Here is a 72089-nt window from a genome sequence, read left to right as displayed (position 1 = left end):
AGTCTTCTTTGGTTAAAGAATGATCAGGTTGGAAAAAGATCAATGGCTTCTCATTGTTTCGTGGCCAGCAGATGCATGAGTTATACCTTCAACGAAATAGCAAAAAGGTGGAGGGTTCCGCTAAGAGTGGTAGTAACTATGGTAACCCCAGTTGGCGATGACATGGTGGTGACAAGGCACTCAGTTGGCGGTATGTAGTGGGTCCGGGCAAGGTTGTCATAAAAAGAGTAAACAATGAGAAAGTTCTTGAGATCTAACGGCTCGCGTGAATTCGTGAAGATAAGATGCTAGCAAGTTAGTCATTGTGAAGTAGCGAAAAGGCCGATGGGCCCAACGAATAGGCATGGCATGAAGTTAAAAGTGGATCAGGTCTATTTTGATCTAACAATTCTCGTGGTTTCATGGCTACAAGCCAAATGAAGAATAATGTTTGCAAAGTCGTGAAAGATAGGTGGAAATCATATAGAGGAGTGACGTGGCATAACAGCTGCCGCTTTTTGTAGAGCTTGGAAAAAGATCAATGGCTTCTCGTTGTTTCATGGCCAGGAGATGCACGAGCTATACCTTCAGCAAAATAGCGAAAAGGTGGAGGGTCCCGCTAAGAGTGGTAGTAAATGTGGTAACCCCAGTTGGCGATGACATGGTGGTGACAAGGCACTCAGTTGGTGATATGCAGTGGGTCCGGGCAAGGTTGTCATAAAAAGAGTAAACAACAAGAAAGTTCTTGAGATCTAGTGGCTCGCGTGAATTCGTGAAGATAAGATGCTAGCAAGTTAGTCATTGCAAAGTAGCAAAAAGGCCAATGGGCCCTAGGGATAGGCATGGCATGAAGTTAGCTGCAAGCCAAATGAAGAATAATGTTCGCGAAGTCGCAAAAGATAGGTGGAAATCACACAGAGGAGTGACGTGACATGTGGTTTAAAAAAGTGGTTGAGGGCCCACCTAGGTGTAACCGGCAGTTATGTGGGAATAGTAAAAGGGAACACATGGTGGATTAAGGGTGGAACCAAAAGGAGTTTCTAGGGCTAATGGTTGACTGCCATGTGGCATTTATTAACTGGATAATAAGTGGGTAAGTAATTCCTGGATAAAGGACCCACTTAAAGGGCATTCATCTCAAGATTGATCCAACGCTTCTCATTGTTTCGTGACCCAAAGATGCCCACAACTTAACCTCAGCAAAATAGCAAAAACCATTAGCCGTCGAGATGAGGCACGGTTAGTTAAAAGGATTGACACTCCCGGTTGGAGTTAAAGGCCGGGTGATTTGAGTTTGATCTAACGCTTGGCGCGGCCTCACGAAGGAAAAGTGCATGACTGTTAAACTCCACGAAGTGGCAAAAAGGAGGTAGGGCCCGACACTAAAGCAAAGAGATTAAATGGAGATAAAGGTGATGTAAGTTCTCGAGATCCAATGACCAGCGTTGTTTTGCGAAAGAAAAGAGCACAGGTTTTATGTTCTGCAAAGTAGCGAAAGAGAGAAACAGAGGAAAGACTTAGAGAAATTATGACCCGTTGGAGCCTATTTTGAATTCGATTTGGCAAATTTAATTCTGAAAAGAAAGTCGAAGCATGCGGAGTTAATTTCTAAAAACTTAAATGCCAACTTGCCCTTTTCAGTCTACATCAACTTGATTGCTAAGTATTGTTTCATCAAAGTTTGTTGCAGAGCAAATTGTTGCAGACCAATTTTCTTCAGGCGAATAATCAAGTTTCTTGTGCTTTTCTTGATAACTCTTGGTTTGTTCTCAAATACTACTGTGTGAATTACTTCATTAGAGGTCTGTGCTAGCTTCTAGTGGTATAATTATTTGACCAGAATGGCACCCAGAAGAGAATTTAGAGGGAAAGTGAACTACCAGGACCGAAATATCTGTGTTGATTTTTTAGAGCAATTAACCATGTCCACCAATGTTGGGGCTAAGGCCAAAGAGCTAGTACCTAAGAACCCTCATCTAAAAATTGGAGATGGCCTTTATGATAAGGGTAACTGGTTGAGGGACCTTGAAATAGGATTGTCAGGCTTAGGACTCTTCAAAGTTAGTTTTGGGCAGAGGAATTCCCCAGCTCCTTTGAATGGCATATGGGAGTAGGATGTAGGAAAGCTTATGGTCCTAGGTGTTTTTATGGATATAGATCTATTAGCCCTGATTACACAGAATTATGACTTTGTGGCAAGATGCATCAGGAACATAAAGGGATCAGTCTTGATTGAGATAAATGAAGATGAATTCAGGAAAGTGTTTAAACTCAGTGAGTCCTCAAATTTTTTAGAACCTATTGACTTTGAGTCGTTAGCCCAGGTTTACAACACACAAAGGGATCATCTTAGAAGTGGCCCATTGAAATAATTCTTTGTAAAGATAGGGGGGTTAACAGTTGTAGGCCCTAACACAATGGAACCATTCTCTCTCAACCTATTCACTTTGAGAGCTAAGGGTATGTATTGGGCATTATGCCATATTTTTGGAGAGGATGCTGAAAAGAATATGCCAACCCATTATATGTTAATGATTGCACAAATTCTAAACCCCTCCCTAGCAATAACATTTGATTATGCCTCATACCTTGCTGATGCAATTCATAAAGGGCTGGTAGGAATCAAAAATGGTAAGGTGGATAGGCCATTTGGATGGTACTCCATGTTAATGCATATGTTTCTGTTCAAAGGGGCTGATTATTTTGGAAAGGAGATGGACCTGATTAAGGTCAAGGATAAAGAGGAGATGTCAGTGCAATTGCGAAGTACTGTTCTATCTTGGGATAGAGAATATGCAAGTTATTTAAAGTTTGGTAGATGCTTTGTATCTAAAATTAGGATTCTTCTATGTAGAGAAAACCCTAAAATTCCTAAGGCTCTTTTGGAGTTTCTCAGACCAAAGGAGATTGCAGAGGATATCAAGATTGTTAACAATTGGGGAGACATATATTTGTACCTTGTGTCTACTATTTTTAGAGTGTTTGGATTTAGAGGTACCCCCTTTTTACTACCCTATCAAGTCCCATTGAAGATAGGGATTGCAGAAGTCCTGAGACAAATTAGGGGAGTACAAGAAGCAGAGCTAACCAATAGAGGTAAAGGGACTATTTTCCCAACTATTACCATGGCTCACCATTTTGTGATCACTAAGGGTGGATGGAGATTTTTTGAAGAATTCTTTAAGCCATATAGGTTGTCTACTACAGTGTCAAGATGTGCAGACCCCGAGGATTTTTTCAATGGCATATTTAGAAAAAGAGCAGTGTGCAAAGGTAGGCCACATCAATTTCAGTTCCCAGAAGATCTGATTAGAAATGAATTCAGCTTAGATGAGCAAGAATTGAGGAAGGAGAAGTGGGTGGCATATAAGAAAGCCCTTGATTTTATCCATCAATTTGACACTAGCTATGACCCCCTTTCTAGCTTCAATCCATTTGAGGAGAAAATAAAATTCCTGATTCTTTATTTTTAAGATCTCATGCAGACCTTAAAAGAAAAGAGGGAGGCCATAATGCAAAATGAGCCTGATAAGGCTAAGATGGTATTGGCTAAGCTTGCCTTTGCTAGAGATATCCCACGTGGTGACTATGTAATGCACAAAAGGTCAAAATACACTGTGATAATGCCAATGACAGGTGAGCCTTCCACTTCAAAAGGGAAGAGGAAAATTGAAGATGTCATTGACATCTAGGATTCCCCTAAGAAGCAGAGAGTGGGAAAGGAAATTGAAATTGATGAGCCTCAATATTCTCCATCTTAGTCTCCTATCCACATTAGAGATGAACAAGTTGTGGCCAAACAATTATTGCAGTTAGGGAGTCTCAGTGAGATTGCCTATACCTATAAGGAGACCCAAGAGGGGATGCCCGAAGAGCTACCTAATGCTGAAATGGATTTGAATGATGGTGAGTTAAAGGGCTAAGAAATGGACCTTACTGTTAAGCAAGCTAATGAAGAATTCCTAGCTAACAGTAATTTTGTCACATCAAGAGCTTTTATATAGTTTCTAGGGAAGCAAAATATTGATCAATTCAAGACTAGATGTGAACAGAGGAAAATTGAACAACCTCTTAAAAATACAACTTAGGTAGAAGAAGAGGTTAAGAAAGAAATGATGGAGGATTTCAAAGCAATCACCCCTGAGAAAGGAAGAGAAATGGTAGCAAAGGCTGGTGTGTTGATTCTCCCTGAATGGGATATATTTGATGCCTTAGTGCTTGATGCAGTGAGGAAAGAAACAAAGCCTATGGAAGGAGTGACATTCAGCAAAGATAATGATGCTCTTGTCATGTGGTCTTTAAAGAAGGATGAAAACAAAAGAACGAAGGATGCATCAGATTCTAGCCTCTTAGGAGGCATGATAGTTAAAAGAGTCCAAGACATAGGGGTAGTGGAAGCTATAAGCACAGTCCTAGAGACTACAAAATTCAGTGTTGCGGTGGTAGAGAAAGAGGCACAAGAAAAGGCTAATCTCCAATTGAAGTTAGAGAGTATTTTAAAAGCTTACAATGATGCTAAAGAAGGAATAGCCAACAGAGACAGCATAATTGCTAGACTCTAGAGTCAACTGGCAGGTCAATATCATCCCGATGAATCTTCTACACTCATGATAGCCTCCTCTCCAGCAAGACCCCCTCCTACTAGTCCCATCATTGAATATCCCCCTTCTCCTATTCTTTCTAGTTCCCAATTACCTGAAAATGTTCAACATGAGCTGGAAAAATTGAAACAAGCTCAGACATTGTATGCAAACAAATATGAGGAGAAGGTGAAAGCCACCATCTTGAAGTTTGCTGACTTAGTCAAAACCTCCAATGTATACATAAATATGAAGAGGATTCTTGAGATTTTGATCAAATTGAGAGAAGAAGAAGCCACTTTGGAACAAATCCTAAATAAGTGGGTGCCTAGAGGTAAAGAGTTAGAGCTCATGTGTTCTTCCCATGCAGATGCAGAAGAGAATGACAATCTAAGGTCCACATGTGAGTTTATAAAAGAGATGAATATTCTTTTAGTGGAAGGAGTAGGTATAAAAATAAAAGCCCAACTTTATAGGAAAGAATATTCAAATCATAAATTTGAAATGTTTCCAGGAGGATTCATTGGTCCTATCCAGCTAAAGGAAGAGAAGACTTGGTTAAAGGAGGTGGACCACAATTTGTCCCTAAGGATCAATCAGATTATTAGTACTAATGACACATCCTTATTTGTCCAAACAATTGAGGAAATTGAAAAAGTGAAATCTCATTATGGTTTCATAGAAATAGAGATTGGGCATGTACGAGTCACTTGGAAGCGGCTAGAAGATATGAAACAGAAGATTGCTAGTTTTACTTGGCCTAGTGATGATATGTATCAGGAGTGGAAAGATAAGTATATGGGATAGAAAGAAGATGCTCAGGAGCAGTTACAGGAGGTTGCAACAGAACAACAAGGAGAGGAAGCCGCAAATGTTGAAAAGGACTTATAACCACTTCTTGAAAACGACTGGTTGTTTGTAACAAACTTTCTTTTGAAGGGTCCAAAGCTTGTATGCATCCATACTATTATAAATGGATACCAGGACTCCTTAAAAAATGATCGCAAGTAATTGTAAGAAAACGCTGCAGAAATTTATTTGAGCTTTTTTCTAGTCTTATGGAGAATACTCTAAGTTTTGTAATATTTTCTCAAAATTAATATCAATATACAGATTAGAAATAGTGTATATACATAAATGTGTAAAGCAGTCATAGGGCAACTCATGTCAAATGTGCAACTCAATACAATAAATAATCTTAGTTTGTAGCCCTATAGCATCATAATGCAGTCCTTGACCAAGTATGCATACAAGAAACATCTAGTTCTATTAAGGCACAAGCATCAAAGTTAGAGGTTATGACAACTAGTGAAAAACATCAAGAACAAAAATTTTAGTCTCAAGAATTAGGAGTTGTAATAAAAAAACTTACAAGGATGAGGCATATTCATAACTTTTGCAGTCCCACCTTGGATATCAACACTAGAAGCAACTCATATTGTTCATGTAAAGACAAGACAATATGAGAGTTCATTATACCCAGCAACTCGTGGTGTTGTTGTTCGTGTTGGCTCTATTGGACCCTGCAATTAAGATTTAATATACATTATTCAATAAGATTAATTGTGCAACATAATTAAATATTGAAAAGTGTGTTACCTTGTTGAGATTCGCTTGGTTTCGAGAATAGTTTAATATTCTCTACTTAACAAGGCCAACCACATGAAGGTGGAAGCTCATTTGGCCCCTCCCCCCCCCCCCTAACATCACTCTAAATTCCCCCTTAACATCTTATAAAATTCATTCATTAATTCTTTCTACCATTAATAAAATATAGCATTCATTCATTAGTATCACATAATGTTCATTAACACATAACATTGATTAACATTAATTGACACGCAACATTCATCAATATTAATTAACACATATCATCCATAACCATTAATTAGCACATAATTACATTCACTAACACATAAAAATCAGTCATTATCAAATAAGTTAGATTACAATCATTTCTTTCTTTGTTTTTTCTTTGAAGCTATGAAAAGACTAAGTGGAACATCATTGTCCTCATCATTTCCCCCCTCTGTAGATGTTCCACCAACTGCTCGTGATCTCAATGTATGCCTAGTCCTATATTGAGGACGAGGACATTGAAGCAAAGGGGGGCCCTCTGCAATAACAAAGAAATGGGTTAAATTTTTTTTTTAAAAATTATTATTGTTACAAGTATTTCATTAATTTAGAGAACATAACTGTTGTGCTCTTTACCTGATGGGGCCACATAATTTTGTGTAGCCTCAACCTCAACATGCTGAACACCACGGTCCTCTTCACCTGAGTGGGGAACATCACATTCTTGAGGTTGTGTACCCAGATCATGCTCCACTTGCTCACCACCGACTACATGCTCTAAAATATTAACAAGAAAGGTTAAATTAATTACTACTCTAATTACAAATTAAGATGTTTAATTGTATTAATAGCTAAATAAATAAATTTGAATAGCAAATGAATACCTCCACTACTGGGATGCACATCTGGACCTTCATGTGCAGGTGGTGTTTCACAATTAGCAGGCTGCATTCCAATGACATACACATTGTTATCATTGCTTGCTTATTTAAAACAAATATAGTCACTTTATGTTGGAACTCAACATCAATTAGATTATTGGTAAAGTATTCAATTTGAAACAACTTCCATTTACTATATTTACCTGTGTGATGGATGCACTTGAATGTTGTGTATGCCCACTCAATTCTTGTAGCCGATCAGCCACGGTTGAATAGCCTTGCTGGTAGGCAATTCTCTTGTCATCTTCTGTGGGTGCTCTATTGAATTCAAAGCCCTGCATTTTTGCTTGGTACCGTGAATTTTACTTGCATTGTTTGATAAAAAAAAAATGTTTGCAATTTATTAATATTTTGAGACAATATGGGAGTTTACATGAGATACTTACAATTCGTGCAGCAAGTTTCATGTAACCACCAGAGCCAAGTTTGTGTTGCCCGTATTTTTCTTACCTTGCCTTGGTTTCCTTTGACATGTCACTCAGTCTATAAAAAGTTTGAAATATGTTAGATTATATAAATATAAAGAGTAATTAATTAGTACATAATTACATTCTTAATAGTATCTCGTACCTTTTTCTAGTGTCTACTAGTTTATTTCCTTTTTTCCTTTCAATTCTCTCCTTGGCATCCAAAATCAGGTCCTTCCACTCCCTCTCTAGAATCATGGGAGGACGCTCGTACTTTAGGTTCCTCTCCAAATGGGTCCTGTATTGGTCCCTCACATACTTTAGATATGTGCCAGCTTTTTCAAGGAGCTTGGTTTTGTCAAAGGTGTCATTTCCAAACCAATCAACCATTTGGTTTGTCAATTCATCTTTTAACCTTTTTTCTTGGTCATTCCACCTTTTAAAGCAAAAACAAACCTGTTAGATTCAAAAATGAACTGAAGCTACATTTATTACACTTCAAGAAATGGATCAAAGGAAAAGTATTCTAGCAATGATATGAAATCAAAAGTGGATAAGGGTTAGTTCACATATGATGTACCACCTTTTATGTATGGTGGGCCCAAATATCTGCAATGCAATGTCACTAAGATGTTTATAGAAAATATCATTGCCTGCAAAAAATTCATGGGATCAATATTAGTCCAAAATGAGTGATCATAAAGTAAATTACAATTAGAGTATATATAATAATAATTTTAAAGTATGTGGAACCTTTTGTATCTTTAAGGGAAGCATTTCTTCGTCGCTCACCATGAATGTGGCCTACAATGTTCCCATACTAGCAATACGAGAAGATCCAGGAAATGATGCTATGTTATCAGCAGTAGTCTCCTGTGGCACATCCTCATGTGCATCTCCTCCTGCAAAAAATGAATCCACTATGAAATGGCATTAGAATTCAAGAAAGAACGATTGAAGGGAAATAAACACATGATAGAAGATAGAGAAAAAGAGGGATCTACCAATAGTGGGCGGGCCAATATGACGTGCACTAGAGGATGTCTGCATGCTACGTGTTTTCAACATTGCAATCGGCAATACAGGTGAGGGTGACATCTGATGTGGCGGCGCAGGCATTTGCACAGTAACATTGACAACACCTAAAGAATAATACATTAAATATATCAAACATTAAATATATGAAAAGTGCAAGAATTGTAAACAAGGATGAACCTTTATTTTGAAAATTGGCAATATCAAGTATGATGTGTTTTAGGTACTCAGAGTGATAAGCCAAGCAAGTGATAATACAATAAAATCATCATCGCCTGATCCTGCAACACCCTAATTGTAGGAACGACTTTCATGAGGGTAGATAAATTGCTGTAAAAACAATGCGTACATATTTTAGTTAATGACATAAAAAGAGAATAAAATATAAATCATTATTAAACTTTTGTTATAATTAAAGCTTTCATTACTGCTTACTTGCAAGTTTTCTATTGTCTTATACAATAATTCCACCCTCTGTCGTATCTCATCAATGGTAGGATGCACGGCTGCCAAAGCAACAATCTCTTTTCTAATTTTTATAAGAGGAATTAAAAAGATTTTCACAAGGTCTGTGGGATCTTCAGGGTCATCATTGCTTAACCCTAATGATTCCACATCCATAGAAAGGTGCTCAGGTACTGCAACTCCCTTACCCTTTCCCCGAACATCCGTCTGTGTCAAGAATATCATTAACAATTACAAAATTAGTATTAATCACTAAAAAAAAGGACATAATAATGTAATAGTTTGCTTCTACCTAATTTGTACAATTACAATGAGGTTTACCTACTCGGTAGAAGTGTCACAAGGTACATCTCTGTCTGTGATATGTGATGGATCCATGTCGGCCTATGACAAAGAAAAAATATAAAAAATGTTAGCCAAATTACATCATACACAACATGAACTTTGTAGACAAAAAGAGTATTAAATAATAAAAAGATGGTGTCATCAAAATCATTGTAAATTTTGTAATTCCTTACCTTTACTTTATGTAGACTATGTAGGATCCTCAACTAAACGGTCACATAAATAGTCACATAGCTAATAAACAATCCAATTTCCATAAATAAACACAATTTAAAAATTGTCACATAAATAGTCACACCCCCTATCTCCATCTCCATATTATAAGGTGCATCATGAATTAATTATGTAATGGCATTAGAATTCAAAACAGAATGAATTAATTATGTAAAAAAAATTCTATCAAGAAGTCAATATTCAATAGATAATATACTAATCACATTCCTCATACATTTCATTCCTCATCATCATGAACATCAAGGTCATCGTTGCCATCATCATCATCATCATCATCATCATCATCACCATCATCATCGTCATCATCATCATGATCAATGTCTTCGCCATCATCATCACCATCATCACCATCATCATCATCATCATCATCATCATCATCATCATCATCATCATCATCATCATCATCATCATCATCATTGTCATCGTCGTCATCATCATCATCATCTTCTTCTTCTTCTTCTTCTTCTTCTTCTTCTTCTTCTTCGTCATTGTGAAACTGTCGATCATGATCATCATCCACTTCATCTTCTACTTCTTCGGTATCTTCTTCTTCCATCACATTATACTTTATCGGCCTTCCTCTTGGATCATGTCTAACAAAAAATGACCAACCCAATTTATGTGGAACCTCTGAGTAAAATACTTGCTCACATTGGCTTGGAAGAACATAGGGCTCATCCCCAACTAGTTCAAATGACCTTGTATTTATCATTATAAAACCATTATCATGTTCAATAATAGTTCTATCAGGATCATTTTTATTCAATCGTAGCCTGTACCATTTGACAACGAACAAAACTAATTTGAAGGAATTAAAGTCACACTCAAGTATATCATCCAAAACACCATAGTATCGATTTTGAGACTGTTGAGGATGAATGTCATTTCTCGATGAAATATTTGTCACCTCAAAGACTACAGTGATGCCAGATGGAATTTATGACCATTGTAGCAAATAGCGTTGTGGTGTTTGACCTGCGATATGTCAAACATGTAAAATTTATTGCATTGTGAGTTGATAAACATATGGGTGATTAATAAATTTATACCTACCTGTTTATCTCTTAAACCATATGCTAAATCAATTTCCCTTTGCATAACATTGGAATCTCCATTACGATGTGCTTCTTTAACCAATGAAGCCACACCTTCCCATGTTAACATGCATCTAGAATGTTGACAATGTTCAATCCATACCATCATCCAATCAAGATTGTTTGCAATATACAAATGTAGTGCATCCCACTCTTGATCAACTGTACAAAAAATAAATAGACGTCTTACAATCGATTTATTTTGAAGATTAAGAATTAATTAACTACAATAACATCTTATAATTACCTCTCACTTTCCTTAATCTACCTTTCCCCATCAAGTACTCCCCTTCGAATTTGTTAATGGTGTTGGGATCCCAAATGTGATCCACGTGGATCTTTGCTGCAAACTTAGGAAGATATTTAGAAATGTACACCATAGTCCGGTATACCATATATCCCTCCACCATAGAACCCTCAGGATGTGCTCTTTGTCGAACCAAAGCCTTCAAAAATTTCAAGTGCCTCTCAACCATCCACATTGACCTAGTGTGTACAGGTCCACACAATTCAATCTCCTCAACTTGGTGTATGAGGTAGTGTTCTTATGCATTGAAAAAAGCTGGAGGTAGACACTTTTGCATTTCACACATTAAATGAGGAATTTTTGTCTTCCAATATTTTATATCATCTTTATGGATTTCTTTACATGACAACCACCTACAAGGTATTCAAGACGCAAAAAAATATATTACATAAGAAGTAAAACAAATCGCAAATATAATATCTATACAATGAACTAAACAAATATCACTACTTACCTTATGTATTTTCCAAGATCATATATGACTTGCTTGACATTATTGTCAGTCGTCTAGGAGAGATAGAGGTAGAACGTACTGCAATAATTATAAAATTATCTTTTCATTTTTTTGTAACATAATGAAAAGTACACGTACGCTCAGTACTTAAATACATACTAAAAATACAAGAACATGAATTACCTTAATGAAGGTATTCCAATCATGCATTTTCATCCCTGGCCCAAATTTAGTTTTCTTTGATATGAGATTGTTTATGTTCACAACAAATCCTATGGGAAATCAAATTTTTCGTATGACTTCTTTTATAGCATTGCTTTGCTGGTCCGTTAATAACCAAGGAAGCTCACTTATATTAATCTGGTCTCCATGGCTATTTGATTGAATGACATTTATCATTGCATGATTGGAATCCTGAATGTCACTACATATTTTGACCATTTTTTCTTTGTCAGGCCTTCCATCCAATATTTTCCATAATGTCTCTATTATATTCTTTCCAATATGCATACTATCAAACAAATGAACAATTTGTAACTACTTGTAGTAGGGCAACCTACTAAATTGTCGGGGATAACTTTTTATTCCCTTAGGAAGGTGGTCATTTATGCCTTCACGACCTTCATGATCATCAATCACATCATCAGTAAACAAAACAAAATAGAAAAGATGTTTTATGACAAACCAATAGATGGAATGGCATTACCTCGACAATTAATTCTATTATATTCCAACTTCCACAAGTGAGGTGTCATTCTTCATGGCTTTGATGTATTCTCTTCTTTCCCATTGAAAAGATGTTTTTCAGTATTTCGATACTTATGATTTTTGTGGAGAAAGTGCCTATACTCATCAAACGCCTGCTTTCCTAAACTTTTTGAATGATGAGATTTCATCTTTGGACCACAAACAAGACATGCAAATTTTCACTTTGTTTGAAGACCTACAAGATAATGTATAATTGGATTAAATATGATAATTTTTTGAATTATAATGTTCATGCACAACTTAAACACTATAACATACCACAAAAATGTGTTAGCCCCGGGGCATCGTGTATTGTCCATAGAAGCATCGCATGGAATTGAAATTGTCTTTGTCCTATTGGTCTAGAGACGTCATACATAGTGACACCATTGAATAACTCCAGAAAATTGTTGAGAAGAGGCTCGATATATACATTCATATCTTTAACTTGGTACTTACCTAATCGAATGAACAAAAACATTACATAATTATTATGACCATTTTAGTGCAATATTTATAATTAAATTTAGACGACTATATTTAAATGATAAAATACCTGGAACAATCATTGCAAACATTATGTGCTCCCTCTTTATTGACATCCATGGAGGAATGTTACTATTGATAACAAAAACAGGCCACACTAAGTAAACAGATCTCATCTCTCCAAATAGATTGACACCGTCCGCTGCCAATGAAAGCTTGAGATTACGAGGTTCTTCTTTAAAGTGTGGCCACTTTTCCTCTATGTCCATAAATGTTGAACCATCTATAGGCATTCGAATAATGTCATCTTGACTTCTATTACATGCATGGTAATCCATAAATTGTGCCAAGCTAGTGCACTTGAATAATCGTTGCATACGTGGAATAATGGGAATATAGCGAAGAACCTTGCGAGGAACCCTTTTTGTTATTTGATCTATTTGATATCTACTGATATGACATTCAGGACATTCAGTTCAAAATTCTTGTTGTTTGTGATATATAATATGATCATTGGGACATGCATCTATTGCTTGATACTCCATTCCAATATCTTTCATAACGGCAGATAATTCTCGGTATGAGCGAGGTAGAATATTTGATGGTGGTAACAAAAACTCACCTATCAATCTATAGCAACAAAATATAATTTGTTATAATAAAGAATATTAATGGTACAACATGATTCATAGTTTATTATGACATATATGGCATGCCTTAACATACGTGACATTGTTATGTTGGATAAACCATTCATAACCTTCAAGTTCACCAACAACAATACAGCAGAGAGAAGAGTTGCTTGTGAGCCTTCATAAAGGGTCTCAGATGCCTTCTCAAGTAGAGGGAAATCATGAACAACATCAAGGTCATCTTCATCATCATGATCAGTTGCGTGAGTACTAAATGAGTCATCGATCAATGTATTTGTACCATCATCTTCAATTGTGTTTTCTGGCTCATGATCATCATCTTCCATGGGATCATTATCTTCAGCTTTGATATTCACACCTCCATGTTCGTCCACTTTGAAAACCATATTCTCAGGGTTGTGTTGATCCATACCATGTGCTCCAGGGTGCTCGACCTATATAAAATTGATAGGAACAAATAAACCGTGATCATGATCTCATCATCAAGTGATTTATTATGTATATAAATTGTCAAAACAATATAATGAAAAACTTACCAATGGATGAAAACCATGTCCACCTTCAATGTGACCATGCAGCCTACAATGTTTCTTTGTTGTTTTGATTAGAAGTCTTCTAGTCTTTAACCCCTTACAAATTTTGCATGGACAATAACATTTTCCATCACCTTTTCTTTTCAAGTTAGACCACAATCTAGCAATTGTCTCCTTATTTTGTTGTTCATTGATATTGTCTGACATGGTCTTTCTTCATAGGCAAGAAAGTAGAAATTATTGTCTGACATGGTCATTTCCTCAGGAGCTGGCAGATCCTGCTTCCATACTTGAATTCTATTTTCTCAAAGGACAATCCTAAAAATCCATGCATTGCAAACAACTTTTTACACCTTTGTTGGTTGTAGTGGTGTCACAGAGAGTTTACATCAATAAATGAAGAACATGCCAATGCTTTTAATGTAGCAGTAGAAGTCTATCTCTTATTCATTATCTCTAGTGAAACCCCCATGATCTTTTGTTGGAGTAGAATTTGTTATATTCTAGAAAGGGTCTTGTCCTTTGTTGATGGGATATTCATCTACCTCAAGAAATAATTGTTCTTATCTCCAACAAGAAGTGGAACTAAATGAAGATCTAAGACCATGAAATTAATCATCAAAAGGATTACTATAGTTAGTTTTGGTAGATAATGATATGGGTAAAATACTAATGTGGCTTTACAAAACATTATGTACTAGCTTAGCATACTCTAACAACTTTGGTGTGACATGCTACATCCAATTAAGTCTCCATTGGTATCTCTATTGTGTTTATGGATTGGGATTCAATGTACTCTTTTTATACACAAATTTTACTTTCAACTGAGGAGGTTTGTATGTACTTACTTGTCTTTCGATTGTATCCCTATTTCAAGAATTTCTTCTATCAAAAAATCATTTGTTGTAAGTTGTACAAGTGGAAGCTTGAACATGCCTTCCATGCTAGCCTTGTTGATATGTTCAACATTATCTTGTGCAACAAATCTTTAGAACTCCATTTTTCCGAATTAAAGAGTGAGTAGTAGGGACAATCTGGGACACTTACAGAGGTTTTGCAAGAGAGATAAATAGACCTAAATATTATGGCTTAATAATGATCAATAGGTAAACAGATAAGAAACTCTCAATATCAAAATGACTTTCTCAATTGTCTTTACTAGAAATGGATAGATCTGCTAAAAATGGCTTTATGACTGTATGTCAACTTTAGACTCAATCCAAGAAGAGCTATAGATATCTAGATTTATGATCTCTATAATATAACAATCCCATAATTATGTTTCCACGCATCTATACCACAAAACAAACATCATGCTAGTGTTCAGGAATAGCAATTGATATCCTAATTATAGAATGTGAAATATGCACATAACTATGAATAAAGATTAAGAAAAACAAAGAAAGATGCTTATTGCAAACATAAATGACTAATGGACAAGAATTGAATTCATTGTAGATAGTTTTGAATATCAAATTCACTTATTTGTGTGCATTTAGTAACTCATGTACTTGTGGCCAACCATTTATCTCTTTCATAAATTAAACACTTATTAATAACATTAAATGGTTGAGTAATTATGTTTTAGTTGAAATTGAAAATAAAATATTTTATTTCAAGACAGCTCACACTATTCCTATCATATTTTAGACTCTCAGTTTTGTTAGTAGTGGTTTGATGTCTTTGGAGTTGATCATTGCATTTCTTTAGTTACATTTGCCAACCTACTCCCGACTTGTGCCAAAATGGGAGCTTTGGAACAAGGTATGGACATCCATCAAAGCATAAAAGATAGAGGAATTTTGTCAGATGTAGTTGCAACTGCACAAAATGGATTTGTTGAGAAGGCTTTAGAAACTTTCAAGCAAATGCAATCAACAGGTGTAAAGCCAAATTCCACGACCATTGCTACTATCCTCCCTGCCTGTGCCAAAATGGGAGATTTGGAATAGGGTATGGACATTCATCGAAGCATAAAGGATAGAGAAATTTTTTCAGATGTTGTAGTTGTAACTGCCTTGGTAGACATGTATGCAAAATGTGGAAGCATAGACAAGGCACGTGAACTATTTGATAGAATGCCTGAAAGAAATGTTGTCTCATGGACTGCAACGATTGCTAGATATGCACAAAATGGATTTTTCGAAAAGGCTTTAGACACTTTCAAGCAAATGAAATTGGAAGGCATAAAGCCAAATTCCACAACCTTTGCTAGCATCCTCCCTACCTGTGCAAAAATGGGAGCTTTGGAATAGGGTATGGACATCCATCAAAGCATAACGGATAGAGGAATTTTGTTAGGTGTTGTAGTTGCAAATGAACTACTTGAAATGAATGCAAAATGTGGAAACATGGACAAGGCTCGTGAATTGTTTGATATGATGCCACAAAGAGATGTGATCTTATGTGAACAATCAACACGCGCCTATATGGGAGGAAGGGATTGTTGATACAAAATTGAATGCTCACTCCTCAATCACAGTTCTATGGTTTTACGAGATTAAACTAGGACAATTAACCACCACATGTATATTTTTTGCAACATAAAATTAAAAACTAGGGAAATTTGAATCTACCTCCTGCGTGGGATTGCCTTCGACGCGGGTTTGATATTCTTGGGGGTTGAAGTCACCACGGATGCCTACGCGGGATTGCAATTCACAAATGAATTCCCCGCCTCTTTTTTTATTTTGTAATCATCGTTGTCGTCGGAATTATGATGAACTCGAGAACTTTTCCAAAAAAAAGAAAATTGTCATTGCTAATGCCTTCATCGAAACCAAATGGGTAATTTCCGTCGGAATTACGATGAATGCGGGTATTTTTTCAAAAAAAAATCAAATTTGGCCACAATATACCTTCTCCGTCAGAAACCTTAGTCAAAAATCTAGTCCAAATGTATTAGTGTCCCTCAAATTACTGATAATAAGTGATAATGGTGTATCACCTTTATATCGTTATCGATTATTTCACCGACAAGGCAAATAACGAATGAAGTATTTTCAGTGTTTTGCACAAGTTTCACAAGTTGCAGATTTTTATAAAGCTTTCAAAATATTGATTGAAGCATTTTATTTAATGTTCGCCATGGTTTCTTTAAGTAACTCAAATATCCAACTAAATATGCGAAGATGGTTATCAAAGTTGGTGCATCGGTGATACGGTAAGTTGACCAAGTTGATGAAGAAGCCAAGACATTTTATTTCTATTTTCCTCGGCAACTTATGGATTCTTCCTTAACCGTCAATGACTCAAGAGATTCAACCAGCATCTAACTCCAAGTTCTAACTGATTCATGAAGGGATAATGGAAAATTTACCAATTCATCGGCAAGTTGGCCAAATTAATAAAGTAACTGATACACTTGAAGTTCTATTCTCATCGGCAGCATAGGAGAGTTTCAAAAGATTATGTCTCCTCCACAGGGTTTTTTTTAACCTCAATCTGGCATAGCAAATGCAGCACATGGTCTACGATTGAAGGATAATGAATACACAGTTAGCTTTATAACTAACTTCTCATTCAAAAGTTTAGAAAGGACGATAGTTCAAAGTTGCAGATGTATCAACCCAACATAGACAGGATCCAAGAAAATGATGGCAAAGTCTTCATGCAGTTGGTTTCAAGCCTTCGTCACAGCACATGCATGCAAGGAAGAGGAATAGCTAGTTTGGGTGTCAATTTTTACTTCACTTGTAAATGAAGTCACAGTACGTAAACTAGATAGATTTCTTGAATTGTTTTCATAAATATTCAAGCAAATGTCATTGTAAGGCATAAAACCAAAGTTGGAAACCCTTGTCAATCCTCCCCTCTATGAAAATGGAGAAATGTAAGTCTTGCAACACATATCGGAGATGCATAGGAGATATGCATGTGATCCATGGGCCCATCAAGATGTACTAAGATTTCTCTCAAAGATGACACTATCTCATAGAGAGATATGAATCATAAGATACAGGAAATGGATGGGTTGATATGACTATTCAAGGTTAAAGATGAGTCATGATTCGGTCAGTAGAAAACAATTCAGTCAGTAGAAAACAACATCTCATGGCATATCACGGTGGCAAGTTGAGTATGTAGATGAGTATTTAAAAATCTTGAGAGAATATCACTAGCAGCGACAAGAAACACATTCACTGTGTCCTTCATATTCTCATGACCACTCAAATGGAGAGAATTTTGTGAGTTCTTATAATTCACAATGTATTAACTGACATGCATGCACAATAAGGCATGAATAATGTCTTGATTGCAGGTTGTTTGTTGAAAAAGACAAAGAATACTTCACAAATACATGCTTCAAAGGTTTTCTAACCTGACTAGTGATAGCCAATATGCATGAAGGAAGTAGAAAGGGCACGTAAATGGTGTAAAGTCAAAACCCATAGCACTAAAATGCTCTACAATTTTGAATGTCATAGAATAACTAATTGTTAGGAATGAAGCATATATAGGGTCTAAGAGCACAGAAAGATGAATTAGTGATAGCCACTGCGAGTTCCATAGATACAGTCATATCAAAGGAAACAGTGAAAAAACGGTCTTGAAGGGAGGATGCTCTAGAAGGAAAAATAATGGTGTATGAAGCATAACAATAAGATTTGAAATTCAGGTTCAAACCAATTATTAAGGCACCTACCCACATATTACAAGCATCTTAGAGGTGAAGCTTCAGCTATTTCAGTATTGAAGATTTCAGTATAAGAACTTGCAAAACATCATCATGAAGTACAAAGCACAAGACTATGAATATGCTCCAATGATTGATACTATGCTTCCTGAGGTTCTTGACACTAAAATAGGGCATATTAATCTACAAGATATCAGAGAATCTTTGACAGAAGGAGATAGATCAAAATTATCTCGTAGGATAGCTGACAGTGGATTGGTTGTTGTAGCTTGTTTCCCCATAGCGATGCAATGTCCAGAATTGGTGGTAGAATGTGCAAGAGGATATAACCCTGATGCCAAATAAATAAGAACTATTGATGGGTGCCTAATGGCTAAACTAGATGGAATTTCCATTGCCATACAAGGAGAAATTCACTTTCATTGATAAGTAGAAGGCTTACAAGTATTTCAGTGACAACAGAAGTAAATGCTTGAATAAATTAGCCAAAGAATGGATGGTGACATCACAAGGAGGACAATCTCAGCTTCCTAAGATGCTTCACCGCTCTCTTTTTATTAAAGATATCTTTCATCTTATAGTCCTACTTCACAGAGTAATAGGCAGCCCTGATTCTACTGAATTTGAAATGTGGATGTACCTTTTCATCATAGTCATATTAGCAGAAAAATAATTCATTAATTGAGGTCGTCTTATTAGTGATTGCATACATAATTAGTTGATCCATTTCAAGACAATTCAATGCTTTCACATGTCTTCCTATTTGATATATGCAATCCCTAATTTAAGGTCATGGACATGTTTGAGTACAACTGGTGTTCTGAATCTGGAAACACGGATCTACAACTACTACAAGCAGCTACAATTGGAGGAGATCTTCATGCATTTTAGATGATTGAATGATGTCTTTACAATGCTGGTAGTGAGGCTACTTCAAGGAAATACAGCTATCAGAATATCAAAAGAAGCAAAAACATTGATAAAAAAAGTACAGAAGGTACTTCATTCAATTTCCAAAATTCACCTACCTTCGAGTAGGGGGATTTGATGGCTATACTTATGGTTTTCCAAGGTATGTGGATGATAATCTCTTCTTGATCAAGCTTTGTAGATAGATGATGTCGATCCAGAAGAAATGCAGAAATAGGAAGAACAAAGGAGTTACCTTCTATATTTACCTTGGTCATTATAAATGTGAGTCCAGCTCAAAAGCAAAAGATGTGGAAAGGGCTCTAGCCAAAATCAATTTGTACACCTACTAGATGAGATTCCCCTTTGATAGTAAAGGATATGTCAAGAATAATTTGAGACTTGGTCCTGGATACCTCCATTTCCCAAATATTTAAGACTTTTGGGAAGATTGTGAGGATGAATTTGAAGTTAGGAAAAGAGATTGGAAAAGATTCACCTTGAAACAAATTTATGATTTCATGATGGAATGGATCATTGAAGGTATTGAAGATGATGAATCAGATCCAATTGATCCCTTTTATTTTGAGAAGATCCAGGCTCAACCTCTTCCTACTATTAATTGGGCAGATCTAGAGGTTAGAGATATCAGAGAAAGAACTAGTTTTGTGATCAAGAAGTCAAAAGCTTGAGTCAGAAAGAGGATAGCACAAATAATTGCTACAAAGCCAATAAGTAGAAAGGAGACACCAAGGAGAAGAATCCATCAAGATAGTTCTACTTCATCAGTTCCTTCTCATACACCAGTTGCGGATATTATTTCTCATCAGAAATATCAAGGAAGCAGCGGAGATGAAGATCCTCCAAGAAGAAATAATATCCAAAATACATGCAGAGATGAGCCCAGACAAAAGAAGAAGAAATCAAGATCAAAAGACAAAGAAGAAAGTTCTACTTCAAGAGAAGAGAAATATCAAGACCCAGTAGAAATTTGGGAAGATCCAAGGCTTGATGAAGGTATACAAACTATGTCACCTTCAATCCTCATTGAATCTCCTCATCATGAAGTACAATACCCTACTTCAACTATGGAGCCTTCTTTCCTAAGGAATCCAGTTGATCAAATAGAAGAACTTAGAGAGGAAGCAACTTCACTAGTACCTGAATAGCAAAATATTCAACAAAGTAATGTACAAGAGCCCTCAGAAAGTCTTTCCCTTCCATGGTTGGAACAAAGCCTATTGAAAAAGAGAAGATTGGAGGATTTAGTGGTTCCTAAATTCAACACAACATCTGATCTTTTCAGGAGACCTGAGAAGCCAAAGAAAATCAAAGTGACTTCAAGAATAAAGATTGATTTGAATTCAAGAAATATGTGCCTAGAGATAGCTCGGCCCATCTCTGAAAAAGATGTAAACAAAGACACTCCTACAGATTTTGTTATGACAAAAATTGATATGGGTTCATCTACTCATGAAGCTGACATACAAAATTTCCATGTCGTAGTTGCAAAGCTAGTGGAGAGAATTGAAAAAGAAAATCAATCAAAGGATCAACTGAAGCAATAAGTGCAGAATTTGTCCTCTTACTTGAAGTCCATAGTTGACACTTCTACCATGCCACTCAATGTTGCTCACCAATTAGTTATTTTAGGTCCAGAAGGAGAAGTTGAAAAAGGTGTTATTGAAAGTCTCCAAAAATATCAAGTTTACGAGAAAGTGACCAAAAGTTGGGTGGTGAAATTCAAATCCCTTGCATTTGATTTCATTGTTAAGGCCAAAGTTGTTCATGATGAAGCCTTAATCAAGAAAGAAACCATTGAAAAAGGACCTGAAAAATGTTAAGAAAGAAGAAGCAGCTTGGAAGGAAATCATAAGTAATTTCAAACAAATGATGGAGATCAAAGTGGACATCCTTGTAGCAGAGAAGATCCTACCTACTACTGAAGAGAACTACTTAGAGATATGGACTGAAAGTATAAGTTGGAAACTAGTGATCATCGATCAATTTTCAACAGAGCAAAAAAAGGTTATGCTTTCTTGTGATCAACTGTGTGCAAAAATTCAAAGTCAGCTCACCATCATCCTTCCAAGTACATCATTGATGGAAGACTCGCAAGTATTTTAAAATTATTTTCAGAGCATGGTTGATCAACAACTCTTTAACAAAGAAGTCTTCAATGAAAACACAATGGATAAGTTGATTGACACCTACACTTCCTTGAAGATTTGTATTTCTCAAATACCTAATATGATGGCAGAGTTGAGCAACATCTACAAAAACTTGAAGACTTGGAGGATGAGGATAGCCAACATCCTTATTCCTAAAAGGAAATCTATTACTCCATCCATCAAACTTTTTTAGAATATAAAAGGATAAAGAATTTGGTCAACAGAACCTACTTTCAAAATTAGCAACTTCATCAGCAGTACCCTTGCCAGGCATAGAATATATACAGTATTGCATATTGTATAGTACTCATTTTTGTTGTGTGTGTGTAACTTGAATCATGTTTTTGGATTTGCTTTGTAAACAAGTTTCATGATCGAGTTTTCTTATTCAAGTCTTATCTTTTTCTCTTTTATTATTGTTACCAAAATTTTGCACATGCCAAATTTGGTGCCCTAATGAATCCTTGCATTCATTCATATTGAAAAGGTCCAAATCATGAGCAACTAACCAGAAATGCATTTTTTTGTCTAACTTGTTTGCTTCATGTATAGATACAAGAGAAGCAATGCAGCATGTGGGTTAAAATGGGCTCCCAAAGAGGTTGAGCTCAGCATGCTAATGTAAGAATGTCAAAATTCTCCCTGCTGCATGATCAAATGGTGACAAAGAGAGGCTAGAGACTTTCCAAAGCAATTTCGTTCACCAGGACGTGAAAATGGTTTACCCCACATTGGCAGTACAGAGGAAGTTTCTTGTATTTAAAACCAAGATAACATGTAACTATAGTGTCAAAGTTTACGGGCTTTTGACAAGAAGAGGCTTGTCACCCAGTGGACCCTGCATACATGCGCATCTCAAGGCATTCTAATTTTGTGACCAGCTGGCAGGAAGCGACTAAAGAGTGAGAAAGAGTAAAGATCGAGCGATTTGATCACATCCAACAGTGATTGCACAGATTCGATAGTGGTCGCTAAGCCACAAGGAAAAGTTGCTCGCCCAGGTTATCATCACGACTTGGCAAAAAGGTGGGTCCAAGTCTAGATGGAAGACAAAGTGGACCCACAAACCAATCAAGAGGTGACATATATTGACGTGTGACACAAGAGAGAGACCCACTCAAAGAGATAAACTAGCAAGAAAGTCAGCAAACATCAGACGTAGATTGCGGAGATCTAACGGTTGTTGCTATGTCACAATGAAAAGATGTACACTGGATTATCACCACGACTTGGTGATTGATGACATGGTAGAATGAGTAAAGATCGACCATCAGATCAAGAGAGATCAAATGGTGGAGTGACATTCTGGGGATATCCATGACTATCATTGTGTTGTGGTTGTGAAGTGCTTGGAACGAATACCCTCGCGATAGGTGGCTGTCTAGGTGGCCATCGAGGTGGGCTCAGATAAAATGAAGATGCGCCACATGGTAGAGAGAAGATGAAGAACCATGAGGAGACCAAGAGTAAAGATCAAGCGATTTAATCACATCCAACGGTGATCGCACAGATCTGACGGTGGTCGCTAAGCTGTAAGGAAAAGTTGCTCACCCAGGTTATCACCGCGACTTGGCGACAAGGTGGGTCTAGGTCCAAATGGAAGACAAAGTGGACCCATGAGAAAATCAGAGGGTGATACATGTTGATGATGCGGCACAAGAAAAAATATCAGCCAGAGTAAAGATCGAATGATTTGATCACATCCAACGGTGATCGCACAGATCCAATGGTGGTCGCTATACCGCAAAAGAAAAGTGCCCGAGTATTAATCACTGTGACATCGCAACAACCCACTAGCAGTTTTGGAAGTTAAAGAGAAAATCTAATGGTTAATCCAAGTGGTTAGGGAAGATGGTTAAGTGACTAAAAAAGTTAAAAAGCAAGTAGTTCCTGACGGATCCGATGGTGGTCGCTATATCATGGCATGAAGTTGCTCGATGGATATCTATCTGAAGTTGGTGACAAGCAATAAGTTTTCATTCAGGGCAGTTAGTGAGGCTGTGTTGAGATAAAGGAGCAAAGACCCCAAAGTCAATCAGAAAGTGCCACATGATAGAGTGAAAATAGAGATCAAAGAGGATCGGACGATCAGGATAGTTGCTCAACTAACTTACCATTGACCCGATGGATTTGATTTCAGAGGTCAGGAGAACTGGTCATCTGCATGGTGAAAAGCCCACCAAGCAAAGAGTAAAATTCCTACAAGAAAAAATCAATTTAGACGTTGATCGATTGTCCAAAATGAAAGTGTTGCATACCATTGGAAAGCTCATGAGATAGAGAGATCATATTTTTCAACCATTTTTACTAGAAGTTTCAGCATGAAGAGTAGTTGCTAGTGAATACATTTTATATTTTCAATGGGATTTCTTTTAATATAGTCACAGCTTAGTTCATCATGCATCTTTCACATGGGGATAGCTATTTTTCACACTTTGACATGCGTATTTTTAAATAGTGGTTTCTTCTTTTCCAACGGGGCTATTCAGGGTGAGACTGGAAATTCCATATTGTAGTTTGAGAGATTCTCTCTTCATGCAGGATCAATGGCAATCCTTTGGAGCATTAAAGATTATTATTTGTAGTATTATGCATGAGTTTTTATGCCTTTCTTGAGTAGATTTTCCCAAGGCTTTTCTCATGCAGCAATTTTAGGGTTTTGAGGAGATTCATCAAGATATCTATATATTCTTTCTCTCCTTTTTTCCCTCTGGTTCTTTCTTTTTTGCATACACATTTTTGCAAAAAAATATTGTATCTTAGCACTTTTTTCAATTTTCAGCATTGTTATAGAGATTATTTTCAGTTTGCAATAGAGAGTTTCAGTTTCCTTGTCAATTATTTCTTATTTTTTTAATTGTCAGATGAATGATTTGACAAAGTTATTGTGATTTAATTTTGAATCATTTTCTTTGTCTCATTTATGCTTTATAGAGATAGGAAGATTTCATATAAATTCAGGTTGTAGGTTATGTTCATTTGGTTTCTAGTTCTTTGCATGTTGTGAAAATTCACTTTTCCTATATGCAAAAGTTAGATAACTTCGAGTCTTCACATGAAATGTTTATGAATTTCATGATCTTATTTTATTCGTGAGATAATTTTTGGGTCCTGTTGCAGCTGGTTATAGTTTTAGGACAGCAAGTAGAACTGCATCATTTTGGTGTATCACCTCCATTAGGATAGGTTTTTTATTACATGCAAGAATTTTTACCCTTTTCCCACAAGAAGTTAGTGTGGGAGATCCATCAGAACAAGAAGCCAGCCTGATCTCCGGAGATTCACCTTCACTGTGAGCAACCCACGGGCTCAAAGGTGTTTCCATGTTTCAGAGGATTGCTTGTTTTCGAACTTAGCATCACAGGTGCATCCTTAGTGACAATAGTTTTTTGGCATGCTCGGTGGGACACATTTCAGCTATTATAGCTTAAAGCAAAATCCATTTTGGTATTGACAGCAATATTTCAGCCTATTGAGGTTATTATTTCTAAGTACCTGGCGACTCTATTTTTTGGTTTTATGTGCAGAACAGGTATTAACAGCATATGAAAAAGTATCAAACCAAACAGAGCAAGGATCCAATTGAGAATATTGAGCTACCACCATCACAGAGAAGATCAAGGACAACGAAAAAGATAGAAAAAGTAACAAATTTAGCAATCGAGTTTCCAGAAAGTTCATTAGTTGAAGTTTTTCTAGAAAATCCAAATTCTAATCTTCTGTGTAATTCTTCTCCTCTACCTAATCCTAAGCGTAATTTTGCCACCCGCATAAATCCTCTTTTTGAAACTACTCCAATTCAATCATCTATTACCCAGAATCTGCCAGTAAATCCTCCAGTATTTCCAATGGCCATACCAAGAGCACATGTTTTTGTACCCTTCAATAGAGGTAGCCCTTTAAATTTGACCCAGCATGATCCTATACCAGAAGCAGCCCTGAAAAGTCTTCCTAATTTCACTAGTGAAGACCATGTCACACCCATTGAGCATATAAGAGATATAACATCTCTATGTGCGGTTCACCATATAACCCAAGAGAATGTGGCACTCAGGCTACTGGAAGCATCATTCAAAGGCAAAGTCCTTCAATTGTTTAGAGGTTTGCAAATTAATTCACTTGCTGATTGGGATGATTTGGGTGATAAGCTAACAATGCAATTTGAAGATAAATCAGATCACCTATCATTGGTTGAGCAGATGACCACTATCAAGAGGGCATTGCAAGAGCAGATGACTGACTTCAATTACCATTTTGAGCGAACTTGGAATAGAATTCCTACAATGGTAAAACCTTCTCTTGAGCATGCATTTTTGTATTATTTGAGAGCTTTAAATAGTGATATTGTTGTTATGATTCAATCTATGGGTGCGGTTACAATACCAGTAGCTTATGATATATCTATTAGAGTAGAAAACGGCCTTATACAAGCTTGTAAAATTTCCCCTAGGCCTCCTATGCCTATTTTTCCTAATATACAACCATCAATGCCTTTACAAGTACCCCCTTTAGCTGCAATACCTGTTGTACCAGCACTAGGTTTCTAAAATTATACTTAAAATAGTGTTGTAGCAGACCCATCATGTTACTACTTATCAAATTGCCATTAGTTTCTATATTCAAAGTCATACTATATATTCTAGTCAATAAGCATTACCGAATCATGCAGTTGGTACACACACAGAAGTCAGTATGAACAGTCTAGTCGGTTATAGAAGGAAAACTGTCACAGAGCCCAGTATACCACGAGCTATCTACCGAGTGTTATTTTATGTCTATTGAGCAGTAAAGATAATACGAGTTGATATACACCAAGTGAAATGTGTTACCAAATTCATTGAACCTGGACACACATATGAAAACGTGTTACAAGATCGAGGCACAAAGAACTGTTATCACATTGGAAATTGCACATATAGATTTTGTATAATTTTGAGGTCATCTAACCAATGAAATATTTTGCATGGTTATTTATTCAAGAAATCATGTTTGTAAGATCGAAGCAATGAATCAGATCACCGACATAAGAAGTCTATTTATATAGCATGAATTTAGGGTTAGAGATATATGTGAATGAGAGAAATGTGTGTGCATATGTGTATGAAGCAAGACTTATGTGATACATGAGAAATCATAGAGTATTATGACTATTACAGAGACACAGAGGTCACTGAGAAGGTTTTTAGAGAACAGTCAAAGAACAGAGTAAACAAAAGGGTTTATCGAGTTACTTTATGAGCTATCGAGGTATGCTATAGGCAAGGTAATCTTATTTTGAGCACATAGAATCTGCTACAGCATTTCAGATGTAAAGTTGCAGATATTTGTAAAATCTTATTGTAATATTTTGAAGTTGTAAAAGACTCTAATCAAGTCTATAAATTGCAAATCCTCTAACCAAGTGCAGCATTTATATAGTGTTGTAAAATCCTTTAGCAAGGTAGATCTAACAGATCTTGTTACTCCTAACAGGGTAAGCTATCAGAAATAGCTAAATGTAGCTCTAACCGAGCATTCTTTATTATTGCAGTAGTGAAGTTGTGGGTGCCATCCCCACCGCAGTTTTTCTCTCTAACCAAGAGTTTTTGTGTAACCAAAATATATGTGTTATGGAGTGAATCATGTATGATTGTTACTTATTTGTTTTAGCTTTATGTTATGTTACAGTAGTTTTTGGTTTATGCATAACAGTAAATATATTGTTGATAAAAGGATTTGAAGTACTGATTCACCCCTCCCCTCTCAGTACATTAGCTTTCCATATTGGGCCTAACACATCAAAGCAACTACAGATGCTACAATAAATGTTTATAAAGAATGTTGAAGCAACACAACAAATCCAGCAAACTATGCAAAATTTTGGCAATGAATTGGTGAACCTCAAGAAAAATCAAAACCAAAATCAAAGGTATCAAGCCCCATATCAAGCTCCTTATCAATCCAATAGGCCTAAATACCAAGTTGATGCTCAGAATCAAAGCAGGATCTACAATAATAGGCAAAACTAGCAGTACAATCAGAATACTACTAGCAATTATAAAGAAATTGTTCCTGCTCAGAACAATATGGCACAAGACTGGTGTTTTCCTTGCCAACAACCTCATAATCAAGCATCATGTCAAAATGCAATGAATGCTCAATCGCAAGCCTTGATGGTACAAAATAACATGTCTTATTAGGATATAGGTACAAATGAAGAACCAAAAGGTCCTGAGGTAGCTATGATGAATTGGCAAGGTGAGGAATTTTGTGGAGTTAATCATTCACAAGCACAAAATATATCTTTTTCACCGGTTGCAGCTAATAATGACATTGGATAGCAAGCTATAAATCATCAACAGCAAGTTGTAAGTAATGGACAGTAGCAAAATAAGTCCAAACAACAACTAGATAAAGGGAAACAACAAGCTTATACAAGTCAGTAAGCTGTTAAAACACCTCCACCTGTCCAAAATATGTAGATTTTACTAAGAGGATAGCCTGCGGCACCTAAAGAACAACAAAAGGTTCAATCTCAGTCAAATCCATCTCATCAAGAGCCTGTTGTTCCAAAAGTACAACATAAGGTTAGTGGTGTTCCATTTAATATTGTTGAATCTATGGCAAAAAACACTATTTCCATGACAATGATAAATGCATTACAAATTCCCAGACAAAAAGAATTGCTAAGAGACAAATTGGATAGTCTTTCCTTAACTAATGAGCCTCAAAAAGATCAGCCCATAGTTGCATTAGCTAATGATATGCTAGTAAAAAACAATCAGCCAAATCAAACACCAAAGCCTCCTCCATTTTTTGTAACATTGATAATTGGCAACCATCTAGTCCATAATTGCTTGATAGACTCAGGAGCCAGTAGTTCAATTATGCCCAAAGACCTTGCAGATAAACTTGGTCTAAATTATGAGCTTGTTTCTAGAGGAGTTGTACAGTTAGATGGAACAGCAATTAAGTCAGTTGGATTGGTCAAAGATCTTGGATTGACCTTGCATGCTTGTCCTAATTTTGTAATACCTCAGGACATGTACATAGCTAACTTACCTCCACATTTTTCTATTTGTTTATCTAGAGATTTCACAGCAAAATTAGGAGGATACCTTTTTGTTGATTGGTCACACTTGTTTTTTAAAACCCGGTATGGTACTAAGGTTACCATTAAGTCAGAACCTCAAGCCACTTGCCACTTAGAACCATATACCCCCAATCCTATAAATGTAGATCTTGTCAACAGAGACCATGAGGAGTTACCACTTATCCAGGATCCAGATACACCTATTCAGTGCATACCTGATGTGAATTTGGATGAATGGGTAGCCCAGAATACGGTAGAAGATCCTTTCATCAGCATGGATGAAATCCGTCTTGGTGTTTATATGATTCATGAGGAGGATTATGTTATTCCTAAGCTTGAAAAAGAGGATATTTTGCTTGACTAGCAGTCAGAACAGCAGCAAAATCAAGTTTGGGAGCTTTATTTTGATGGTTCAAGAGGTAAGAATGGTTTCAGAGGTGGTGCTATGCTAGTTTCACCCGAAGGTATGAGATACTACACTTCTTTCAGATTTTCTTTTAGTTGTACAAACAATATAGCTAAGTATGAATCATTAGCACATGGCTTAGAATGGGCTAGGCAAAAAAAAGTTAAATGTTTACAAGTTTTTGGTGATAGTGAACTAGTTGTGAACCAAGGAATATCCATGTCACCAAGAATGATATTTTTAAAATGTACAAGCATAGAATTTGGGATTTAATTGAAGATTTTGATGCATTTAATCTGTTGTCAATACCTAGAAGTCAAAATAAAGAAGCGGATAGACTTGTTGCCTTGGGTGCTCAATTTGACATACCAAATGAGGTAAGAAATATTGATAGATAACAGTATGTCAAAGTTGTAGTAAGGCCCTCAATTCTGAATAACACTATTAATTGGCAAGTTTTTGACTCAGATGAGTAGATTACTAATTTCCTAATTGAAGAAGCTAAGTTTTCTATTAGAAATCAGCGTAAGTTCAATGAGCAATATGAAAATCAATTTCTCCAATTGAAAACTAACAAGTTGTCCAAAGGTTTGGTAACCCTTGAATCTATTATTAATACAAATGATTAGTTCAGGAAGGATAAAGGCAACATGTTTGTGAAGGAAGAATATTATGAACCTGTTGAAATATTCAAGGGCAAGCTACTAAAAATTGGCAAGGTATGTACCCCTGAAGAAAAACATGCTTTTGTAAAACTTTATCAAGAATTTAATGACATATTTGCATGGAGGTATGAAGATTTGAAAGGATTTGATCCTCATTTAGCCCAACATACAATAATGCTAGTAGATAATGCAAAACTAGTGAGGCAGAAACAAAGGTCTCTTAATCCAAAATTAGAACATCTTATGACGACTGAGTTAAATAAGTTGATTGAAGGAAATATTATATTTCCAATCAAGCACACATAGTGGGTGTCCAATCTAGTTCCCATTAGGAAAAAGAATGGTGAACTGAGATTATGTGTTGATTTTAGAGACCTAAATAGAGCATCCTTGAAAGACCATTACCCGCTGCCCTCAATGGAGCAAATTTTGCAAGTTGTATCAGGATCAAAGAGATTCTCATTACTGGATGGTTATTCAGAATATAACCAAATTCTAGTCAAAGAAGAAGATCAGTACAAAACAGCATTTACCACCAAGTGGAGTACAATGGCTTATAATAAAATGTCATTTGGACTGACCAATGTAGGGGCAACATTTCAACATGCAATGGATATGGCATTTCAAGGCCTGATTAACAAGTTTGTTTTGGTTTACCTAGATGATGTAACTATTTTACTAAAAAGGCTAATGAACATCTTGACCATCTCAGACAGGTATTTGAGAGATGCAGGGAATATGGAGTTTCATTAAATCCCAAGAAGAGCATATTTGTTGTTCATGAAGGCAAGTTGTTGGGATATATTATTTCAAAGCATGGGATTTAAATAGATCCTGAGAGGATCACAACCATACTTGCATTGTCATTACCAGCACACAAGAAGGGACTCCAGAGTTTCATAGGTAGAATTAACTTTATCAGAAGGTTTATTCCTAATATTGTAGCAATGATGCAACCACTTATAGCCATGCTTAAGAAAAACATTCATTTTCAATGGACTAAGGAAGGTAAGAACAGTCTTGAAGAAATTAAAGAAGCAATTGCAGCAGCCCCTACTCTCATTAATCCTGATTTTAAGAAAGATTTTATTCTATATGCTTTTGGGAGTGAAGATACTATTTATGCAATGTTGTGTCAGCAAAATGATGAAGGATTAGAATAGCCAATTGCTTTCTTTAGCCACATTTTGCATGATTAGGAGACTAGATACTCATTTGTAGAAAAGTGTGTGTTAGCAGTAATAAGAAGCCTTAAGAAATTTAGGCACATGCTCTCTAACAATAAGATTCAGCTTATGGTTGTTCATCATATAGTCAAAGAGTTTTTGCTCGGCAAAGACATAAATGACAAAAAGGCAGGTTGGATTACTAAGACAATGGAATATGACATATCTATCAAGGTAACCAAGCTAGTTAGAGGCAAGGGTTTATGTGAACAACTTGCTAGAAGTACAGAAAATAGTAAAGAAGTGGAGAAACAAGTTGAAATAGTGCTTGATAATGAAAAAACAACCTACTGCCCCAGCTTTGCCAGTCACTTGGAATCAGCAGATTGCCCATTATATACAAACTGGTGACTGTTCGGAAGGCTTAGATAGATCAAAATGAAGATATTTCAGGCTACAAGCCATTTCTTATGCTTTAATAGATGGTATTTTGTTCAAAAAAAATTATAACAAAATTCTATTAAGCTGCATTGAGCCAGATCAGATAGAAAAAGTTCTAAAAGAATTTCATGAAGGACCTGCAGGAGGTCACTTTGCAGCAAGAACAACAGCTCTGAAAATTATGAGAGTTGGTTATTATTGGCCTGAAATGTTTAAGAATGCTCACTCATGGGTGAAGAAATGTGAAAAATCTTCATTGTTTGCAAGCAAACAAAGGCTGGCAGCCTTGCCTTTGCAACCAATTGAAGTAGAGCAGCCTTTTGCAAAGTGGGGCTTGATTTTATAGGACCTATTAATCCACCTTCAAGTGTAGGTCACAAATGGATTCTTATAGCAACTAATTATTTCACAAAGTGGACAAAAGCAGTTCCATTGAAAGAAGCTAATGAGACTTCTATTCTAAATTTCTATCAAGACTTAGTATCTTGGTTTGGTACCCTAGAATCAATCATTTCTGATAATGCTCTAGCTTTCATTGGTATTAGAGTTTTAGATTGGTCAGTTAAGCATAATATATATTTGAATACTTCATCCAATTATTACCCTCAAGGAAATGGACAAGGTGAATCAACTAATAAGAACTTGATCAATATCATTAAGAAGACCATTGTTGAGAATCAAAGAACTTGGCATGAAAAGCTCAAGTTAGCTCTTTGGGCTAATAGAATTACACCAAAGAGATCAGCATGTAACTCTCCTTATATTTTAACTTATGGCAAAGAAGCCAAGTTACCTATTTCAGTTGAATTGCCAACTTTGAATTATATAAAAGAGTTGGAGTTACTTGAAGAGCAGCCAATGCAGATTAGGCTTGCTCAGCTTATGGAGTTAGAAGAAACTTGCAGAGAAGCATACTAAAAATTAGAAATTCACCATGCTCAGATGAAGAAAACCTTTGATAGAAAAGTTGCACCACCCATATTTAATCAGGGTGATCTTGTTTTCAAATGGGATGAATTAAAGAATAGACCTAGTAGACATACCAAGTTTGATGCCATGTGGGATGGTCCTTACGTTATCACAGAATGCAAATAGAATAATGCTTTCCAGCTTGCTAAGTTGGATGGTGAGGTTTTGTCAATCCCTGTCAATGGGATTCACCTCAAACTTTGCTATTGAGTACTAACAGTTTTGCATATGTACATAATAGAATAGTTGTCTTTCCAGCAGTTTGTCAGGCTCAGCTATAAGCAGAGTTGTAGTAGTTTCAATTGAATAAGTGCTTCCAACACATTGTAGCCTCTAGTTTTTAGTTTAGTGTAGCTTTGTTTTAGTTTTTCATAAGTGCAGATTGCAAAGTGTGCAGGCTCAGCTGTAAGAAAAGCCTTTGTAGTTTTTTTTGTTTTTTTTTTTCATTTTTGTTTTGAGTGCTGAGATGCAGTTCCAGATTTTTGGAAAAGCCAGAATTGACTCGATGCCCAATGAATATGCTAGGATACTGGACTCTTTTGTTTAGCATGTAAACACCCCTAAGAGGTTGCCAAAAATGTTACCAAAATTTTGCACATGCCAAATTTGGTGCCCTAATGAATCCTTGCATTCATTCATATTGAAAAGGTCCAAATCATGAGCAACTAACCAGAAATGCATTTTTTTGTCTAACTTGTTTTCTTCATGTGCAGATACAGGAGAAGCAATGCAGCATGTGGGTTAAAATGGGCTCCTGAAGAGGTTGAGCTCAGCATGCTAATGTAAGAATGTCAAAATTCTCCCTGTCGCGTGATCAAATGGCGACAAAGAGAGGCCAGAGACTTTCCAAAGCAATTTCGGTCGCCAGGTCGTGAAAATGGTTTATCCCACATTGGTAGTACAGAGGGAGTTTCTTGTATTTAAAACCAAGATCACATGTAACTATAGTGTCAAAGCTTATGGGCTTTTGACAAGAAGAGGCTCATCGCCCAGTGGACCCCACATACGCATGCATCTCAAGGCATTCTAATTTTTTGATTAGCTGGAAAGAAGCAACTAAAGAGTGGGCAAGGGTAAAGATTGAGCGATTTGATCACATCCAATGATGATCGCACAAATCTGATGATGATTACTAAGCCGCAAGGAAAATTTGCTCACCCAGGTTATCGTCGTGACTTGGCGATAAGGTGGGTCCAAGTCCAGATGGAAGACAAAGTGGACCCACACGCCAATCAGGAGGTGACATATGTTGACATGCGGCACAAGAGAGAGACCCACTTGGAGAGATTAACTAGCAAGCAAGTTAGCAAAGATCGGACGCAGATCGTGGAGATCTCACGGCTGAAGCTATGTTGCAATGAAAAGATGCAAACCGGATTATCATTGTGACTTGGCGATTGATGATGTATCAAAACAAGGAGTAAAGATCAACAGTCAGATCAAGAGAGATTGAATGGCAGAGTGACATTTCGGGGCTATCTGTGACTGTCAATATATCGCTGTTGTGAAGTGCCCGGAATGAATACCCTCGCGATAGGTGGTAGTCCAGGTGGTCATCCAGGTGGGCTCAGATAAAATGAGGATATGCCACATGGTAGAGAGAAGATGAAGAACCATGAGTAGACCAAGAGTAAAGATTGAGCAATTTGATCATATCCAACAGTGATCGCACAAATCCGACGATGGTCGCTAAGCCACAAGGAAAATTTTCTCGCCCAAGTTATCCCTGCGAATTGGCGACAAGGTGGGTCCAGGTCCAAATGGAAGACAAAGTGGACCCGCGAACAAATCAGAGGGTGACACACATTGATGATGTGGCACAAGAACAAAGATCAGCTAGAGTAAAGATCGAGCAATTTGGTCACATCCAATGGTGGTCGCTATACTGCAATAGAAAAGTACCTGAGCATTAATCACCACGACATGGTGACAAGCCGCTAGTAGTTCCAGTGGTTAAAGAGAAAATCTGATGGTTAATCCAGGCAGTTAGGGAAGATGGTTAAGTGACTAAAAAAGGTAAAAAGAAAGCAGTTCTTGACGGATCCGATGGTGGTCCCTATACCGCAGCATGAAGTTGCTTGAAGGATATCTATCTGGAGTTGGCGACAAGCAATAAATTTTTCATTCAGGGCAGTTAGTGAGGCCATGTTGAGATAAAGGAGCAAAGACCCCAGAGTCAATCAGAAAGTGCCACCTGACAGAGTGCAAATAGAGATCAAAGAGGATCAGATGATCAGGATAGTTGCTCGACTAACTTACCGTTGACCCAATGGATTTTATTTCAGAGGTTGGGAGAACTAGTTGTTTGCACAGTGAAAATCCTGCCAAGCGAAGAGTTAAATTCCTGCATGAAAAAATTAATTTAGGCACTAATCAATTGTCCAAAATGCAAGTGTTGCATACCATTGGAAATCTCATGAGACAAATAGATCATATTTTTCAACCATTTTTACCAGAAGTTTCAACATGAAGAGCAGTTGCCAGTGAATACATTCGATATTTTCAATGGGATTTCTTTTAATACAGTCACAACTCAGTTCGTCATGCATCTTTCACATGGGGATAGCTATTTTTTGCACTTACACATGTGGATTTTTAAACAGTGGTTTCTTCTTTTCCAATGGAGCTATTTAGGGTGAGACTTGCAATTCCATATTGTAGTTTGAGAGATTCTCTCTTCATGTGGGATCAGTGGCAGTCCTTTGGAGCATTAAAGATCATTATTTATAGTATTATGCATGAGTTTTTATGCCTTTCTTGAGCAGATTCGCCCAAGGCTTTTCTCATGCAGCCATTTTAGGGTTTTGAGGAGATTTATCAAGATATCTATATATTCTTTCTCTCCTTTTTTCCCTCTGGTTCTTTCTTTTTTGCATACACATTTTTGCAAAACAGCATTGTATCTCAGCACTTTTTTTAGTTTTCAGCATTGTAATAGAGATTATTTTCAGTTTGCAATAGAGAGTTTCAGTTTCCTTGTCAATTATTTCTTATTTTTCTATTGTCAGATAAATGATTTGACAAATTTATTGTGATTTAATTCTGAATCCTTTTCTTTGTCTCATTTATGCTTTACAGAGATAGGAAGATTTCATAGTAAATTCAGGTTGTGGGTTGTGCTCATTTGGTTTCTAGTTCTTTGCATGTTGTAAAAATTCACTTTTCCTATATGTAGAAGTTAGATAACTTTGAGCCTTCACATGAAATGTTTATGAATTTCATGATCTTATTTGATTCGTGAGATAATTTTTGGGTCTTGTTGCAGCTAGTTATAGTTTTAGGACAGCAAATAGAATTGCATCATTTTGGTGTATCACCTCCATTAGGATAGGTTTTTTATTACATGCAAGACTTTTTACCCTTTTCCCACAAGAAGTTAGTGTAGGAGATCCATCAGAACAGGAAGCCGACCTGATCTCTGGAGATTCACCTTCACTTTGAGCAACCCACAGGCTCGAAGGTGTTTCCATGTTTCACAGGATTGCTTTTTTCGAACTTAGCATCACGGGTGCAATCCTTAGTGACAACAATTGTAACGTTAGGTTTACCCTAACTCTTTATTTTGAGGTAGTTATTTTAATTGCTCAACTTGGGTAGTTACTCTAAGTAACTAATATTCCAAAGTGAGTTAGTTATTTTAGGTAGTTAAAAATGTGGTTAAGGTAGTTACCTTAGGTGGTTACGAACCTCACCTATATATACGTCATTGTAATTCAATCAAATGGGTTCCACTTTTTCGCAAAGCATTGTATGAAGGAATTGAATAGTACTATTCAAGCAAGAAAGCAATAGAGAAATGTTTTGGATGTGTGTTCAATTCATCTCAAGTGTTATTCTTAATATTCTTATGTCCTATCAATGATAACCATTTGCTTTCCTTTAACATTGCATGTGAAGAAGATTATCATTTCAAGTTTCAGTATCTTAACTTGGATGTGTGGAATTAAAAAAAAATTGGTAAGTTTATATCTTATTTCTTAATCAGTTTTAATTATACATGTTCTTTAAATCTTACAAAATCCATATACCCCCATAATACGAGGGAGTTGGCCCTCTCAAACGCAGAGAGGAATTGCTATTGTTTTGCAATTCTTCAACTGTTGTGAACATTTTGTTGCTAATCATAGGGTGAAGTAGGGTTCTTCAAAGAAGATTACTTAAAACAACAAATTTGTTTACCAACACAACCGAAGAGAAACTGTCTGGCACATTGACCCTAGAAAGGATTGTGTACCCACCAAACAGTTTACATTAAATCATAGTTAGAAACCAGAACTACATACTATACGCCTTGATCTCGTGCTGAAACGGGTATGTAGGCAGTCTAGGGACGGAGTTGTCCCTTGTACTCAAGTGTTTGGGGATGGGAATTAGGATTTGGTTATGGGTGAATTGATCATGATTTTTGAAGCTCCACAGTTCTTCAATCGAAGGATATAGAAACACTAATTGGAAGATTAAAAAGTATTTCAATGCATACTTGGAAGGAATCTCGTATGGATTCACTTGACTTCCTGAGGCTTTAGAGCAAATTCTGAGGTGGAGCTCAAGACTATATTATTTTAATTTTTTTACTCCTAAGGACGGCAACCTTGGTGCACTCCTAGTAGAGGAGTGTAGTCTTTAGAGAGTGACTCCAGACCTGGATGGTCCCGATGAGTCCAAAGTCTCTAGCTAGAGAACTCCCTATTCTTTATGAATAGATGCCTACCCCATTTGGGTAGATGCCTATCTCGAATTGGACAGATGAAAATCCTTGTCCCATATGGATAGATGCCTAACCCATATGGTTAGATGCCCATCCCAATTGGATGGATGCCTATCCCATTTGGATGGATGTCCAGAGTATGCGATTGAATCAAACACAATTAAGAATAAGTGGGGATAAGTATTTCAACAAAAAAAAAATCAATTGATATTTTTGGATTAAGTCAAGTGGGTTATGAAAATAGGGGGGTTTTTAATTCGAGCTATGAAAAAATACAATATTTGGCAAAAAATAGGGGGGTTTTTAATTCAAGTTGTGTATTGGGAGGGGCTAGCAAAAAAGGAGTTTAGGGCAATATTTTTTGAAAATAGGGGGATTCTTTAGTATGCCATGAACACATGTGCTATAACCTAGGTTCATTAAGTGAATTAAAAGGTCCTAATAAATTTAAAAAATAAACCCCATTAAAGAAACTTGCAAGAAAATTCTAGGTTAGAGATTATCTAAAAAAACCTAGAAAACCATAGATTTTTATTAAAGAATTTAGATAACTTGAAAAAATAGAGTGTTAGAGAGATGTAAAATTGTAGATCAATCCAATAAAAATATCTTGAAACCCCTAATAATTACTCTAATTTCTTAATTGCCAAATATGTTGGACAAAAGCACAAATTTGACAACCAAAGTGTAGTTTTGAGCGATAGAAGTGCTACAAATTACTACAAAGGTCCAATTTATTGCAATAAAGGTATAGATATGTGAAACAAAGGTACCAATTATTTTTAAAAAGGTACAAATATATGTAATAAATGTTCCACTTTGTGAAATAGAGTACCCTTTTCATAGTCAGGGCCCCAAGAATGTAATTTACAGCTTCAAAACCCATGAAAAATTAACCATAAAAGGTTAGAACGTGGACATAGGTCCCACCAAGCATGAAGAAATAAATATGATAAAAATATATTGAATAAAAATATCATAATAAATACAAATAAATCAAATGCATAGCTCAATTATCTCCATTCACCTAAGTGACAACCTTGAAATAGAATGCACGCAAATTCTATTTGATATGATCTTGATATGTTGATTGCTCAATAAATTAGTATAACCTTGCTATGATAGTGATATGATGATCAAAATAGTAGCATAAGTTTGATAGAATAATATTAGATGATGTGGATTGATTGAAGACTTATGTGTGTGCGTGTGTACATATATATATGTATGTATGTATGTATGTACACACACGCACGCGCGTGCGCAAATATGTATATGTATATGTATATGTATATGTATATGTATAAGTATATGTATGTATAGATACACACACACACACACACACACACACACACACATATATATATATGTATGTGTATGTATATATATGTATATGTATATGTATGTATATCTATATGTATGTATATATATATACATACATATACATCTATATGTATGTATGTATGTATGTATGTATATACATACATATGTATGTATATATATACATACATATACATATATATGTGTGTGTATATGTATGTATGTATATATTATTAGGATAACTGGTGAACAACTGAGAGGGGGGTGAATCAGTTGTTAACAATTATGACTTATAATCCACAATACAACCTTAAACAAATCAAGTACCGGTAAAGCACATATAGATGTCGGTAAGAACAGATACCGGTAAACAATACAACTTAACAATTAACCGGATAATCAATGAAAAGAAACCATACCACATAACACCATGATTTGTTTGTGGAAAACCCGGAAAGGGAAAAACCACAATGGGAAGCCTACCCATAGTTAGATGATACTTCTGCAGAAAGTATGTGATACAATGAGGGACCTACACATGCAGGAAGGAACACTGCCTAGAGCGTATTTCTCATTACAAAAGAGTCTCACTAACTACATAGAGGATACAACCATCTCAAGATAAATGGACAACAATCTGATAGAGTGAACTGCCAGAAATAGCATCTACCATGCTTGATTACAGTCCCGGTTAAGCTCAGTGTCGGAGGACTAAATCCTCTTTTGAATCCAATCTGATCACCAATGATCGATCAACTCCTCTACCTAAATGATATTACAATATTCGCACATTACATTCCTTGGCCATGACCTTTTCATAACGATGATTCATTACAAAGAGTTTATACCTCTTATTTATACAAACCCTAAGGCCTAGACCAATTAGGTAGGCCACCTAAAAGATTTACAATAAGATCATTACATAATTCCTCCTCTCCATGAACAAGAGGAGGAATTAAGGTTGTATTGTGGATTATAAGTTATAATCTACTAAAACTAATTCACTCCCCCACCCCTCTCGGTGAACAACTGAGAGGGGGGGTGAATCAGTTGTTAACAGATTATAACTTATAATCCATAATACAACCTTAAACAAATTAAGTATCGGTAAAGCACATACAAATGTCAGTAGGAATAGATCCCGGTAAACAATACAACTTAACAATTAACCAAATAATCAATGCAAAGCAACCATACCACATAACACCATGATTTGTACATGGAAAACTCGGAAAGGGAAAAACCACAGTGGGAAGCCTACCCACAATCAGATGATACTTGTGTAGATTTGATCACCAATGAATCCAACTTATAAATCCTCTTTTGAATCCAATCTGATCACCAATTATTGACCAACTCCTCTACCCGAATGATATTACAATATGCACACATTACGTTCCTTGACCATGACCTTTTCATAACCATGATTCATTACAAAGAGTTTATACATCTTATTTATACAAACCCTAAGGCCTAAACCAATTAGGTCGACCACCTAAAAGATTTACAATAAGATCATTACATAATTCCTCCTCTTAGTGAACAACTAAGAGGGGGGGGTGAATCAGTTTTTAATAGATTATAACTTATAATCCACAATACAACCTTAAACAACTCAAGTATTGGTAAAGCACATATAGATGTTGGTAGAAACAGATACCGGTAAATAATACAAATTAACAATTAACCAGATAATAAATGCAAAGCAACCATACCATATAACACCAGTACGTGGAAAACTCGAAAAGGGAAAAACCATAGTGAGAAGCCTACCCATAGTGAGATGATACTTCTGCAGAAAGTATGTGATACAATGAGGGGCCTGCACATGTAGGAAGACACACTACCTAGAGCGTACTGCTCATTACAAAAGAGTCTCACTGACTACAAAGAGGATACAACCATCTCAAGATAAATGGACAACAATCCAATAGAGTGAACTGCCAGAAATAGCATCTACCATGCCTAATTACATCCCGGTTAAGCTCAGTGCCGAAGGACTAAATCCGCTTTTGAATCAAATCTGATCACCAATGATCAACCAACTCCTCTGCCCGAATGATATTACAATATTCGCACATTACATTCCTTGACCATGACCTTTTCATAACCATGATTCATTACAAAGAGTTTATACCTCTTATTTATACAAACCCTAAGGCCTAAACCAATTAGGTCGGCCACCTAAAATATTTACAATAAGACCATTACATAATTCCTTATTACAATGATATATCATGTCGGCTTAAGACCAAAACAACAATAACAAATTCATAAATCATCTTGAAACATCCCAGTAACGTGTAGAGTACATGTTAGCATGATATCAGTCCATAACCTAGATAGGTACCAGACCTATTATGGGTCCACCACACCAAAGAAATGTCTTCAAGCAATTGAAGCATGATCAAAGAACATCTTTAGCATCCTGAAATCCATGAAGAAACTGCACCAACACCAATTATGCATCTTGTCATGATTCCTGAATGAAATCTCTACCGATAAAGCCTTAAACCAGTGCCAGTAAGGGTTTACCAGAGTGTATGATAGCATCTGATTACCAAGCCAATATCAACTAACCAAAACATTCTCATGGAGCATATAACACATGAAATCAAACATGCTTCACTAATCCAAACATGCTAGAAGTGTCCAACAGATAGTCTCTTCTATCGGTAACACTAGATCATCTACCAGTAACCAAAACCTGTCTGTCGGTAATCAACCATAACAACTAGTGTTGACATCAATGCAACACATAATCAATTCATCCATAATGCCAACATATGTATGTATGCATGCATATATATATATATATATGTATGTATGTATGTATGTATGTATGTATGTATGTATGTATGTATACATACATACACACACACTATGCCATGTTGAAGGTTGATTCCCCATGAACACCCGACCCCTTTTTTCCTCCCACCCACCCCCATAGAATAGTAGGGCTTGACTAGAGTCCCTCTACACCCCTGATACGAGCAAAGCCAATCGATACCGAAATATGGATCTCTCGTTATGAGGTATGTATATGGATCAATTGGTTCACTGGCATCATTAACTCCTTATTCTCATACGGTAACTGCAATTGGATCTTCAATAGGGTGAACTGCAACATATACATATACATATACATATGTATATATATATATATACATGCATACATATATACATACATACATACATATATATATGTATGTATGTATATATACATATGTACATACATATATACATATATACATATACATATACATATACATGTATATGCATATATGTATATGTATATGTATATATGTATGTATGTATATATGTATATGTATGTATATATGTATGTATGTATATATGTATGTACATATGTATATAGATATATAGATATATATCTAATGTATATACATATGTATGTATGTATATACATCAAACATATTTATATATATAAATACATATACATATACATATATACATGTATATATATGTATGTATATATGTATATTAAAATATACATGTATATATGTGTGTCTCTATACACACATATATATACATGAGTATATATATGTGTGTGTATACATATGTACATACATATATACATATATATACATGTATATATATGTATATTAAAATATACACATATATATATGTATGTATATGTATATATGTATATTTATATGTGTGTGTATACATGTATGTATACACACACACACATATATATATGTATATTTTAATATACATATACATACATATATATATGTATATATATGTATGTATGTATATGTATATGTATATGTATATGTATATGTATATGTATATGTACATATGCATATACATATACATAGATACATATACATATATTATTTATGGAAAAAATGGAAATAACATTATTGAAAGACTAAAATAGATTCAACCACGAAACCCTAGCCTAACAACAACAAAGATCCACCATAACATATGAAGATTACCTAAGACAATGCAAATCAAATGATATCACAAAGATTATACCATCACATGTTCAATAGGGTTTGGATCTCCATTCTTCCTATCTCCATTTATCTTGCTTGATATATTTGCTCTCAGATTTATGTGTGCATAAGGGCTCAACAAAGAACGGAAATGTGGTTGATAGCTAGATCGCATATAAAAGTTTGAATGCTAGAATTCTTGATTAGGGTTGATAATGAAGGAAGCATCTCCTTATATAGAAGACACTATAAGAAATGGAGGGATAAGATTGAGAGGTGTAAAAGATAAATGGTCAGCTAAGATTAGAGGGTAGGTAGATAAAATAAGAAAATAATGAGAGGGTAGGTAGTGTAGGAATTAAGAGATGAATGACATGTGTCATGGGTAGAAAAGGTTAATGAATTACTTAAATAAATAAAGATTTATTTAATTAATAGAAGAAGTGGGATAATTAAATAAATAAAAGTATTTATTTAATTTAGAAAAAGGATAATTTAAATAAATAAAAATATTTATTTAAATGAGAAATAAGGCTAGAAGAGGATAAATGAATTAATTAAATAAATAAAGATTTATTTAATTAATAAAAGAATTAGGCTTAAATAATTATATAAATAAAGATGTTTATTTAATTAGATAGGACAATTTTAGATGTCTACATTTTGCCCCTCTTTGAGACAATGTAGTTTGTCGTGTTGTTTAAAAGAAGATAAGATGAACTGACACAAAGTTGCCCTAAGATGGGAATGATATGCCCCCTCGAGAGATTGGATGAAAATATCTGAAAAAGATCACAGACAATCTCTTGATAAGAAAGAAAGGCTAGAATGGACTGACTAGATGGAGTAACAGAGTCACAGGATAAAGAAGATTGACACGGGAAACTAGGGCTAGGAAAGTCTATAAGATAGACTACGAGGGGAAAACATCCTCATTGTCATCCACACATCCAAGAGATCAAAGTGCAGAGAGAGCAGAGAGTAGTCAACAGCGATGGTATTGGTGCATAGATTCGATCGCGTTCACCAATTTCAGAGGCGAACAGATGCAGGAGAGCTGGTAAGTACCGCAAAACCTCCTTGTACTTTGTCGCATTAATTGTTGTCATAAATGTATGCTAGCTAGTGCAATAAATGTGCTTTAGATATGTCAAGCGGGGGGAAAAAATGCTAAGGCACGTCTGCGTTGGTGCTAGGTGCGTCTGGGTAGGATAGGCATGTCTATGATTGCAGTAGCGTTTGTGTTCAATGCAAGCACGTCTATGTCTTGCAAGTGCATTTATGTAGGACAAGCGTGTATGTGACAAACAGAGGCACGTCTGTGTGATTTAGGCGCATCTATGCAGGATAGGCACATTTAGGAAGTTTGTAAGCGCATTTGTGTCTTCAAGGACAAATCGGCAGTTCTATGATGAACATACGTTGTCAATTGGATAAGCTGCTGAGAGGATACACTCAAGCAAGTCCTCTAGGGAAGACTAGAATAGCAGATAGGGCTAGGATTGATAATTATGTGATAGAACATATGTTGTCAATCAGGAAACTACTCAAGAGGATACACTCAAGAAGAGGCCCTAAGATAGGATAGATCGAAGCACTTTATGATGATCAAGGAGTACCAAGATAAAAAAGCAGTACTTTGTGATGAACGGGGAGTACTAAAAAAGAGAAGCACTTTGTGATGAATAGGGAATGCCACTAGGATAGAAAGCAGTACTTTGTGATGAACAGGGAGTACTAAAAAAGAGCAACACTTTGTGACAAACAGGGAATACCACTAGGATTGAAAGTAGTACTTTGTGATGAACAGGGAGTACTAAAAAAGAGCAGCACTTTGTGATGAATAGGGAATGCCACTAGGATTGATGCAGTTGATTTGCTTGACTGCAGGAGGACCTACCTATGTTGGAGTCATGGGAGAGATTCCCTTCGACTCAGAGTTTATGACCAGAGCTGACACTCAAGGATAGAGCAGCAGTTCAGGCTATGGGACTGCAACATATTCTGTATGTGCTTGAGTTTTGAGCGAACATGGGGTTGCTAACTATATTAGCTGAGAGATGGCACTTAAAGACTTGCATGTTTCATTTACCAATGGGTGAGATGACAGTCACCTTAGAGGATGTATACAGGATACTGAGGATATCAATCAATGGGGAGTTAGTTCATTACAATCGAGATGGAGATAGGGATGCACTGAGATGAGTGTTCCAAGATCCAGGACTGGAGATGAGGGTTGGACATGTGGCTTGGAACACTATGACAGCGACAGGATTGGTGCTACCGGCAATGCTAGCAAGAGTGATCAGTGGGTTCCTCTATCCAGATAAGGTGACATGAGGGTTGGTTGTTGGATGGGGGAGGACACTAGAGACATTGGTGACAGAGCACACCAGGTTTGCATGGAGGTCGTGTCTACTGCCACACTTGTACTATGAGTTGCATCAGTTTGAGGATCATGGATCAGCAGGATTGGGATGCAGAGTGATACTGTTGTAGGTGTGGGCATATGAGCATCTGTCGGTTACACATCTGATACACTTTAGAGGCAAAGGACATGGGCATAGCTATGTACACCTGTATGATATGATTACGTCACAGCCACAGATTGGGAGGCAGGAGTATTAGCATCGGGTTATGGACGAGATAGACAATGTGGTATGGAGGCCATACCGGGACTATGAGGAGTGGGAGGATGATGCAGTGGAGCTGCCATATGTATTCTGGAGCAGGTATCTAATTGGTCGAACACCGTATGTTATTGAGAGGCAATTGGTAGATTTGCCTTAGCCACAGATAGGAGCTAATTTATTATAGATGGAAAAGTTGTGAATGTGTGCAAAGTGAAAGGATGAGATAGAATCCTAAAGGAGGAAGGAGCAATGTATCTACACATGGTGTTGGTGACCCGATTTTCACCATGGTACTTGTCCAGGGCGCCACCAAAGTGGTTTTCACTATTGGACAAAATGTTTTTTTTTAACTTTTTTTATTTTTTAATTTTTTTGTGTCACAAGGAGCCTGTTGGCCAGGTTTCACCAAGTAACAATTTTTTATGTTTTCTGATTTTTTTGTATTTTTTATTTTTATTTTTATTTTTTTGTATTTTTGAATTTTTTTTTTTTGTATTTTTTATTTTTTTTATTTTTTTGTATTTTTTATTTGAGATACTCAGAAGAGCTATGTGTAAAACATGCGAAGGTGCATGCTATTGATAGGATCCTCCAAAGGTTCACCATCTGGGGTTGAGAATTGATATGTGTCGTGCTCTGTGAAGTGTACCTATACCTGCAAACACAATGCACTCAATAAATCATTACAAGCATGGTTAGAAGATGTAAATCAAAGAAAGACAAAACCATAGCTAATCGACTTATTGCCTCCTTGTAAATGCGAGTATGAAAAATGCTCTCAGATCTGATTATGCAAATTTTAGTGACTTGACTACACTTAGATGGAGGATTTGAAAGATGAAAATGCATGATCTTACCAAGAATAGCATGATTAAGCTACATGAATGATTGATCTAGCATGATTAAGCTAGGATTTAAGCTAAAATTTAGCATGATAACATTGCTAAAACTGATAAACTATAAGCTAGATGCCTATAATAACAATGCATAAGATGAGAATGAGATGGGATCAAATGATATGCAAGAATGATATGAAATTGGGACCCTTTGAGCTCCAAAATGAGGTCTATTTATAGGATTTTCCAAGGCTAGGGGTGATGTGGCAAGAATCAATGGTCAAGATTGATCTGAAGATATCCATGGTTAAATTGGAGGAAGATGGCAAAGGGGGTTGGATTAAAGGGAACATCTGTCATCTCTATGGTGACAAGTGTCAAGAGGCTTCTAGAATGGTTGGATGAAAGGGAACACTTAGTGACAAGTGTCACAAGGTTCTAGAAGATGTTGGATGAAAGGGAACATGGTGGTAGGTAGAATGGGTTAGGTTTAGGAATGGTTAGGTTTAAGAGTGGTAGAAGTTAGGAGAATTTGAATTTAAAAATTCAAATAATAGGAAAAGGCTAATTAATCTCAACAACTCATGAATTTGATTTGTTTTAATTAATTAGGGGATTAGAAGAAATGATTTGGATGAGGGAAATTAATTAATTTGAATTAATTAATTAAAGGGGTGAAATGAACCTATTTAATAAATCCTTAGATTTATTAATAAGTAGATGAAATGGGAAATTTAATCAAATTGCTTAGTGAATTCAATTAAATTGGGAAGGGAGATTAATTAAATAATTGCTTATTTAATTAATTATCTTCAGACCATTTTTAGGTGTATACAATATGCACTGGATCCATAAGTTGTTGTAATGATGTAAGGACCAAGCCAATTTGGTTCGAACTTGCCCTTCTTCTCTCTGTCTTGCTAATTTTTGGGATTTTCTTTGAGAACTAAGTCACCCACCTCAAATGTACGAGGCATCACTTTATTATTGTAACTATGACTCATTCGTTGTTGATAAGCCTTGAGAAGATTAAAAGCAGTTTGTCTTCGTTCATCCAATAGTTCTAGTTCTTGCAAGCGAGAGATCTTGTAGTCTTCATCACTAATAATGTTTTGCAAAGAGACTCATAAATATGGTAACTCGACCTCAATAGGCAAGATAGCTTCAGTGCCATAGACAAGTGAATAAGGTGTGGCTCCTGTAGGTGTGTGAACACTTGTGCGTTAAGCCCAAAGTGGAAGATTAAGTTGGATATGCCAATTGTGGCCAGCATCATCAACTGTGTTTTTTAGGATTTTAAGAATGGTTTTATTAGACACCTCAGCTTGACCGTTACCTTGGGGATAATAGGGTGTGGAGAAACTGTGGGTAATATGGAAGCGATCACAAATTTCACGAACATCTTAATTTTTTAAGGGACATTCATTAACAGTGATTATGGAAATAGGAATAATGTACCGACAAATGATGTAGTTGAGAATGAATGTAGCAATTTTTTTTCCAGTGACTTGTGTAAGAGGCATGACTTTGATCCATTTTATGAAATACTCTGTGGCAGTGATGATGAATTTGTGGCCATTGGAGGAAGGAGGGTGAATCTTGCCTATGATATTGAGTCCCCACTGACAAAAGGGCCAAGGAGTCGCAATCAATTGAAGTTCTTGTGCTGGTGCATGAATAAGGTCTCCATGAATTTGATATTGCTTACATTTCTTGACAAACTGATGTGAGTCTTTTTCCATATTGGACCAGTAATATCCAATCCTGATGAGTTTCTTGGCTAAGGTAGGACCACGAGAATGTGGACCATATATCCCTTCATGAACTTCGCTTAACGTAATTTGAGCTTCGTCCCTTTCTAAACATCTAAGAAGAGTGCCTTCTAGACCTCAACAGTATAGGATATCAACTAAAATGATGTATCGGGAAGATTGGAAAATGAAAGTGCGACGTTGATTGTTGGATAAGTCCGGAGGAAGCATGTTATTATGAAGGTATGTGAAAATGGAACCGTATAACTGGGAATCAGGACCAATGACACATATCATCTCAGTAGGAGTGATCTCATATGAGGGAACCAAAAGTTTATCCACCAAGAACTCATAGCGGGTTTCATTCTAAGGTAGATCTATCAGTGAAGCAATAGTAGCCATGGCATCTGCAACTCGATTTTGCTCTCTTGGTATCTACTCAAAGGTTAACTTCATGAAATGTTGTTTTAGGTTATCCACCATTTTTCTTAAGGCATTAATTTTTCATCCTTTATTTGGTAGTCATCAGTTTCTCGATGAATTACAAGTTGAGAGTCCCCAAAAACATGAAGTTCCTGGATCTTCCACTAAACTACAATCTGTAATCCAGTTGTTAATGCCTCATATTATGCTATGTTATTAGTACAAGGAAATGATAATCAATATGATTTTGGTATGGAATCTCCTTGAGGTGAGATGAAAAGGATGCCAGTGCCTGCACCATGCTGTGTGTATGAGCTGTCAAAGTATAGTTGCCAAGGCTTCATGTGTGATACCATCAAGATGGACTCATCTAGAAATTCTAAAGTTAGGGGAGCATCATCTATCATGGGAGCATCTACTAACTGATCTGTGATAGCTTGTCCTTTTATTTCTTTTTTGTCCACATATTCAATGTCGAATTCACTCAAGAGAATCATCCATTTGGCTAGTCGACCAGTAAGTGTTGCTTTATTGAGAAGCTACTTCAACGGATCTATCCTTGTGACCAACTTAGTTTTATGAGTTAGCATGTAGTGTCATAATTTTTACGAAGAAAAGACCACAGTGAGACACGCACGCTCAATTGGTGTGTAGTTTAGCTCATAGCCTACCAAAGTACGACTGATGTAGTAGACTACCTTTTCTTTGCCCTCAGCATCTTGTTGTGCTAAGAGTGCCCCCAGTGTTGTTGATGTAGCTGATATGTAGAGTAATAGGGGTTGTTTTAGAACTGGTGGCATCAAGATTGGTGGATTCAGAAGATAATCTTTGAGTATCTGAAAAGCTTGTTGACAGTTATCATCCCATTTGAATTTGATGTTTTTGTGTAGCAAGTTCTAAAAAGGATGACATTTATCTGCAAGTTGTGCTATGAATCTTCGTATGGGTTGGAGTCTTCCTTGCAAAGATCAAAGTTGATTGATATTTCTCGATGGTGGCATCTCTAGGATTGCCTTGACTTTTTCTAGATCAGCTTCAATTCCTCTTTTTGAGACAATGAATGTGAGGAGCTTCCCAGAGGTTACTCCAAAGACACATTTCTTGGGGTTTAATCTTACTTTGTATTTTTCTAATCGATCAAAAATGATTGAAAGTATGTCCAAATGTGTATCTCTGTCTATTGATTTTCCCAAGAGGTCATCAACATAGTCTTCTACAGTTACATGCATGAGATCATGAAAGATAGTAGTCATGGCTCTTTGATATGTAGCGCCTGCATTCTTTAGCCCGAAGGGCATGACATTCCAGCAAAAAGTTCCCCAGGGACAAGTAAATGTTGTTTTGTGTTGATCCTTAGATGCGATTTTTATTTTATTATAGCCAGAGAATACATCCATCAAAGATAACATCGCATGACCTGCTATGAGATCTACAATCAGGTCGATATTTGGTAATGGAAAATCATCCTTAGGACAAGCTTTGTTGATGTCTCTGAAATCTGTGCATATTCTAATGCTACGATCTGGCTTACTAACAGGTACTAAGTTGGAGATCCATTCAGGATAATCAATTAGGCGTATGAATCCGACATCCAATAATTTTTCAAGCTCTACCTTAAATGATAATGCCACTTGTGGATGCATCTTTCTTAATTTCTATTTTACTGATTTTGCCCCCGGTTTAACTATCAAATGATGCATTACTAAATATGGATCCAGTCCAGGCATATCAACATATGACCATGCAAAATTGATTTGTCGCTTTGTAAAGAAACTTATGAACTTTGGTCTTTCTGTCTCTATTAGAGATTGTGCCAGGAATATGTTATGTGTAATTTATTCTATACCAATGTTTGTTTTGATGATCTCCTCTACCAACATAGATGATTTTTCTTCATATGATGTCGGGAGAATGTCAAGCCTTCCATCTTTGGGTGCCTTAGAGAGGTTTTCACCCTTAGATACATCCTTTCTTTTTACCTTTTTGGGGTCAGACAGTGCCACAATGTGGTTTTCACCATAAGACCCATGATTTGTTTTTATTTTTACATTTTTGTGATTGGAAGGCCCAACACCCTCACCAAAATATTCCATGATGTTGAGTTCTATAGTATATCATGTCTTATGGTCCCCAAGCGGAAGATCATCTCGTATGCCTAGATAGTCAACAAAGGCTTCATCATTTTGGAATGTGTCAAACTATACAGGTCCTTCATGGTCCCAGTCAATAAGTTGGTGGTGAAAAAGGGGAAGGCCTTCAATGTTTTCAAAGTCAACGGGACTAAGGGTGAAGATGAAGTTATATTTAGGTAGGTCGAGGTAGTTATCGAGGTCATTGTTGGCATTCTCCTCATCCGTCTCAATCATGAACGAGTCCAAATTGTCATCACTAAAAGCACATTCAGGGATGAGTGTCCTCATCCTTCATGATTTTGACCTAGGACCTAGAGGCAAAGACTATGTGGGGTCCTCGAGGGTTGTTTCTTGACAAACTTTGAATTTTATATAAAATTCCTCTTCTTTTGTGGGTTCACCTGGTTCTCTGAATGTCTCGGTGAATTCATAGTCACTGGAGGATTTGTCTACACCCCATTCCCATTCATTAGAGTCGATGGAATAGTGGTTCTTATTGATCTTTGGAAGCCTTGATTTGTAATGCTTCTTCTGTCTTTCGATTATTTACCCTAGAAGATATGAAACCAAACCCTTTCAAGTGATCTTTTTTAAATGTCAATTCTGGTTTCAAAGGTTGAATGATACCTTCCTTTCTTAAGCTGAGAGGACTTTTACCATCATACCCAAACTTTTGTAAGATCTTGAACCCTTTGCCATATTTTTCACATGGTATACTGATGTGAGCTTGTGTACCATCTTCAAGGTCTTTGTAAAGCTTTTTTTATAGATCTTCTTCTTCCATTTCACCCCACTTTTGGAAGGTAGTAGGGTCCCATTTGAGTGTAATGATAGATACCTATTTAGAAGGATGTGGTCATCTGTATTCTTTTGGTGAACCTGTGACTTGTCGTAAGCACATGGTTTGGTTCAAAGTGTATTCACCCATGCCTTTGTCCCGATATTTCCCTTTAAGCTCACCTTCTTTTGATGTTGAAGGTTTTAATGATTCAGGGTCAATGTATGTCAAAGAAGGGATAGCTTCTCTATTATTTGGAATTATTGTCTCAACTTTTGCTCTCAAGTTATTGCAGTATATAAATGGATTAGGATCACCATTAACTGTTACTTCAACTCCATTGTGAGGAAACTTAATGCATTGGTGGTATGTAGATGGGACTGCCCTCATCTCATGAATCCAAGGACGTCCTAGCAATATGTTGTATGTGAGATCCAGGTCTAGGACTTGACAAACCACATCCTTTGTAATTGGCCCAACTCTGAGGGGCAAGGTGACTGTGCCCTTGGATGAATGCTCTTCATCATCATATGCTTTGATGGTATTTTTGTTTGTATCATTCACAGCTTTGTCTGAATATCCCAATTGTATTATTGTGTTCAAAGTACATATATTGAGACCAGCTCCTCCATCTATTGGGACTCATTTTATTCGATGTTTGTGTAGGAAGGCTTCAATGTGTAAAGGTGCATTATGTGGTTGGCTCACGGAGGCGTCATCAGCTTTTGTGAATGTAAGGGAGTTTGGAATGGAAAGGTATCCCACCATGGCTTGAAACTGGTCCACGTTCAGATCAGTGGGGACGGAAGTGTCTGTCAAAGTTTTGTCAAGAATGGCCTTATGTATCGGGGATATGCGTAAGAGCTCAAGGATTAAGATAAGTACAGGTGTCTTCCCTAACTATTCTACAAGGTCATACTCGGGTTTGGATGATGAGGAAGTAGTGTTTCTAGTTGGAGAACCTTGCAAAGTGAATTTACCTCAATGAGTTGTAGCATTACATTCAGAGGTAGGTTTGGAAGAAGATCCAATGCCTTTAAGGACAACCTTGGGTCTTTGGCTCGAATTCTTAGGCATTTTGTCATTGATGATAATGGTAGAGATATAATTGTCCATTAAAATGTGATTAACAGTTGAATCATAGTTAAAGGATGCTCTGGTATAGTTGGTCTTGTCATCTGTGGCTTTAACTTTTCCCTTGTCATGTTTTGGGAATGGTTCCTTAAACATCTCATGTTCTTGATTGGATGAGTATCCTTCAATCTCAATGTCCCCTCTATCAATAAGATCTTGTATGATGTTCTTCAGCCAGTGACAATTTTCTATTTTATGTCCCTTGCTCTTGTGATATTCGTAGTATTCATCATTATTCCACCAATTTGGTTTGACCTTTGGCTCATATGGAGGCAAATCTGGAATTGTTATTATATTGTTTTCCACTAGCTTCTTGAAAGTTGACTCAAGTGGTTCTCCCAATGGGGTGTACTTCCTTCATGATTTGGAAGTTGTTTGAGTATTCACTTGATTGTTTGTAGAGCTTGATCCTGAAAAAATGATTTTGGGTTGTACTGTATTGGCATCAACAATACCATCATTGACTGTGTTCTTGTTTTTATTCCAAAATCTTGGCTTGTCTTTTCCTTTAAAGTCCTCTTTGTTTTTTTTTAATATTTTGACGATGCCTTGCTCAATTAGGACCTTCTTTATTGCTAAGCCCTTTTCAATGACATCCTTGAAGGTGGACAAACAAGCTTTTCTTAGGTCATAATCAATGTCTTTGTTAACATTCTGGGTGAACATCTCTACCATTTGTTTTTGTGGAATTTCACAAGAGCCTCTACTGGCTAGATTCCTCCATCTTTGTAAAAATGATGAAAAAGATTCTACATCCTTTTGCTTGGTGTTGCACAAAGTGGTGACTGATATATCTGTCTCTATGTTGTATGAGAAATGTTGGATAAAAGCCTCTGCTAGATCACCCCAAGACTTAATTCCAGGTGGGAGTTGAGAGAACCATTCCATAGCTTGATCACCTAAGCTTTGTGGGAATAATCTCATCAAATATGTCTCTTCTGATGCTACCTCAATGCAAGTCATGAAAAATTGTCTTATATGTGCCTTAGGATCCCCTTTTCCTCTGTACTTATCAAACTTAGGTGACACAAAATGTGTAGGAAAAGGAGGCATTAGAATGCTTTTGTCAAATGGATAGGGACATATGTCTCTCATTGTATAAGTTGGCTTTGGTGTATTTATGTCCTCCATTTTCTTTTGTAAGTCCTTAATTTGTTGTTCCAAATTGTTCTTAGGTGGAGACCGACTTCTTGGACCATATCTCATGCCTGAGCCACCAAGTGGAGGAGGAGCATGTTGCATATATGGATGGTATTGATCATACACATGTTCATATGGAGGAGGTCTATAATGGTGTTGTGTATATGGACCACTTGGTATAGAGTCATGATGAGGAATGGAATATCTGTTTTGTCCATGTATACCATACTCTATAGGCCTGTCATGAGTTTGTTCTAGTGTGTTGCCCCCAAATTTGATGTGGGGTTTCCTTGTGTCCAAATTTTGATCATGCCTTTGGATATCCAATTGCTTTGGTGGTTGGTCCTTAGCATTGGCATGTGATTGAGTATATTTTTCTGCATAAGACTTCCATAATGGTCTGCGAAGGTGAGTATCATATGCTTGACTATGTGTATAGGGGACCTCAGGTTTTTGAAACAAAGATGATGGTGATTCAGGCACCATATGTGGTCCTCTATTGCCTCCACTATTAGGCCTCCTTTGATCCATGTTGAGGTGAGGTTGTTGCAAAGGTCAATTTTCCATTATTTGAGACATGTCAAAATCATGAGGGATCTTGGCTCCACTTTGTGCCATCACTTGTAAGAAATATTGTCTATCCCTTCTCGTTATTTCCTCAACCAATCTATTAAAATAGGGATCCATAATGGAGTCTTTGACTTATGCTGAATGTATGGAAAAGTTGTCCATATTGTCATTGTGTGTATCATTGTTGTTTGTAGTGTCCATGTTCTTAACATTTGGAATGTTTCTATAGGCATCCATGTCTAGGTAATGTGGTATGATCAAAATTGAAAAAGACATCATTGTCATACTCATAGACACTCATGTTTGTGGACTCTTGAGCCTCTTTAGCTTCTTTCTTAGATTTTTGAGAATGAGTTTCAACCATGAACTAAGTAGTTACCAAGATGTGGGAGACTAGATGAAAATGGAAAAGAGTATGGAAGACCAAGAGTTGGATGGAATGTAAATGAATCTGAGGTTTACTTGCAATGTCCAAAGTGTAAGACCAAGTATGTATGTAGTAGAGTAGATGTGGCTTCCAAAGAGATGATAGTTTCTCTTGATGAGGTAAATTGACCTTGACTCTAAGTAAGACCAAATGAGACCCAAAGGTGATAGACCTTGATGAGGGACCACTTAGCAAAATGTTGTTGTATGTAGTGTGTTGACAAAGTAAGATGAGGACAAGCAAGTGACCTTTTGACTCAAGTTTAAACAAATATGAATGTAATACAAGGTGTAAAGTAATGATGGACTTTGTGAGACCCAAAGGTAGGTTGAATTCTAGATGAAAACCTGGAGAGATAACCTAGGAAGCTCAATAAGTCTGAAACCAACTATTCTTGTTTGTTGGACTGTAAATTTTTCCAATTATGAACATAGACATGCCCGTATACTTCACAGACGTGGTTAAATGACACAGACGTGGTTGAACACTACACAGACGCGTTTCTGAGATTTTGTGAATGCAATTTTCTTTAGGATAACATAGACGCATTTCTGAGATCTTGTGAATACAATTTTCTTTAGGATGGCACAGACGCATTTTTGTACTTCACAAATGCAGTTAATTGACACAGACATGTTTCTGTCAAACATAGAAGCAGTTTTGGAAATTGAGTGCAATTTTTCCAATTTGTAAACTTGTTTGTTGTGACCAAATCTGAATTTTTGACTGTTTTTCGTGACAAGATGACACAATGTTGATGAGGACTCAATGTTTGTAAGTGTTTAGACTCAAAACAACTCAAATAAAAGTGTTTTGTTTGATGTAAAAATATTTTGCATACACTTGAAGACACAAAAGACACAATGTTTTGATGTTTGGTCTTGAATGTTTGAATGTTTAAAAGAAGACAAGCACAATTCTTAGGGTTGGCCAAGACAATAGTTGTTGATCCCACATGGGGTTTCCCCCGAGGCTATGCTATTCAGAGAGGATACTTAGATTCTTGACCCCACTGGCTCCACCCTCGGCACTCACTTCTCTGGGGCAGCCAAGCACCAATCCCCATGAAAACTCCCCATGGCGAACTTTTTATCTCTACTAAGAATTGTATGTGTGTGGGCCGCTCCAGAGGTCTGACCTCCTGCCCCAACACCTAGAAGGATTTTGGCTTTCTAAAACAAAAAGGTGCTAGTAAGGGCTTCCGCTCGTGTGGCCATACATGCGACACTTTCAGCTCTATAAATACAGAAGTCTCCCAGCTGGTAGGGGTTATGCCCTACAACTGATCAAATAAATTTGATCAAACGGGTTTATGGGGAGACATAGTGTTGGTATGAACTAATCAGCACACGTTACCCATGGCTTTCACCATGCATACAATTATTTATAGTGGTTCAGAAGAGGTGGGTTTTCCTCGCTACCACTTGGGTCGTTCTCTCCTCACTAGTAGTCCTAATGACCACACGGGGAGACAAGCCCTCTACAGATTAAACAAAAACAGCCTATTGCCTAAGACACAAAAGACACTGGTTCAATTTTAGTGCACCAATTGAAGTGTTTCCTAGATTAAGAAGAAAAAGCAAGCAATTTTTAAAATCAAATCTTTGCCAAAGTTCCTACACCAAGATTGTTAGTAGTTTTGAAATAATACCCCTCCTACAAGCACACAAGTTAGGTAAATTTTAGATCCAAAAGACTTTGTGAAATAGGTGTCTTCGACAAAAGGATTTGTTTCCAAGACAAGTTGCACCAATTTTATTAGCTAGATCATAAGATGTTAGCCCAAAATAAACCAGATCTGAAATCCAAATGATGAAATAAAGCCTCAAAACTAGATCAAAAATTGAAAATGCAACATCTGAGACATAGACGCGATTAAACCTAACTTAGATGTGACAGAAAATCACAAATGTGTCTAAATTCATCACAGATGCACCTAGATCACATAGACGCGACTCTCGAACGTAAACGTAACTGAGAGGTTCATAGACGCGGTTTGAAAACAGAGACGCAACCCTGCAATCTGCAAAATAAGATAAAATAATGTCAAACATAGACATGATTACAAAGGTCACAGACGTGGTAGAAAAGCAAAAATGCGGTTCCAGGATGCGCAGACGTGGAAATGTCGAAAGTTTGTCAGAAATGTCAAATTTGCAACTTCAAAAACACAAAATCTGCAACAAAATATATGTTAAATGCAAAAAGGGACAAGAGTCCCACTGGGCATGCCAAAATGTTTATGGTAAAAATGGAAATAACAATATTGAAAGACTAAAATAGATTCAACCACGAAACCCTAGCCTAACAACAACAAAGATCCACCATAACATATGAAGATTACCTAAGACAATGCAAATCAAATGAAATCACAAAGATTATACCATCACATGTCTAATAAGGTTTGGATCTCCATTCTTCCTATCTCCATTGATCTTGCTTGATATATTTACTCTCAGATTTTATGTGTGCACAAGAGCTCAACAAAGAACGGAAATGTGGTTGATAGCTAGATCGCATATGAAAGTTTGAATGCTAGAATGCTTGATTAGGGTTGATAATGAAGGAAGCATCTCCTTATATAGAAGATACTATAGGAAATGGAGGGATAAGATTGAGAGGTGTAAAAGATAAATGGTCGGCTAAGATTAGAGGGTAGGTAGAGAAAATAAGAAAATAATGAGAGGGTGATTAGTGTAGGAATTAAGAGATGAATGACATGTGTCATGGGTAGAAAAGGTTAATGAATTAATTAAATAAATAAAGATTTATTTAATTAATAGAAGAAGTGGGATAGTTAAATAAATAAAAGTATTTGTTTAATTTAGAAAAAGGATAATTTAAATAAATAAAAGTATTTATTTAAATGAGAAATAAGGCTAGAAGAGGATAAATGAATTAATTAAATAAATAAAGATTTATTTAATTAATAGAAGAATTAGGCTTAAATAATTAAATAAATAAAGATATTTATTTAATTAGATAGGACAATTTTATATATGTGTGTGTGTGTGTGTGTGTATGTATGTATATGCATGTATATGCATATATATAGATGTATACATATATGTATATGTATACATATATATGTACATATATATGCATATACATACATATGTACATATATATGCATATACATACATACATACATACATACATATATATGTGTGTGTTTGTGTGTGTGTGTATGTGTGTATGTATGTGTATCTATGTATGTATGTATGTATGTATGTATGTATACGTATCTATGTATGTATATGTACATATGCATATACATACACACGCACGCACACACACACACACACACACAGATGTGTATATATATATATATATATATATATATGTATATATATATATATATATATATATGTATGTATGTATATATATGTATGTATGTATACATATATGTATATATGTATGTATACATACATATTCCGATCTCAAGTTATAATTAGTTCTTTGTCACTTTTGAACTATATAATTCAATCAATTTCCTTTCCATTTCAAACAAGGAAGAGGGGATCAACTTATCCTTCCCAATTCATTCAAAATTCAATCTACCATCTTCATGTGGAGAGATTGAATCTAGTGAATTATCCTTTCCTCTTCCTTATATAACATGGTGAAAAATGTTTGAAGGGTAATCAATAGTGAAACTCTTATCTCTTTTTGAGGGAAATGGTAGTTTTCCTCTTGATCTATCATTCACCATTTTCCCACCATTACAACACATATGTGTATATGTATATGTGTGTGTGTGTGTGTGTATATGTATATGTATGTATATGTATACATACATGTAAATACACACACACATATATACATATACATATATGTGTTGTAATGGTGGGAAAATGGTGAATGATAGATCAAGAGGAAAACTACCATTTCCCTCAAAAAGAGATAAGAGTTTCACTATTGATTACCCTTCAAACATTTTTCACCATGTTATATAAGGAAGAGGAAAGGATAATTCACTAGATTCAATCTCTCCACATGAAGATGGTAGATTGAATTTTGAATGAATTGGGAAGGATAAGTTGATCCCCTCTTCCTTGTTTGAAATGGAAAGGAAATTGATTGAATTATATAGTTCAAAAGTGACAAAGAACTAATTATAACTTGAGATCGGAATATGGGATGAAGTTTTGCACATAGATCTGGTAGTAATATGTCAAGACAAAGTCGCCCTTCAAATTGAGGAAAATTTGCCTGGACCATGGTGGGAATGTACACGGTCCTCTGAAAAGTCCGCGAAATGAAAAGGGTTTTTCAACCTCTGCAAATGGAGCTCAAATTTGAAAGTATAGTTTTGCACCTGTAACCTACATACAGAAAAGAGAGGAAAATGGGTTGGGATTGGGGGTTTACCTTTAGGTCGAACCCCAGTTTTGGAATTAACCAAGTAATGAAAGAAAGTACTTGCAAGTATCTATAAATGAAAGACTGAATTGTAAATCACCTCAAGGGAGGTTCTGATAGCAATGTTGATAGAGATACTTGTGTGGAATTGAATATTGAAATCAATCTCCTCTTCAATGGTTGAATCCTTGACTTGAATGCAATACCTAGCCTTGAAGGAAGACTTGAGAATACTCAATGTTGGAAAATAATGTTTGAATGCTTGATCGCGTATGCAACTTGAATCTATCTAACTTTGACCTATCCAACTTATTGAACTTCCACTTATGCAAATGAGAGGATGAATGCCCCCTTGAATACATGTTAGTGGATCTGATTTTTGTCACAGGCTGACATCGGGGGAGTTTCCCACCTGATGCACAACCAACAATGCAACCCTAGGAAGGGTCCTGCCCCAAAATAGGGTATGGATAGGGGCACCACGCCCCTGTCCTACCCCTTTCTCCAAGGAAGATAATTGACGAGGTGATGCAGAGGCCAAGGAAGAAGTTATTTCCAAAAGCTGAGAAATCTCCAGTCTCTGATCAGGCTAGCGGATTCGATCTCGCGTGTGTGAGGACCCTAACGTAGTCAAAAATTGATAGGGTCATAATTTTATGACACTACATTTAGCCCCCACTTTAGCGAGAGTATAAGCGTATGCCAATACTATCGGTAAAGTACAAGGAAACAAGATTTAAAGACTTTTACCATGTCAAAGAGGCAAGATGTGGCAAGCCCCCAATGGACTTAGGATCTTACGACTTTGATTGACAAAGTGAAAGGGAAGATCGAGAAGGGGGTAACCATGACTGCAAGTAGAAAAGTTCCCTTCACTATGAGTCATGAAAGCAAGGATACAAAAGATTACAAAGAAAAACAAAGTTCACTAAGTAATTCTAAGTATCACAAGAAGGAAAGATGAGCCGAGTGTATGCCCCTACATTAAAGTGATCGCATGCACCTTATCAGGAGCAATTGTTTTAAGGTAGGATACACCCAAGAGAGAGAAGGAGAGAGCATGTTATCGCAAGAATTTAGCCCCCAATCGAGTAATAAACCCAAGGATAATGAACACAAAACATGAGGTAGTTTCACTTTCCTTGAGGTGAGTATGTTGTATGATAGCTCATGTATATCATGTATGTATATGCATATAATAATCTTCATTCCCCAAAGAAGGACACTACCTTAGAAGAAAAGGAAGAGAGGATGTCTTTTGAGTCAACATGAAAGAGACCAAGGAAAAATCTCAATGATTTGCATCATCCCCAAGTAGACATTAAGGGAACAATAGAAGAACAAGGATACACATAGAAGAATGGTCACAAAGGAGAAAGAAAGGAGAGATAAAAAGGTTTGTAGTGCAAATATTACTAATCTAGCACGACATCCACCTCCTGATCTTATTGATCACTATTTCGGGAAGGCGAACAACACGCCAGAGGAGAGACATCAAGCACAATAGATGGAGCTATCATTAGATCAAAACAAGGACTATTCTCATGTTGTAAGTTACTTTGTTCAATTTTAGGAGCTAGGATTAGGGTTTGTGAAAAATCATCCGATAAATGCTTTTCTAGGCCAACATATTCATACTCACTATCAGAAGCATTAGGAGTTGTATTTCCATTATGAATAAATTTTTCACCCATTTCTTCATCAAAGTTTAGAGAAAGAGGAGAAAGAACATGAATAGGAGTAAAACCATCACATGTTTTGTGCAACTTATGATTTGGAGATGTAGGTTGAACATTTTGCTTACGATAAAAGGGAATCATATCAACTATTGGAGTCTAAGGAGATTTGATATTTTGAGGGACAGCTTCATGAGCTTGAACATGGCATCTTTATCGGTGTTCTCTCGTACAACGATTCCATCGAGTCTTAGTGGAAGGATGAGAAGGAGGAGGAACACTTGAAAAAGTAGGAATATTTCTCTCCATGATAGTGGAAGGCTTAGGTTGAGGTCTTTTTGGTTGAACAATAGGAGAAGTAGGCCTCTTCTCTCAATAAGAGGAAGGAGGTGGAACTACACCATAGAAAGGAGGAATATTATGTGTAGGAAGGAGACCAGGTCCATCATGAGGAGGAGGTATAGGTCTAACTTTAGGAAGAATATTGTTGTTCTCATTAAGAGAAGATAAAGTAACATCCATAGGTATAGGTGGACGATCTTCCTTAGGAGGGAGATTAGTTCTGTCTATGAGGGGAAGAACCTCATCTTGAAGAATAATAGGAATGTCAAGTGTTGGAGATCTAGATTGAATTAAGGACAATATAATATCATTCTTCCATTTTTTATAAGATTGAAAAAGAGAATCGCTCCTTAATGGAAGAGACTGAAATTGTTTAGGCCAAAAGAGATCAATAGGAACACCGGGTCTTCTTTCGGATGGACAAAATAAGCTATGTTTCATGGTTATGATTTCTCCATTGTGAGGAAATTTTAGACACTTGTGGATTGGAGAAACAATAGCCTTCATGGAAGATAGCCAAGGATAGCCCAACTTCACACGGAATCGCTTAGAAGAAGGTATGATAACAAAGTCAACATCCAAGGATTTAGTATGAACTTTAACAGGAAGAGTGATAGAGCCAATGGTAGGACAAGAGAATCCATCAAATAACTTCACAACCACATTAGAAGCATCATATAGTGGTTTATACAATCGTAAAGTGAAAAGATATTCTTTTGTTATGAGATTAACCAGGCAAGAGGGATCAATCAGGGCACCACGACAAGGGATATCCTTAACCTTTGCAACTATGTATAAAGGGCCATAGGGTGCTCTAATGGTCTCACTAGGGTCAAATGTAATGCAAGGATCCTTAGGCATATCCTGTGTTTCTACCATATTAACCAAGTTTGGAGCCATAGAGGTGAATTCTTCAGAAGAGAGAGAATTAGACACAATCTCTATAATATTAGAGGTATGAGATGGCAAGGGATAAATATAAATATTAAGATTTTAATTAGGAGGAGCTAATGATTTGTTCCCTTTATAATTCACACCTACCACATATATAGTATTATTATCAATCAAGTCTTGAATCTTGTTCTTCAATGCAAAACATTTCTCAGTATCATGACTAGGTTGACGATGAAATTGACAAAAAGAATTGTTATCAAAATAAGGGGATGCAAGTTTAGAAGGATCAATTTGTTTTATAGGAGGAAGTTTGATCATATTTATGTGCAACAACTGAGACAAAATACTATGTAGAGATTCATTGAAGGAAGTGAATTGTCTTTCTCTTTGGAAAAATTTAGAAATAGAAGGCACACATGTTGTAGCATTCACATGGTTGTTGTTGATTGGATCATTGAACTTGATGAAGATTTTTGTTGGTTTGAACTTCACAAATGGTTGTTGAACACTCTCCCCCTTATCACTCAGAGCCATAGGAGTGGATTTCTCCATTTGACTCACAGCCAGTTGATAATTATGGAGTGTTGCTCACAACTGTGGAAAGGAAGTAAACTCAGACAAAAGAAGTTTTTCCCTAATATCTTTTTGTAAATTAGAAATGAAAATTCTTTGAATATCATTATTAGGTACATGAAAAGAAATTTGAGCACACAAATTCTTATATCTACCAATGAACTCGGTCACTTTTTCCTTAACACCTTGTTTACAATGCATTAAATCAATCAAAGTAATTTTAGGACCAATATTGTTTTGAAATCGTTGGATGAAAGCATTTGCTAGTTGTTGAAAAGACTTGATGGAATAAAAGGCAAAGAGAAATACCATTGTAAAGCCTTATCTCTTAGTATTATTGTAAACAATTTTGCAAGTAATCTTTGATCATAAGCAAAATCAGTACACAAGGTTTGAAATGTTTTGACATGCGTAAGAGGATCACCTTTTCCATTATAGATTTTCAATTAAGGGATCTCAACATGTTTAGGTGGCACAACTTTAACAATATCAAGAGAAAGTGGGCTCACAACATCAAAGGTGGGCACACTAAACTTAGATTGACTCATGGAAGCAATTTTTTGCTGTAAGGAAGACATGGTTTGAGCAAGACTGTTAATTGTCGCTTCAGTAGAATAATTGATGTTAGACATAGGTGATTGAGAAGGTGGTGTGATGTTATTAAAAGAAGGCATGGATTGAGAATAAGGTGGTGGAACATTATGATAAGTAGGCATTGGTGATGATTGAGTAGGAAAAGGGACACTTAAAGGAGGAATAAAGTTGTTGAAGGAATTGCCCCCTTGTGTCACACTGATTGGTTGAGGAATAGTAGGAATATTCATGGAAGGCATAGGTAATGATGGAGGATTAAATGAAGAAGAGGGATTGCTCCCATGACCAAGTGTTGTAGGGATGACATTTTGAGTTGAAGTAGCCATGATGTTAGATGTGAAAGTATGAATATTAGTCATACGAGTAGTCAAAGGGATTGAAGGATTAACTTGTGTTGGAGGTTTGAGTTGTTGGCATTATGTGAACCAGTATAAGGACATAATGATATTGTATGTTGTCATTGATGTCAATATGTGATATGAAGTGAACCAGCATATGTGATATGAAGTGAATTGGCATATGTGATATGTGAGAAGAGAGAACTGGCATATGTGTGAACCGGTATATATGCCAAAGTGAAGCGGTATATTTGTTCAAGATGAACCGGCACATGGAAGCACTGTGTGACTACCGGTTGGTAGGTAGTTTCCACTTTAGGATTTTCGGTTGGAGTACCTCAATCTTATGAGACTCAATCGGTGATCTTTGTGTGATGAGTTAGTAGTATAATAGAGAACAGGTCATGTTTCCACATAAGCTCTATGCGTGTGAAGGAACTTGCATGAAGAAGACTATTCCTATGTATCTCGAGAATGTGCGAAGTTTGTCAAACGGTGATAACGCGTGATGGGTTATCAGCTGCCATGAAATTGGTAGATAATGGACGATGGAGAATGTCTTGAGATTGATTCAAGATTATTGCATTTAATGCAATATGATTCAACAGTCATGATTGAACCGCTTGAATTGCTTAACCAAACAGGTTTAGGGTTTAGGGTTTTTGCTACCAACCTATCTGTTTCCTATAAGGTCGATGTTGTGTTTCTTTCTAAGGTTGTTGGAAAAATTTGTGAGTGTGTATCCAAGGAAAGTGATATGTGATTCTTGCCAGACCAAAGGAGAGAAGAGATACCTGCAAAGTGAATGTGTAGAAGGTGAAGAGGAGCCAAAACGGATCTGCATTAGCATTGAGTGTTGTTACCAAATCATTGTAATTCTTGTTGATCTTTAACCACTTCAACAGTTGTGAAATCCCTTAACAGGGTAGCCTTAATTGACTTGATACAAATCCCTTAACAGGGTAGCTTTAACCGGCTTGATTCAAATCCCTTAATAGGGTAACTCAAAGTTAATGAGTTTTGGGAAGCTATAGAGCTCTGGAGATCCTTTAGCTATTGAGTTCTTGAAATCCTCTAACAAGGTAACCCCAACCAGGTTTAACCCTTAACCGGGTATTGTAGCCATCCCTTAACCGGGTGATCCCTAAAAGGATCGGTTCCTAGTAGAACCTATTGTAATGTCTTTAACCGGACAAGGCTCCTAACAAAGCGGACTCCTAAAGAGTTCAAAAGTGGATTGTGGGTATTCATCCCCACCATATTTTTTCCCAATTGGGTTTCCACGTGAAAAATATGTGTGTCATGTGTGATGCTTTGTTATTACCTATCGAACATATGATGGTTCTGTGTTTTATGCCTGTCTATAAAACATATTGAACTAACTGTTGTGTAGATCAGATGATAGTTTACCTGTTCATGCATGAGGGTGTAATGGTACTATAGTATTGAGCTAAGAGGAAAGCTTAGTAAGTGACCAGTTTATGATTGGTTTAGTTATTCTAGGTTTTATCGGTTGCACTCTGTTTCAACTAGTATCACTGCTTGCCAGTCATTTGGAGTATTTGCTGTCAAACCAGTTTTGGACTATATTTTTGTTTGTACTAATTCACCCCCCCTCTCAGTACCGGTTTGGTACTATTGGTTCATTATTGAGTTATCAATTGGTATCAGAGCACTCTAGGTCCTCTGTGTTGTAAGCTTAACCGCTTGAGATAAAGATCCCAGTCAAATGATGAAGAGGGAAGGTCCAAAGTTTAACAGGGAAAATTTTCGAAGATATTCATTAGAAGCGTGGGTGCTCAACACTGGAGTTATGTTGAGAATGTCTATATTGTCCCTACCGGTACTCTCACTGATGACCAAAAGAGAGAGATACAAGAAAATGGGCAAGTCATGGAAGCCCTCATCAGTAGTCTATCCAACATTGAGTTTATTGATGTTCAGGACAAGGTAAATCCCAAAGAGCTATGGGATGCTCTTGAAAATATCTATGGTGGTGATGAACATGTGAAATAGGCTAAGGAAGAAAGCCTGAGAGGGAAGTTTGAAGATATGCGGATGGTTGAAGGTGAGACCATTCAGCAGTATGGAATAAGAATCAAAACAGTTGTAAAATAGAAGATTCCACTGTGGTAAGCAAAGTCCTGAGATCCCTGTTGCCGATCTATGCAATAAGGGTTGTTGTTATCTAGGAGCTGAGATCAATAGACAAGTCTAAGGTATCCTTGGACTCCATCATAGCCAAGTTAACAGCCTATGAGCTAAATAGTTTTGATGGCAGTGTTCAAAAGACTGAATCAGCATTTAAAGCCTTTGCTTTACCATCCAAAAAAGGAAAAGAAGCTAGCACTAGTGGTGAACCTAGTCAGAGTAGAGAAATGAATGATGAGGAGATTCTGATGGCATTTGAAGCTCTTCTTGCCAGAAAGCTTCCTAAAGGAACCGATAAATACAAAGCTAAGCTACCTTTGAAATTCTTTTCTTGTAACCAAATAGGACATATTGCTATAAACTGTCTTAATGGCAATAACAAGGACAAACCAGAAAGGTTCAGGAAATTCAAATTAGGAAACTGGAGAAACTATTTTGTGGCAGTTGATGAAGGTGTCACAGATGAGGAATCAGAAGATGAAGAGAATGAAGACATTGTGTTTGTTGTTGTAAAGAAAGATGTGGTAGACAAGAAGGCTCTTGTCTCCCAGTTTGATAATTCCAATGAGTGGATCATTGACAGTGGCTGTTCTCACCATATGATAGGTGACCGGAGCAAGTTTCTATCCTTGGAGGAGTGTGATGGTGGTGTGGTTTGCTTTGGGAATAATGCACCATGCATGGTCAAAGGTAGAGGGTCCATCTCTCTGAATGGAAAGAGCAGTGTTGATAATGTGTACTGGGTTGATGGTCTCAGACACAACCTTCTGAGTGTTGCCCAGCTAAATGACAGTGGCCTCACTCTGGAATTCAAGAATGGAGTATGTAAAATCAAAGGAAAAGATGGTAAATTGGTGGCCACTGGCATACAGACCAAAGGTAACCTATTTCATCTGAATGCAAATATAAGTACATGTCTTATGGCTAAGCTTGATGATAGCTGGATATGGCATAGGAGACTCTGCCATGTAAACTTTGATAACATTGTGAAGGCTAGTAATATCAAAGTAATTAGAGGGTTGTCGGTGCTAAGCAAACTAGATAATACCTTGTGCAAAGAGTGTCAATTAGGGAAAATGTCTTCCTCAACCTTTAAAGGTAAATCTTTCACTGCTGACAACTTGCTTGATCTTGTGCATACTAATTTGTGTGCTCCTATGAAAACCAAAAGTGTGCAGGGTGATAGGTACTTCATGATTCTCACTGAAGATTGCTCAAGAATGATGTGGGTGACATTCTTGAAAGACAAGTCTGAAGCCTTTGTGAAATTCAAGGCTTTCAGAGCATTAGTGGAGAAGGAAAGTGGTAAAAGAATCAAGTGTCTCAGAACCGATCAAGGAGGGGAATTCACTTCCGGTGAATTCAACAAGTACTGTGAAGAATTTGGCATCAAAAGGCAACTGTCTGCCCCCCAGACTCCACAGTAGAATGGCCTAGCAAAGAGGAATAACTGGACTATGGTTGAAGCAGCTAGAACCATGTTGATTCAAGGAAAGGTAGCTCACACCTTTTGGAGACAAGCAGTAAGCACTGCAGTCTACACTATGAACCGGGTACTCATCAAGAAAGGTAAGGACAAAACTCCTTATGAGTATTGGACCGGTAAGACACCTGTGGTCAGCTACTTTAGGGTATTTGGTAGCAAATGTTACATCAAGAGGAGTGAACATCAGGGAAAATTTGAAGCTAAATGTGATGAGGGAATATTCCTAGGATATTCCACCAAGAGTAAAGCTTTCCAGTGTTACAACAATAGGACTCAAAGAATTATGGAAAGTATCAATGTAAGAATTGATGAATCCTCTGAGAAAACTAAGGAAACTAACAGTGAACAAGTTGTGAATGAACCGGTTGCAACCTTCTGGGAACCAGTTGTCAGTCAACCAAGTACCAGTAATAGTGTTCCTGAACCGATGAATGCTAATACTGATGAAGATGAGGATGAAGAGGAAAAGCAAGAAGAACCAGTCAAGACCATTCCTCGGTATGTCAAGCTGAATCATGATCCTAAGTAGATCATAGGAGATAAGGATGCAGGAATCCTTACAAGAAGAAAGGTCAGAGAAAACTCATGTATGATCTCTGAATTTTAGGCCAAATCATTCAAAGAGGCTCATAAAGATGGAGACTAGATCAAGGCAATGGAGGAGGAACTTGACCAAATAGAGAAAAATGGTACATGGTCATTGGTACCCAGACCGGAGCATAAAAATGTTATTGGCACAAAATGGGTGTTCAGAAACAAGCTGAATGAGGATGGCACAGTGAAAAGGAATAAAGCCAGATTGGTGTGCAAAGGATATGCTCAAGAAGAAGGAGAAGACTATTGAGAAACCTTTTCTCCTGTAGCCAAATTGGAAGGAGTTCGTATGCTTCTTGCATATGCAGCTTTTAAAAGGTTCAAAGTATATCAAATGGATGTAAAATCTGCATTCCTAAATGGTGTACTTGAAGAGGAGGTATATATAGAGAAACCAGATGGGTTTTCCCTATCTGAAGACAATGATATGGTGTGCAGGCTACATAAAGCCTTATATGGTCTAAAGCAAGCACCTAGGGCATGGTATGAGTGCCTACATTCCCATCTTGTGAAGATTAAATTTGAGAGAACAAGTGAAGATAGCAATATCTACTTGAAATCTGAAGGAGATCAGATCCTGATCTGTGAGGTTTTTGTTGATGACATTATCTTTGGTGGAGATGACAAGATGAGTCATGAGTTTGCTGATGAGATGAAGAAAGAGTTTGAGATGTCACTCATAGGGGAGATTAAGTTCTTCATTCGACTACAGATCTAGAAAATGAAAGATGGAATCTTTATCACTCAGTCCAAATATGTCAAAGAGGTGTTGAAGACTTTTGGCATGGAAGATAGCAAATCGGTTGGTACACCGATGGTGACTGGTTGCAAATTGACAAAAGAGGATGATTCTGCACTGGTTGATGAGAAGGAATACTAATCAATGATTGGTAAGTTGCATTATGTAGTGCATAGCAGACCGGATATTGCACATGCAGTTGGCATTACTACAAGGTTCCAGAAATGTCCAAGAGAATCCCACCTGATTGCAGTCAAGCGGATTATTAGGTATCTGAAGGGAATAGTTGACTATGGATTGTGGTACCCATACAGCAATGATTTCAATCTGAAAGTGTTCACAGATGTTGATTGGGCAGGTAATGTGGATGACCAGAAAGCACAAGCAGTGGTGCATTCTTTCTCGGTGGTAGACTGGTCTCATGGATGAGTAAAAAGCAGAGTTGTATCTCTCAGTCTACATCGGAAGCGGAGTATGTTGCAGCTTTCATGAACTGCACTCAGACAATTTGGATGAAGCATGTACTGGAAGGCTTCAAAATCCCTGTATCTGAACCGGTAAGTATATTCTGTGATAACACAAGTGCTATCAATATTTCAAAGAATCTGGTTTTACATTCTAGAACCAAGCATTTTGAGCTTAAGTATCATTTCTTGAGGGAAAAGGTTCAGAATAAAGAGATTGCACTGGAACATGTTTCCAGTAAGGAGCAATTAGCAAACATATTCACCAAGCCTCTTCCAAAGACTACATTTGTGCATTTAAGAGGTGAATTGGGGGTACTGCCCCTTCAAGAGGAGAACTAAAAGTATTTGTTCCATATCAGTTAGGTATTGTATAGTCAAATTTTTGTTGATTGATGTGTTGAAGGATGCTACTCCTCAAGGGGAGCAGCATAATGGAACAGGGTTGCTTGTGGCTCCACTTTGGCATTGTTGTCAAAGGGGGAGAAGGAGTGAAGTAGAAAAGATATCTGCAGCAAATGGGGGAGAAGGTGTGAAGCGGAGAGATATATTTGTATATTGTCATCAATGCCAAAGGGGGAGATTGTTGGCATTATGTGAACTGGTATAAGGACATAATGATATTGTATGTTGTCATTGATGTCAATATGTGATATGAAGTGAACTAGCATATGTGATATGTGAGAAGAGAGAACCAGCATATGTGTGAACTAGTATATATGCCAAAGTGAAGCAGTATATTTGTTCAAGATGAACCGGCACATGGAAGCACTGTGTGACTACCGGTTGGTAGGTAGTTTCCACTTATGGATTTTTGGTTGGAGTACCTCAAGCCTATGAGACTCAATCGGTGATCTTTGTGTGATGAGTTAGTAGTATAATAGAGAACAGGTCATGTTGCCATGTAAGCTCTGTGCGCGTGAAGGATCTTGCATGAAGAAGACTATTCCTATCTATCTCAGGAATGTGCAAAGTTTGTCAAACGGTGATAACGCGTGATGGGTTATCCACCGCCATGAAATCGGTGGATAATGGACGATGGAGAATGTCTTGAGATCGATTAAAGATTGTTGCATTTAATGCAGTATGATTCAATGGTCAAGATTGAACCGCTTGAATTGCTTAACCTAATAGGTTTAGGGTTTAGGGTTTTTGCTACCGACCTGTCTGTTTCCTATAAGGTCGATGTTGTGTTTCTTTCTAAGGTTATTGGCAAAAGTTGTGAGTGTGTATCCAAGGAAAGTGATACGTGATTCTTGCCAGACCAAAGGAGAGAAGAGATACCTGCAAAGTGAATGTGCAGAAGGTGAAGAGGAGCCAAAATGGATCTGCATTAGCATTGAGTGTTGTTACCAGATCATTGTAATTCTTGTTGATCTTTAACCACTTCAACAGTTGTGAAATCCCTTAACAGGGTAGCCTTAATTGACTTGATACGAATCCCTTAACAGGGTAGCTTTAACCGGCTTGATTCAAATCCCTTAACAGGGTAACTCTAAGTTAATGAGTTCTGGGAAGCTATAGAGCTCTGGAGATCCTTTAGCTATTGAGTTCTTGAAATCCTCTAACAAGGTAACCCCAACCGAGTTTAACCCTTAACCAGGTATTGTAGCCATCCCTTAACCGGGTGATCCCTAACAGGATCGGTTCCTAGCAGAACCTATTGTAATGTCTAACCAGATAAGGCTCCTAATAGAGCAAACTCCTAAAGAGTTCAAAAACAGATTGTGGGTATTCATCTCCACCGTGGTTTTTCCCAATTGGGTTTCCACATGAAAAATATGTGTGTCATGTGTGATGCTTTTATCTTGTGATGCTTTGTTATTACCTATTGAACATATGATGGTTCTATGTTTTATGCATGTCTATAAAACATATTGAACTAACTATTGTGAAGATCAGATGATAGTTTACCTATTCATGCATGAGGGTGTAATGGTACTATAGTATTGAGCTAAGAGGAAAGCTTAGTAAGCATTTTTGTTTGTACTGATTCACCCCCCCCTCTCAGTACCAGTTTGGTACTATTGGTTCATTATTGAGTTATCATGAGTAACCTAGGGTTTCAGCACAACTCTTGATAGGCATAACATTAGTATCAACAATATGTGCAATGTCACGCAATAGATCAATTCCATTCTTATCACTTTGAATCATGCACTTAAGGCCTTCAATTAATGGAAGAGCTTCACTATTAGGGTATTCTTGGGACATCCATTGTTGAAAGCTATCAAATTGATTGTCCAATGTGGAAAGTTGATCTAAAGAAACCCTAGTTAAAGCTTATTCTCCATCATGGGATTCATTAATGGGGTGAATAGGCAGATGATTAGGATGGAAAGAATTAGCATGATCCTCATTAAAGAAGTCACCCAAATTAGGCTCCATCTCCTCAATAATTAAACCTTGGGAAGCCTTAATTCTAATGCTTCGTCTAACAGGGATAGGATAGGTAGGACTAATAGTGGTAAAACCCATGCACTAGAGGGAAATTTTGATTTTTGAATTTTGAAACAAAGCTTACAAAATTGGTTAATGTAAAATTTAAGACAATAATGATTACACAATTTGAACTTTGTTGGAAGAAGGGAATGGCACAATTCCCAAAAATGAAAATTTCTTGAAATTTGAAATGTTGAATTTTGGAGGTATTTTCGATTCTAGAGGGATCAAAAATTGATGAAATCAGCCAATCTTCTGGATTTAGTCTAGTAAATATAGTCATCACAGTCTCCCAAAATTTCAGGAAAAAAGTTGAGGACCATGGCTGGAACGCACATGGTCCGACCAATTTTTTCCAAAAATTTTTAGGGATGGATATTATGATGATTTTAAAGCTAACCCAAAAAAATTGATGAATTTTATGATCTCTAGATGGGCAAAATGAAGGCGCAAATGTGAAAATAGGACCCTATTAGGGTTTTGAAGAAAAAGAGGAATTGAATTGCAATTTGGAAAAGGGTCAAACCTAATGGATAGGGGCACCTTGGAAAATGTTTAGCAATCTGAATTGAAATGAAATTAATTTGAAATTTGCACAAAATCCAATTGATTTTGAAAATTAGGGTTTGATGACATAACTACTTAATTTTGAAATTTGAATTTTGGGAAAAAGGGGGGAAATTGAAATTTTGAATTGTAGGATTGCAAACAAATTTGAGAACAATCAAAAATCTGAAAATTAAATGGAAATCCAATTTTTGCACAAGTTCAAGATGTTTTTATGAAAATTAGGGTTTTAACAAGAAACCTCTTAATTTTGTAAATTTTAATTGCAAATTGAACAAGACAATGAGGAAATTGAGACAATCAAAACAATTTTCAAATCTAAGATAACCACAAGCAATTTTTTACAAATCACAAGTTCAATTTTAATTTTAAAAACTAGGGTTTTTAATGATTTAACCACTAAGTTTGCAGAAATTTGAAACTTGTAAATGAAAAATATGCAATTTTGTTCAAAGGAAAGCATGAAAGACATCAGGTTCACCAAAATGTAATGGTGGGAAAATGGTGAATGGTAGATCAAGAGGAAAACTATCCTTTCCCTCAAAGAGAGATGAGAGTTTCACTATTGATTACCCTTCAAACACTTTTCACCATGTTACATTAGAATGAGGAGAGGATAATTCACTAGATTCAATCTCTCCACATGAAGATGGTAGATTGAATTTTGAATGAATTGGGAATGATAAGTTGATCCCCTCTTCCTTGTTTGAAATGGAAAGGAAATTGATTGAATTATGTAGTGCAAAAGTGACAAAGAACTGATTATAACTTGAGATC

The sequence above is a fragment of the Cryptomeria japonica genome, chromosome 7, assembly GCF_030272615.1.
Source record: "Cryptomeria japonica chromosome 7, Sugi_1.0, whole genome shotgun sequence".
NCBI lineage: Eukaryota > Viridiplantae > Streptophyta > Pinopsida > Cupressales > Cupressaceae > Cryptomeria > Cryptomeria japonica.
The sequence above is the reverse complement of the archived record's forward strand: the minus strand, read 5'-3'. Positions refer to the sequence as shown.